Source organism: Panicum virgatum, chromosome 2K (genome assembly GCF_016808335.1).
Source record: "Panicum virgatum strain AP13 chromosome 2K, P.virgatum_v5, whole genome shotgun sequence".
Taxonomy (NCBI): Eukaryota; Viridiplantae; Streptophyta; class Magnoliopsida; order Poales; family Poaceae; genus Panicum; species Panicum virgatum.
In genome coordinates, this window is record NC_053137.1 from 8,308,010 (window position 1) to 8,379,384 (window position 71,375).

General features: G+C 47.5%; 4 protein-coding genes and 1 pseudogene across 5 annotated transcripts; 3 read left to right on the forward strand and 2 right to left on the reverse strand.

Annotated features, from left to right (window-relative positions):
- The first annotated feature begins 21,083 nt into the window (after positions 1–21,083).
- LOC120664857 (probable 1-deoxy-D-xylulose-5-phosphate synthase 2, chloroplastic) lies at positions 21,084–24,771 on the forward strand. Its single transcript, XM_039944212.1, has 2 exons — positions 21,084–23,311; positions 24,041–24,771. Exons 1-2 carry the CDS (start codon positions 21,293–21,295, stop codon positions 24,185–24,187), a joined length of 2,166 nt encoding a protein of 721 aa, XP_039800146.1. The 5' UTR covers positions 21,084–21,292; the 3' UTR covers positions 24,188–24,771.
- A 4,826-nt stretch (positions 24,772–29,597) lies between these two features.
- On the reverse strand, positions 29,598–31,895 carry LOC120695881 (annotated as a pseudogene).
- A 1,499-nt stretch (positions 31,896–33,394) lies between these two features.
- LOC120664862 lies at positions 33,395–40,143 on the reverse strand. 2 transcript variants are annotated; one of them, XM_039944227.1, is made up of 7 exons: positions 39,934–40,138; positions 35,886–37,712; positions 35,747–35,804; positions 35,462–35,610; positions 34,773–34,859; positions 34,450–34,578; positions 33,395–33,690 (listed from the first exon to the last, which is right to left on the reverse strand). In XM_039944227.1, exons 1-7 carry the CDS (start codon positions 40,000–40,002, stop codon positions 33,568–33,570), a joined length of 2,442 nt encoding a protein of 813 aa, XP_039800161.1. In that variant the 5' UTR covers positions 40,003–40,138; the 3' UTR covers positions 33,395–33,567. The 2 variants fall into 2 exon arrangements, 1 of the variants encoding a protein (XP_039800161.1); XR_005671042.1 differs by lacking the exon at positions 35,462–35,610 and having other exon boundaries at positions 39,934–40,143.
- Positions 40,144–52,738: 12,595 nt separating this feature from the next.
- Positions 52,739–53,296, forward strand: LOC120695026 (atherin-like). Its single transcript, XM_039978351.1, has one exon. The coding sequence runs from the start codon at positions 52,739–52,741 to the stop codon at positions 53,294–53,296; it is 558 nt and encodes a 185-aa protein (XP_039834285.1).
- A 6,528-nt stretch (positions 53,297–59,824) lies between these two features.
- On the forward strand, positions 59,825–66,021 carry LOC120664867 (plasma membrane ATPase 1-like). The gene is made up of 21 exons (XM_039944244.1): positions 59,825–60,395; positions 61,051–61,170; positions 61,290–61,388; positions 61,473–61,610; positions 61,701–61,835; positions 61,928–62,107; positions 62,198–62,404; positions 62,500–62,619; positions 62,708–62,827; positions 62,916–63,038; positions 63,105–63,209; positions 63,285–63,429; positions 63,597–63,761; positions 63,878–64,116; positions 64,200–64,232; positions 64,325–64,406; positions 64,548–64,708; positions 64,814–64,999; positions 65,098–65,280; positions 65,369–65,547; positions 65,647–66,021. Exons 1-21 carry the CDS (start codon positions 60,063–60,065, stop codon positions 65,741–65,743), a joined length of 3,150 nt encoding a protein of 1,049 aa, XP_039800178.1. The 5' UTR covers positions 59,825–60,062; the 3' UTR covers positions 65,744–66,021.
- The last annotated feature ends 5,354 nt before the right edge of the window (positions 66,022–71,375 follow it).

The following is a 71,375-nucleotide window of genomic DNA, read 5'->3' on the forward strand; positions in this document are numbered from 1 at the left end:
TGTTCAAGAAAAAACTTAGACCAGATGGTACTATTGAAATGTACAAGGCTAGGCTTGTGGCAAAGGGTTATACCCAAAAAGAAGGAGAAGATTTCTTTGACACTTATTCACCAGTTGCCCGATTGACCACAATTCGAGTGTTACTTTCCCTGGCAGCCTCTTATAGTCTTCTCGTTCATCAGATGGACGTTAAGACGGCCTTCCATAATGGAGAATTAGAAGAGGAGATCTATATGGATCAGTCAGATGGGTTTGTATCAAAGGGTCAAGAAGGAATGGTTTGTAAGTTGTTGAAATCTTTATATGGTCTCAAGCAAGCGTCTAAGCAGTGGCATGAAAAGTTCGACAGAACTTTGACGTCTGCTGGCTTTGTTGTGAACGAAGCTGACGAATGTGTGCACTATCACTATGGTGGGGCTGAAGGAGTGATTTTGTGCTTGTATGTGGATGACATACTGATCTTTGGCACTAGCCTTAATGTGATTAAGGAAGTCAAAGAGTTTTTATCTCAAAGTTTTGGGATGAAGGATCTGGGAGAAGCTGATGTTATCGTTAATATAAAGCTGGTAAAAGAGAGCAATGGTGGGGTGATTCTTACACAGTCTCACTATGTGGAGAAGGTGTTAACTCGCTTTGGTTACAGCAACTATAAACCTGTCTCAACACCATATGATGCCAGTTTAATTCTTAGGAAGAACAAAAGGATAATGCGAGATCAGCTGAGATATTCTCAGATCATTGGTTCATTGATGTATGTCGGTACCCCAGAACTAGGGTACCCCCTCTTGCGGTGTCTAGACAAGAGCCTTGTGGTTATCCTTAACTACAACCAAACAGCCGGACCCCTGCGATCCGGAGCCCTGTTCACCCGACAATGGTCCCGGACCCGTCTCCCGGCTGGGGAAGGTCCGGGAGCACCACGTATTCCGGAAGAAGCAGGCGCTCAGCCCGAACAACCGGAGGCTCCGGACCTCCCATGGAGGTCCGAGCCCCCGCAGAGTCCCGGACCCCCCATGGGGTCCCGGACCCCCTTATAGTAACCAGACCCCTCACCAAGGGAGGGAATCCACACTCCGCCTCGGGGTGGTCCGGAGCCGCCACGTATCTGCAAGCACAGACACGTATATAAGGCCGCTTGGTCTACAAGGGTTCACCTACCACTGCGTTCATTACGGTAGGTGGACGTCCGCATTAATATAGCAGAAGCCGAGGTGATTCTTTGACCAAGGGACACTACCGATCACGTATTACCAAGACGCGTAGTGGAGCCGATGACGCCGCCCACGCCGCGCCTGTCAGTCTGCCATGCCAGATGGACACGACGGCTCGGCTTCACCCATTATGGCGCCTACATAATAGCCTCAAGAGGTCACGCCGCAAGCTACGTTCCCCCAACGGGCACCTTGCTGACGGGACAAGAGAAGACCACCCTTCGTCAGAGGGCTAGCAGGGCATGGAAGCGTATCGGAAGAAAGATTCGTAACCACTATAGCCATTTGAATACTCTGCGCAGTATGCTGCGCAGTCACGTTGGGCCCACTTGTCGGGGCCCCAACATCCTATGTATCCGCACCCCTTGGTCTATAAAAGGGGGCGCCCGCTAGAAGAAAAACTCAGGCTGGGTGAGAGCCAAGGCCCGGTAGAGGATAGATTCATACACAACAGAGATCAAAACTTCTCCCGGTGGATGTAGGGTATTACGCTCCGGCGGCCCGAACCACTCTAAATCGTGTGTTCTTGTGTGCCTATCTCAGAGCTAGATTAGCCCAATCGCCTAGTACCTTCCCGAGCACTCCCTCTCTGGGAATAGGCGGGTGCATTCTGCCACCCGGCTGTGGGTACCCTAGAAATCCCACGACATTTGGCGCCGTCCGTGGGGAGGTCAGGCGCGGGCTGGATCTTCAGGCTTCTGGGGCTGTGTTCATCCTCTGCAACGGCAAACGAGAAGATAAAGGAAGGCAGGGCGTCACCCACGCCACATGCCGTGGCACTAGGGCGCCAACGCCCACGGTGCGGCGGCGCACGGCAGCGGCGTTTGTTGTGCGTCGCCACTGCGACACCTCAGAGCCGGCACGACAACGCACAGCGGAGGTACTACTGGGCGCTGCCGCCCTTACGTCGGCTCAAGGTTTTCTCTCAGGCAGCGGCCATGCTTCCTCTCCGGCGGCATGACGTCGACTCAAGGCTTCCTCTCAACATGGAGCCTGGAGCCGACGGCCATCCCGGAGGAAGTTGGCCGTGTCGTCCTGCCGCCGCCAGCGCCGCCCGAGGAGCTTGGTGCTGCTGCAGACAGGGCCTCGCCGCCAGGCGCGGGGGCCCCTGGCGCTAGCACCAAGGACAAGCCGGCGAACGACCGCACCTCTCCACGCTTCGCACCGGTCCTTCTGCTGCGCAAGGGCGTCTGGCTTCCATCGGCAGACGGCGACGGCAGGGGGGCCTCTCCCATTCAAAGCCAAAGAATTTGTCTCATGCTACCTAAGCATATGACAGCTCTTAGGCAAGGAGTAGCCCCCACGAGCTCCCGAGGTGATGCTGGATGATGCAGTTCAGGCACATCCAGGGCGCCTTCACCTCCGACGACCATGAAGAACCCAGGAGTAGTGGTACCACTTCCAATCAGAGAAGGACATGTTGTATAGAATGCAGCCGAAGGTTACTCCTAAAATAGGACTGAGAAAATTCCTCCTTTGTAAAAACGTGGCGCCTACGTGTGAGTCCAGAGCGGTCAAGGCCCGACCTTGTAAACCCGACCTCTGGCCCTATCGCACGAACAGGCAAGCTACGGTCCGGAGCGGTAGAGGTCCGACCTCGTAATCCCGACCTCTGATGTATACCGTGACAACCACAATAATAAAGGAGATTTTCTCTCAGTTTTATCTAGGCTCCACCTTGATTACATTTATTCGCCTTGGTTTAGCTTTTCTTTCCTCTGAAACGGATTCTTCCTGTTATTGCTAACAATCCAAGATAAGTTGCTGGCTTGTAGCCTGGTGGGGACACCCCTTCAAGCTAGAAGGCAGTTCGGACCCCTAAGGACCTGCTCCGGAGAAGTAGTACTCGTATCCTGGGATAGAGAAGCTCCGCGTAGCTTAGCCTGGTAATGTACCCTAAGTTTACGTACTTCACTACCCTGTTACAAGTACTCTAGTATCCGAGAACTGCTGTCCTTAGAGGTCCCGAGCTCCCTTCTAGTATAAGGCTTGGTTTCTCACACCTTACTCTCAGATCCGGTGATATATTGGATCATCAGCAACGACACAAGTCCACTCCGGTGGCCCGCTCTGGCGGAGACCGCTCGCCACGGTCGCTCCAAGTCCACTCCGGTGGCCCGCTCCGGCGGAGACCGCTCGCCATGGTCGCTCCAAGTCCACTCCGGTGGCCCGCTCCGGCGGAGACCGCTCGCCACGGTCGCTCCAAGTCCACTCCGGTGGCCCGCTCCGGCGGAGACCGCTTGCCACGGTCGACTCAAGTCCACTCCGGTGGCCCGCTCTGGCGGAGACCGCTCGCCACAGTCGACTCAAGTCCACTCCGGTGGCCCGCTCCGGCGGAGACCGCTCGCCACGGTCGCTCCAAGTCCACTACGGTGGCCCGCTCCGGCGGAGACCGCTCGCCACGGTCGCTCCAAGTCCACTCCGGTGGCCCACTCTGGCGGAGACCACTCGCCACGGTCGCTCCAAGTCCACTCCGGTGGCCCGCTCCGGCGGAGACCGCTCGCCACGGTCGCTCCAAGTCCACTCCGGTGGCCCGCTCCGGCGGAGACCGCTCGCCACGGTCGCTCCAAGTCCACTCCGGTGGCCCGCTCCGGCAGAGACCGCTCGCCACGGTCATCCCAAGTCCACTCCGGTGGCCCGCTCCGGCGGAGACCGCTTGCCACGGTCACCAAGAGTCGGGCCCGGGAAGTGGTACTTGCTCCCTGAGCGGTCCGAAGTCTGTGTAGTTGCTTAGCTTGGTTCCGCACCCTAAGCCTACACCTTCGTCGCCCTGTGGAGAGCACCCTAGTACCTGGACCTGGCAACCAGTGTACCGGCCTCAGGGGTCCAGGGCACCCGCTCTCTGCATGAGCTCACCGATGCAATCAAGTTGCGTAGGAACACATCATGATAGTAGGTCCCACCCGCGGGTTCGTACCTCACCCGAAGTGGGCCCGGGGGCCACTGTCGGTACCCCAGAACTAGGGTACCCCCTCTTGCGGTGTCTAGACAAGAGCCTTGTGGTTATCCTTAACTACAACCAAACAGCCGGACTCCTGCGATCCGGAGCCCTGTTCACCCGACAATGGTCCCGGACCCGTCTCCCGGCTGGGGAAGGTCCGGGAGCACCACGTATTCCGGAAGAAGCAGGCGCTCAGCCCGAACAGCCGGAGGCTCCGGACCTCCCATGGAGGTCCGAACCCCCGCATAGTCCCGGACCCCCCATGGGGTCCCGGACCCCCTTATAGTAACCGGACCCCTCACCAATGGAGGGAATCCACACTCCGCCTCGGGGTGGTCCGGAGCCGCCACGTATCTGCAAGCACAGACACGTATATAAGGCCGCTTGGTCTACAAGGGTTCACCTACCACTGCGTTCATTGCGGTAGGTGGACGTCCGCATTAATATAGCAGAAGCCGAGGCGATTCTTTGACCAGGGGACACTACCGATCGCGTATTACCAAGACGCGTAGTGGAGCCGATGACGCCGCCCACGCCGCGCCTGTCAGTCTGCCATGCCAGATGGACATGACGGCTCGGCTTCACCCATTATGGCGCCTACATAATAGCCTCAACAGGTCACGCCGCAAGCTACGTTCCCCCAACGGGCACCTTGCTGACGGGACAAGAGAAGACCACCCTTCGTCAGAGGGCTAGCAGGGCATGGAAGCGTATCGGAGGAAAGATTCGTAACCACTATAGCCATTTGAATACTCTGCGCAGTATGCTGCGCAGTCACGTTGGGCCCACTTGTCGGGGCCCCAACGTCCTATGTATCCGCACCCCTTGGTCTATAAAAGGGGGCGCCCGCTAGAAGAAAAACTCAGGCTGGGTGAGAGCCAAGGCCCAGTAGAGGATAGATTCATACACAACAGAGATCAAAACTTCTCCCAGTGGATGTAGGGTATTACGCTCCGGCGGCCGGAACCACTCTAAATCGTGTGTTCTTGTGTGCCTATCTCAGAGCTAGATTAGCCCAATCGCCTAGTACCTTCCCGAGCACTCCCTCTCTGGGAATAGGCGGGTGCATTCCGCCACCCGGCTGTGGGTACCCTAGAAATCCCGCGACAATGTATTTAGCTAGTGCTACAAGACCTGACATCTCGTTTGCTGTAAGCAAACTGAGCCGATTTGTTTCGAACCCGGGAGATGATCATTGGAAGGCTCTTGAAAGATTAATGCGCTATCTAAAGGGGACAATGAACTATGGAATTCACTACAGCGGGTACCCAAGGGTACTAGAAGGGTATAGCGATTCAAACTGGATTTCTGATGCTGATGAGATAAAGGCCACAAGTGGATATGTGTTTACACTTGGTGGTGGAGCTGTTTTCTGGAAGTCTTGCAAGCAGACCATCTTAACGAGGTCAACTATGGAAGCAAAACTCACAGCATTAGATACCGCCACTGTTGAGGCTGAGTGACTTTGTGAGCTCCTTATGGACTTGCCGATAGTTGAAAAACCGATACCGGCAATTCTAATGAACTGTGACAATCAAACGGTGATTGTCAAGGTGAACAGTTCAAAGGATAACATGAAGTCATCTAGACATGTGAAAAGGCAGTTGAAAATCTGTCAGAAAATTGAGAAACTCCTGAGTTATAGCCCTGGACTATGTTCAAACGGCTAAAAATCTGGCAGATCAGTTTACAAAGGATCTTTCACGAAATGTGATAGACAATGCATCTATGGAATTGGGCTTGAGACCCATGTGAGTCATTCTATAGTGGAAACATGTCTTATGTGATCGGAGATCCCGTGAATTAGGATGGTGAAACAAACTAAAGTCTGACTGAGAGAAGGGAACCTTTGTGAAAAGGGCTCATTCCGTGTATAAGGTGCATTTCTCTTCTAATCTGTATGGCAGGTTGGTCTATACCTTAATGTGTTCCAGGTGGTTTCTTTAAAATAAATGAGTTGTTTTCTTGAAACAAAGATGTTGTCCTACAGAACATCTGAAAGGAACACACCTATATGAGTCTGACTACTGGTCATGGTCTATGAGAACTGGGTATTCTCTACAAACTCATGAAGGGCCTGTAGTATGACTTATAAGCTCCAAACCGCGGGGATGCTTTTGCAGCCTAGTACCAGTGTAGGGTTCTGGTCAAACTTGTTTGCACAAGACTGGCAATTCAAGGCATGGTCCATTGTACAGTTGTGAATAAGTGTAGCTTTTGTCCTAGATGGAAGTTCAACTTAATAGTCTCTGTCAAATACTGGTATATCAATGAGGGAATGAGGGCATTTCTAGTGTGGCTTGAATTTCTTGGTGGGGATTGTTGGAATTATGGGCTTGGACCATTTATTCTAATCAATACAATAAAAGAATTTAAAGCCCACTATTAAATGCTAGGGAATCAATTGCTTAATTCCATACCGGGATTTGAGGATGATCTCAACCGACTTAAAGGGTGGACTTCATGTACACCACTTGTGAAGCCGGTAAGAGGAGGTCGGTGAACCACGCGCGCGCGCGCTCGCTCGCCTCGCCGAGCCGGGCCGAGGCCGTGGGCGTGAGCGCGGCCGGCCGGACGGGCGGTGCGGTGCGCGTGCGCGGACGGACGTGACGTGCAGGTGCGGTGCGGTGCGACGTGATGTGCTGAGATGAGAAGAACGTTTTGCTGTTAAGAGCATTAAAACAGAGAATAAACATTGACAGTAATGACTGGAGAATCACACCAGTAACTGCCGCTCATCAAAGCTCTTTACGACGTCCAGGTTCGTTGAACTTGAGGCACCTCCACGCCTATATAAACCACCCCTTCCTCCTCTCATCAACACACACTTCAGCACTTGATCTAGGTACTCTAGCGAGAGCAGGCCTCCGGAACCTCTGCTCGCTGAAGGTCGTGCACGGGACGCGGGCAATCAGGTTTTTGGGGAGCGTCTTGACGCGACTACTCGCTCCCTGATCGACTACATCGTCTACTTCCCGGCATGAACGAATGACTACTTCGTCTACTTCCCGGCGTGAATGAACGTCTACTTCGTCTGCTTCCTGGTGACCGTTCGTAGGACTGCACTGCGAACCTCTTCCTGCATCGACATCGTTCGGCTACTTCAGGCAAGGCCAGTCGAATAGCATGTCTATTCCAGCTGGTAACGGCCCAACCGGTGCCTCCGGCACTGGTCCCGCCTTGGGGTACACTCTAAACCTATTCTGGTTTAACTTTTTGTTCATGCTTATTAGTAAGAATAACATGAACACATGCACATATCTTATTCACACATTATCACTCATTTATGCCATGAAATTGTTAGTAATATTTGGAATTAAAATATACCGAAAATTGCCTAGTTATCTAACACAGTCTTGTCTTGTTTGATGCCCCTGGTATTAGCCTGCTCTAGTTTGATGATTTTCTGTCGTCGAACTCTTTTGACCTGTTTTGTACAACAAGGATAAATAATTTGTACTATGCGCTGAACTTGCAACTTCGAATGACCGAATATGACTGTAAAGTTGTAGTATGAATCAGTCGTGAGTTTAAATGTTATCAGATTCGTTCAAAACAATTTCTATTCCATTCGAAAATATGAATCAGTCGTGAGTTCATGACTGAAACGAGCTGCTTGCTTGCTTCTCTGTAGACAGGCTGGCAGCAGTCATGCCTGACACAATGCACAAAGGTAGAGCTAAACGCGGTAAATTACTACGTACTCAGCAAATCGATCTTGTATTTCTTTTCTTTTTCGGGTAATCGAACTTGCATTTCGCCTTTGGGCTACAGTACTTTAAATTACCAGATGTCCTTGTCTGGCTCCGACTGAGTGTGTGTCGTCACTTAGGAAAGTCAACATCTCGTTGCAGTGGACTGAAACGCACATTCAAAACACGTGATGCCAATCGAATTTGGAACCTGCTGAAATTCGCGCCACAGGACATCTCGGTCAATAAAAGTGAACAAATACTACTATTAATATTTTTTAAAAAAAAATGCTTGAATGCACGAACTATAATCAGACCTTTTTAAAAAAAACATTTGCTTTGTTTGCAATTAAAAATACAGGAAACGGAGGAGCGAATGTTTGTGCAAAAAAATTATATTAATTTTGGGCAGACCGCTGCATATGCTGCTCAATTGCTCATACTACTAACTGCATTAGCATTTCTATTTTCACTACTTCATTATTGAAGTATTCACCCAATATTGTCTATTTCTAGTTATATATGCAGAAAATTAGATATCAAGTCTACCATATGAGGCTGTACCAAGAGAGTGGGTTAGTCAAGAAAGAGAGCAGCAGGTAGCTATGCAAACAGGAGTACGGGATCCTTCAACTAAAAATCTGTGTGCCTACGGGATCCTTCAACTAAAAATCTGTGTACCTATTGTTATACATCCTAGATATTCAAGTTCAATTTCGTAGCCTTTCGTTTGGAGGCAAGATTTGGCGACCAAGGTCCCTCATACACTGCAAAAGTGAAGTCAATATTGAAGTATCATGGTTTGTCGAAAACATGATATCAGTGCCTAATGGAGCAGACCGTCTAGCTCTCTCTCCAACAAGTTAGGAAGAAGAAGAATAAACATATTCTTTGCTCTTGTTTGATGTCCCTCCTGGTATTAGTCTACTTTTGTTTGATGACATCGGTACCAGTCTGCTCTTGTTTGATGTATGTGCAGGGACCAGTCTTCTCTATGTTTGACCGGTACCAGACCTAGTATTAGCCTGCTCTGGTTTGATGATTTTCTTGTCGTCGAACTCTTTTGACCTGTTTTGTACAATAAGGATAAGATAAGAGCAAGTTTTATAAGAAACGCCCGCAGCGGGCTGGGAGAAGGCTCCATGGTGGCGGGCCCCATTGGAAATTAATGCGCAGCAGTAGTTTGCAGCCAATCGCAGCAGCAGTTTGGCCTCTCAGCCCGCCTGAGCCGGCGCTTCAGCAACCGACCACCACCTTCTCTCTCCTGTTTTATCTCTCATCCACGTAAGCTCTCAGCCTTCTATAATACCTGCTCTAACAGTTTCGTTCGTTCAGCACATGCTTATGATACGTGACAACTGATACTGGTATTATCTTGCTCTGATTAGATGATTTTTAAATATTTTTCATGATTTTCTGAAGCATCACGCAATGTTTTCCTATTGGGCATACGAGTGAAGCGTTGTGAGGGGAAAAAAGCAAACGGGTTATGTATATCTGCGCGACGTCCACGAGTTGTTAGCAACCTGCTTGATTAATTTGCAGGCGGTCACGAACCCACTTGATTAATTAGCGGCAAGCGTGGTGGTCATCAGCTGTCTGCAATCCGCCCCGCCTGCACTTTGAAATCCACGAGTTGCTAGCAACCCGCTTGATTAATTTGCAGGCGGTCACGAACCCACTTGATTAATTAGCGGCAAGCGTGGTGGTCATCAGCTGTCTGCAATCCGCCCCACCTGCACTTTGAAAATCCGAAATTAATTAATCAAGCAAGTCCTTTTTGAGCAGACCATGTCAAATTCAACATTGCATTCACTTGGATCGACATAATCGTTGGCGTCCATGGAATGACCGCCACATGCAAGCTTTGGCCTCGCCGGCGTTGATGGAGCTGTGTGGATGGAATCCTCGAGTATGAATATAATAACATGATATTAATTTCTGGTTTTACTGATGCTTGACTAATGACTTTTCAGTTAATTCGTCTATTATTACCGGGTTGCTTCATAGTTACTGCCGAGTTAAGAAAAAATTAAGAGGTAGAGTCCAACCACTGATGTGTCGAGGAGTCCAAAATGTCCATGTAGACTCCGTCTAGTCATGACTCGTAAATAAGGAACGTGTTCGGGTTGTCTAATAATGTCATCCACTCAAAATTTTGTTTACAAGTTAGGATTTATGTTGGACTTGGATATTTGAAAATGATATGAGTAAACTTGTATCGGAGAAAAAGTAATGGCCAAAGTTGTGGCTGTGGAGATCACGGCCAATCATTATAACTGTGTAAACCTGCATAAAAATCTATCTCACACACTAAAAAGGGGAATAATTTCGTTTTTAGATAAAGGATTAAATAGGCCTAATATATCCACATGGTGGATATATACATTCAAATATTACAAGTTTTTTTAGATTATTTATAAATCTCAAAATTGATAGCGAGGTTCAAAAACAAGAAAGAAAGCTCTAAAATGAAGAAAGAAAACTAGAAGACTAAAAGTTTCAATCTTCTTCTTCGTTCACATTCAACCCTGTATTGTCTTTACGCGGCACCAATTCATCACATTTCTTGTCTGCTTAGAAACTTGATTGCTTATAACTTCCATCTAGGCAACAAATGACGGTTATGAGAACCTCCAGGGCGACGCCTCCAAGAACGATACGACGTTCACGATGCCGTTGCCATTCATCCATCTAGCCACGATCCAGAGTTAGATTTTCACATGGAGGACTGCTGAAGTATGCAAAAGCACTATGACAACGCCTCAAGGGAGGGAAATCACACCCCAATAGCACTGTAATCTGATATAATAATAATAATAGCACTGTGAACCATGTGCAAGTGGAAAGAAGGAAGACGAGGGGTATGAAGCCGCGCCAGCATAGCCGCCGCCGCCCACAGCCATCGCTCCCCCTCATAGCACCACCATTGCAACAATACTCATCCGGATCATGGTCACCACGTGAGGTGGGCAATGCAAGGGAGGTGGCAGGGTTGGGGGAGTCGTCCTAGCTAGCCGGCTGAGTGGCCGCCCGCGCGCGGGGACGACGCGGTCATCATGGGGGAATAATTTCTACACGATTTAATTTGGTGGTGGTGGGCTTGATGCCATCAAACATGCATGTGACTATATATTATGAGCTCTCGGCGGCTATTATATGGCAGAATAATCAACTACCTGTATTCTCTGTATATGTAGTATTGACTTTGTACTAATGGCGGCGGCTTTCTCAGTGTGTGGGTTTGATTCAAAGCATGCACAAGAAAAACGTCGTATGGTGCCGTCAGTGTGCATGGTCAAGCGTCAAAATCTTGTGCATGGAAAATCAAGCACACGTGCATGAAACTAGTGATCTGTCCTTGAAGAGTAAGTGCGATGGATTAGCTAGGTCTAGCTATATATATCCATGAATACCAAACCCTAATTTTACATATGCACATAATTAAATTAATTAATTAATTAATTAAGTTTTCCCCTTTTTGAAACACATCAAATACTATTCTGGGAGAATATATAGTGTTTATCACACATATAGAGTTGTCTTTGTGTGACTGCTAGGAGCCAATGATAATAATAATATAAAAAACACAAACTTTTTTCTTACGTTTCGAAGCCAATATTATTCTCGTGTAGGGTAAATAACCCCTAGATTAAATCCTGCCAGATTTTCTGATCGATTCATATTCAACTCACATGTTGTTGACAAAATTGCCAAATCGGCTTTTGCAAGGAATACATGCATCGGAGTGCATGCATGTGTGGCACACTACTGCAGGAACGGCCACGACGCCTCTCATCAGCCGCGCCATGCCTTTGAAGAAGCTAGTGCAAGCTGCAGATTACTTGATCCATTAATTTGGAATAATTTACTAATTTTTAAGAGTATTGCTTGATTGAGCTATATAGCAGATTAATGATTGTTGGAAAACGATCGTATAATGAGCAAGTCAACTGTCAACAGCATGCATGCACGACTATCTACAATCCCACGGAACTTCTAATTTAGGTGTCCTTCCACTTCCAGCAGCCGAGAAGAATTCTCCAAGTCAAACCATGCGTTATCAGGATATCTCATCCCCTGGATAATTTTGGCTAATACTATACCTTACAAATACTACAATTATTGTAGCTGAAATGCAAAGGAGTTAGTAGGAACTATTGGATGTGATCATATTCACTATTACAGAATATTGCATCATCGTGCAACATGTGATTTTGATTGAAAGGGCCAGGGTAGGGATTGACACACACGTGATTAATAACTCTCATTATTATCTACACGTCAGTATCACCCAAATATTTGAAGATACTGATCTTTACCCAATTTTTTGCAGATAATGACTGAAAGGTTGCTATACAGTTAACAACACGACTTGTATTTTACCGGCGCATGGCGAGTCGCCCGCTTCCTTCTCTTTCCCATGCTTTCTCTCTCTCCCACATATATAGGATTACTTATATAGGCATTATAACCACACAATGTTGTTGTTTTTATTTTTTCGTTGATAAAAAGAATAATACAAACTCGTAGTTCGGAAGGGAAAATAGAAACAACAACTAAAATGAAGAAGACACTGGGTACGCCCTGACACAACTAAGAAGCAACAGAACACCTACATGCACGTCAAACCACACACAAGAGCTTGCATTCAACTGGATCGATGAACAAACATTTAAGGTGATGCTGAACACAAAAATCCAAGAACAAGTTCAAGTTGGCCCTACATATATACAAGCATTGCTTTCATTTTTTCCTAAATTTGTTTCTTTCACACACGTCCATTTCCTAGCATATGATTGTGTCACAACTGGTTCATATTTTTAAAGCTGAGTAGCTGTTGGAGTAAGTGACAAATGGGTTGCTCCAATGGAAGGCATCTGAACCTTCCTAGTCTTGCGGTCAAAAGGATCAGCTCATATGTATGAATGAACCCGGCTATGTACAGTATAGAAGTACGTAACAATCACACAAAAACAAAAACTAAAAACAAAACATTGTAGATTAGTTTATACTTTCTTTGCAATCGAGTTGCAGGATGACCAGGGCACACCTGTCACAGGGAAAGTTGAAAAATAGTTGCATGATCACAAACATGATTCTAGCAAGCTGATGATACAATCTGAAGATATATATGCTTGATTCTCGACATTAGTCCCATCTGAACAGCATAATAATTGGCGTTTATATTGAAACCATGTTGCTAGTTTACTTTTGAAAGTAAACCATGGATTCTTGCTATGACGCTCTAGAGATGTCATAGCAGCGCTCAGAACAAGAGATAGGAACATGAGTGTTGTTAAAATCTACGCTACACCTAACTTTTTTTTCTAACAGATCATGTCCAAAAGCTGGAATCTATGGGCAAAGTACAAACTTTCACCTCTTGATTCTCGTATGTCCTTATGCGCTCATGCATGCTGCATTCAAATTTCAAAAAGGTGATCAATTATTCTTAAGTAAAACCGTCAGTGATAAACTGCATGTTCTATACATGTGTCTAACAGATTCCCTTATTAAGAAAATTTTTGTCTAACAGATGGTTCATATATACTAATTATCTGTCATAATATCACCAAAAGTAACATTTAATTTCGTGTAATATCACAAAAAGTAACACTCATCACTCCTATAAATACATGCACGCAATCCTACACCTTTGAGCACTTCTGAGGCGGCAGATCATCGAGATTGAGGATTAAATTCTGAAATAAATCTAGAAAAATACGAGCACCTGTGCGAGTCTAGAACTTGAATTCGGATGGGCATGTTCCATCGCAAGGAACCTTACTAGATGAGCTATGCTCATTTGCAAAATTAACCTCATCATTAGTGGCCGTACATAAACATATGGGTATGGCCGTATAGGAGTAGCATGTTGAATCGTGAACCGATAGCAATACAGTACTGCAGCCGCACATGACAATCGTCATGGTACCTGTCATAAACTCATATTGTTGTCATGGTGCTTGTCATATAGTTTTCTTTCAGAACTGGCTACAAACACATATGCTCACATGCAAGCATACAATTAACTATTTAGGAGTTAATTAAGTGCTCATATACTACTCCCAACAACCAAAAATAAATTATAGTTTTGAACATCCACATGATATAAATAATATTATTCCTAACAAATTCTAGAAGCCACTACTACAGAAAATGTTTGTAGGGCGGGTGAAACAACATTTTTAGGGGTGGATGGCGCACCCGCTTCTACTTTCCGCATCTAAAAATAGTTGTTTGCAGATACGTGTCACCTCCTCACCTTCCTGTGGAAACCGATTTTCAGGGGCACAACCGATTTTTATAGATATTTTCAGGGATGGGGGGGTTGAGATGCCCCTACAAATGAACTTTGCAGGGCCGGTAGCCGCACCTGAAAGTGGGTGCCATTTTCAGGGATAGGTGGGGGATGAAATGCCCCTGCAAAGTTTATTTGTAGGAGCAGCTCAACCCCTCACCTGTCCTTGAAAATGGTGCCCATTTGTAGGAGCAGTTACATTACTATAGTCAATAATTGCGCCCCATTTGTAAGAACGGCTAACATTTTGGTCCGTCTCTAAAAAAAATTTGGGGCGTTGCTATAAATTATTTTTTAGTAAGCGTAGAAAAATTTTATTACTAGGAAACTACTATTTTAGATAAATATACTTATATATCACTTAAATATCCAATCGCAACTCATAAATATAGTTTCTAACTGAAATTCAAACTATATGTAGTTAACTCGTAGCTAATCTAATACTATACACAACTTATCTATGATTTGGGGTGTACTAGTACCCAATTATTTCAATGCTTTAACCAATCACCAACTCAAAAACAAATACTTTAACCTTAATCTATGTACCTCTGTATTTTGTAGTTTGTAGGTGGAAATATGCTATATCCGAATCGGATTCCATTCGAATTCTACCCGTTTTCATCTTGAGTATTTTGGCCGGTGCGAGAAAGTCACCTCGCGCTAGCCACACACTGTAGCAGATCCGCCTAAATTAAACCGGCTTAAGTGCGCTAACTATCATCTTAATAAATAATCAAGTTACCACGCACTTAAAACGGTGTAATCCGGCAGTCCGTCGGGTAATTCCCGATTAAAATACTGTACTCCATGATCACATTTGCACTAGAAGACTCGCACGAAGACGAGTACAGGTGATACAAGCACACAGAGATCCTCAAATTAATTTACAACACGGGTTTTACATAAAGGTTTTGAATACACACTACAGAGTTCAACACAGCGGAAGTTAAAACAGAGTTCAACATACAAAATGTAAACTACGAACGACGATACAGGGCGAGCTCCACATCCTGCCCACCGATGTGATGCCAACATGCCCGAACTTCACAGGGAAGATGGGGCCCACTCAATGGTCCAACCCAGAGAAAGCGGTTGTCCTAACCAGGACGCACAGACCTCCTCGAAATCAGCGGGGACACAACCTGCTCAGAAGGGTTACAACAACAACCCTGAGTATACTAATACTCAGCAAGGCTTACCCGACTCTGGGTATACTTAGCCCATTACCTAGACATGCAAAAATTTTTGGATCTGTAGTTCTTTTGCGGAAAAGCTGCTAGCGGTGAATCCTTTCTTTCAATATTTTAGCTTCATTTAATATATCGAGTATTAACCAAATTCACTTAAGTATCTAGAGCACACATGGTGGGTCAGATTACTGTTCAGTAACACACAAATCAAACATTTCCATTCCATTCTCATTCCCCTGTATTTTGTAGCGACACTGCTCATCACGGCCCATCTTCATCGAGCTGAGCGTCAAGTACACATACACAGTATTACAGTAAACTGTTGCAGTAAACAAAAAGTTGCAGCGACAGTACCAGAGACACTGCTCATCACTACCCCTACCAGTACCAGAGACACTGCTCATCACGGCCCATCTTCGTCGAGCTGAGCGTCAAGTACACATACACAGTATTACAGTAAACTGTTGCAGTAAACAAAAAAGTTGCAGCGACAGAGATGCTACCCTTCCTCCGACTGTACACCATCTGATGACGAGCTCAACGCAGATAAGGCGGTTGCAGCCGGCACTAGTGATTTCACGAGCCGGCACAGTAGCAGTAGTGTCTTGATGAAATGCGTGCGTGTGAGGGATAGTGCGCGTGCGTGTGAGGGATAGTGCGCTCTGGCCTTGTTTGGTTTCAAAGCGCTACCTAGTGCTACAAAAGAATCTCGCATGCATGGTGTGCTAAATGAAGTCTATTTACAAAACCTTTTCAGAGATGGATGTAACTTTTCGCGATGAATCTAATGATGGTAATTAATTGATGATTTGCTACAGTGATGCTACAGTAACCATCCTCTAATCGCGCGGTCAAAAGGCTCATTAGATTCTTTAGGGTCACTAGCGCGGGGTTCTGGAATTGGTTTTGTAAGCTGACTTTATTTGACACCGTAATTAATGGTCAAAGTGGCACTATTCACTAGGGCTAGAATCCTAGCGCGCATCCAAACTTATGATTTCTCTCTCCGCCACGTCAGTTAAAGCCGGCTTTAAACTAGCCCGTTGGAGGAGGCCTGAGCAAATTGTTCCGAGTATTTCAATAATGTCACACGTGATCCAGGTGGAACCAGTCGCTATTATGCACATGCAAAGTAAAATATCTAAATTATTGCAGACATGTGTGGCCCGCCATTTTGGTTTTATGTTGCGTAAAATTACGACTTTCTATCACTGGGACGCCACATGTTACTGACGTTGTGGACCCACCCATCAGCTGTAGTCTCATGTGAGCAGCACCTTCCCTTTTCCAAGCATATACATTCATGCCACTGGGACTGACATACAGGTTCAGTGAGAAAGTTGTAGTTAATTGCAATCTAGTATCAAAATAGACGAAATTTCGTAAAATAACACGCCCAAGAGTTGTAGTTACGCACATCTACAACATATAGAAAAAAATTTAGATATAAAAACGTACTCTTGTTTATATTATTTTTTTGCAAAACATAGTACAGTCATGGCCTCTAATATTTAACCACACACGCTTGCATAGACTACCTCTACAATTAGTAAGCACTTCCCACAAAACTAATAAGTGGACTAATTTTGAAATTGATGAAGTCGCCATAACTAACAATCCTTACATCAAGAGTTTCTAAGAAGTAAGAAGACAGTTGATGTGATATTCTAATTTCTATATGAGGACCCAAACAAGGTTGAAGGAAGAACTTATAGATGAAGTTCAAAGCTTAGTCTTTTTCTTTTCTTTCTTACTTCTTCATTTCTTGTCTTTTGTGTTCTTCGATTGGAGGTTTGGAGTCTAAGTACTCGTATAAGCTTCCGGCTTTATGGCCAGATGTATTTTTTTTATGGTCGGAGACATTCATTTATGAATGTTCTAGATCGGATTTTTCTCTTAGTCTAAAAAATTAATCAAGCTGCTCGTCGATTCGCTTCTCCAGCCATGTGAAGATGAGCCAAATTGACGGGTACGTATCTGGGTACACCGACATAAATTTAAATTATTTTTAGGGTATATATAAACTAATTATGCTAGAATCGTCGTCGTCTCGATCGGTGCATAAAAATGGATTCGGTCCACCAGAGCACAGCACAGCACGCTCCGACTTCCAAGCACATGTCCTGACTCGGCCTAGCACGTAGAGACAAGTTGTAGCCGGCACATAAAACTTGGGCCCGCCCTGCAGGGAAGAAGATGCTTTGGTCACAGGCGTGTGGTGCCTAGCAGGCGGTTCCAAGACCACGGGATCCGATTCGTTATACAATATTGCTGGTTAAGAGGTAAACGTATCGGATATGGATAGATATTACTGATATTAAATTTATTTTCACATTTTAAATTGATTCGAATTCGAATACAGATAGATTCAGATAAAAGTCCGAATATGGATCACTTTGGTTACGAACATGAATAGATATGTCATATACGGAGTGAGCCAGACGCAAATAATGTCGAACACGAATATTTTTCCGGATATTGAGTAAAGTCAATATTTACATATGCATATCAGGTGTGTTGTAACATTCGAACACCCTACGAGTTCAAATTTTAACTAGATTATGTTTAACGAAGCGAATTAACAAACAGTTATATGATATTTCTGACTTATCAATATGGTAAGAGAGATTCCATTACACGATATTCTAACTTGCTACATAGCTTAGATTAAAGACTCTTAATTAATGATATTATAACTTATTATACTAATGATACTACTTGACAAGCACTCGAATCAATTCGTGCTGGATGTAAACTAAGTCCTGCTTGATTAACAAAATTAAATACAGATGTCATACCATATTTGGCACTCAATTACACAATATTGATATTCTAAATATTACATGCATAAATATGTAGGAGCGATCAAATTATTGCTAGAGTTAGAATTGCTATACTATATTGAGTTTTTATTAAAATGGAATAAATCTATTTATTGTCAGAGTTCGAGTTTAGTTCTTGAACTTGAGGAATAAATAAGATCTAGCTTCAATAGAGTATGTGGATGTTTTTACCGCAAGCCTACCTAAGGATACCCTAAGGTAGGAGATTATTTGGTGAGGGGTCGTACCAGCCTACCTAGGGATACCCTAAGGTAGGAGATTATTTGGTGAGGGATCGTTGTATCTGGAACTTGACGATAAAAGCAAGAACACAAGACACGGATTTAGATAGATTTGGGCCGCATTATACGTAATACCCTACGGTTTGTGTGCTGGTTTGTATTGCCTTAGATATGGATTGGATTGGTTCTACCAATTTAGGTACCCCTACCCTCCTTTATATACTCCAGGGGATGAGAAACTAGCCGGTTACAAGGTAGAAGTTAGGATTACAGGGTAGAGTCCTATTAGTTACAGAGGAATGCTAGCAGGAGTCCGATTCGTCTTTCCTTGCCGGTAGCTTGTGGGTACTCGAGATCTATCTCTGAGAGAGTACGAATCTAGATAGATTGTATTTTTAGAGAAATTTTGCTAAAAAAATATATTATCTAATTTGATTGAATTAGTTATAAATTTAAGAGATTAAATAAGATTTTTTTATTAATCCAACTGAGTACCAATAGATATATTATGTTTCTAGAATCTTTTTGATAAATTTTATATTGTTATACTTTGAAAAGAATTAATTATAAATTTTTAAAAGTTAAATCAGAATTTCTATTAATATATATATTTAATATAGTACAACTATCCAAATTTAATATCCTACCCAACTGTCTGGATATCCGACCGATATTATCCTTTTCATATTTGAATCCGATATTTCGAACAAAGTATTGAATCCATATTTGATAAAAAAAAGTTCAGATATCCGAAAATAATATCCGACTCTTTTAGTGAGTCAGTTGGAAAATATTCATACCATTTTCATCCCTATTGCTGACCATCAAAAACCATGCGCTGGCAGAGGATTCTCTACACTGCTCTGCCACATGTGGAAAAAAAAATCAAAACTGGATTGTGAGCTTAACTTAATCATGGACATGGTAGGATGTGAATTACCTTGAACAATTATTAGAATTACTTTTGATCACAGGTCCGCCAACGTGGAACATTGTTCAACCTTATCCCGTGGACTTAGGATGAGCCGGTTACGGAGGAATCAGCAATCAGGCACTGCACGCCTATGACCAAGAGCGTCTTCTTCCCTGCAGAGCGGGCGCAAGTTTTATGTGTCGGCTACGACTTGTCTCTGCGTGCTGGACCGAGTCAGGACATGTGCTTGGAAGTCAAGAGTGTGCTCTGCTCCGGTGGACCGAACCCCAAGTGACCGAATGAGATTTTTCAAGACACGCCGGCCGTGTACTTGTTACCTCACTTGGGTTTGAAGACTATTAGTACATGCAGGTGTTTCAAGATTGCTCACTAATTAAGCTTGAATTATTGGATTGTACGTGCTAATAATAAACTGCTACACCATGTGTAACAACGAAGCCCATAGGGCGTAAAAGAATTATGAAATACGAATCTAATGCTTATACAGAGAATAAAAAATACTTGTGATTTCATAAACTGCTGGTCATCAAAATGTACACGGTTTGACTTTTTAAAAGCAAAATGAACTTAGTGTTTCTGAACAAAGGGAATAGTATAAAGTATTGCTCTTTGGGATCGAGGCCTGGAGTTTTCGTATTCCACGTTCCCTTCTAAAATTAGAGTTTACTTAGTTATTTCTCTTTATTTTTTTTAAATGCCGTATTAAGTTTGCCCTAAATTACATTTGTCCAACTTTGATTAAGTTTATTAAAAAAATAACAACATCTACACTACCGAATAATGTCCGCACTATCAAAATATATTCCATATCACTGTGATGTATGTATTTTACAATGAAATGAAGACAGTGAGGTCAAATACCGTATCACTGGGAAGCGACCTGCAATAATAGAGGAGTGGTTAAAGGATGGCCAGGCTAGCTGTTGATTTGTTTTAGCACAAATTTTGTAGGTAAAAGTTGATTGGTCAAAGAAGTATGTTACAATGTGCTATGGCATTTCTACTACGTAAGGATGTACTCTCTCCATTCCAAATTATAGGTTGTTTGACTTTTTGACCTCAATTTTGACCACTCGTCTCATTCAAAAATCTATGTAAAATATCACTTATTTTGTTGTGTCTTACTTTATCAATATAAGTTTTTCAAGAATAACTTAAATTTGACTATATTTTCATAATTTTTTAAATAAGACATGTGGTCAAACTTGGAGTTAAAAAGTCAAACGGCTTATAATTTGAACGTAGGGAATAAATAGGTATCCAATAGTGTTTTCTAATTCAGATGGTTAATTGCAATGGTACGCCATTGCAGTTTTTTTCTAAATTAATTATAGTTCATTTTATTAACTTAATGGATCGATCCAGTGACTTACAATAGTTATAACTTACATCCATTTCTAATCGTTGGGAAGGGCTTTTTTTTCCCCCAAAACGGCTTCATTGGTGAAGCTAAAAAATGAAGCTTCATCCAGCTTCTAGTTTATTTTTTTAACTCAACTTACAAAATGACTCCACTCTACATTTTCTCGATTTGCGTAAAATAGCTGAAGCCAGAAGCCGAAGCTTATCCTAGCACATAATCTCGCGAGATGCAGCTTCCCACGAACCATCCTGGTTTTCTTGCCTTCTCATCCCTGTCCTTCTCGTTCTCCCCTTCTACTACTATTCCCCCTTCCTTCGGTTAATCGCTCGCTGATGACGTCACTCGCCATCCGCGGGGCCTATATTAAGCGGCCTCTCCCTGCTTCCCCTCCACGCCTCCCTCCCTCTTCTTCTTCCTCCATCTCCCACCCCAGCGCGGCGTCCCCATCGAGAGCGAGCTACACGAGCTAGCAGCTAGCTTGCAACAACCGCAGCAGCTAGCTAATCAGAGCTGTAACCAAAGTGATCGTACACCGAGCTGCTGCATTCTTGCACGCTAGCTAGCTAGCTAGACCCGCCCGTCCTCCAACAATGGCGCTCCAGTCATCGACTCCCTCCGTGTTCCGCGCGGTCCCGGCCACCGCCCACGCCTCCTGCCGCCGGCAGTTCCAGGTGCGCGCGAGCGCGGCGGCCCAGAGCGCCGGCGGCAGCAGCAGCGTCGGCGCCGACGGGAAGATGGTGGTCCCCAAGGACAAGGAGCCGATCAAGCCGAGTTCGGCCCCGTGGAAGGTGGACTTCTCTGGCGAGAAGCCGGCGACGCCGCTGCTGGACAAGGTGAGCCACCCGGTGCACATGAAGAACCTCGCCACCCCGGAGCTGGAGCAGCTGGCGGCGGAGCTCCGCGCGGAGATCGTGCACACGGTGTCCCAGACCGGCGGCCACCTGAGCTCCAGCCTCGGCGTGGTGGAGCTCGCCGTGGCGCTCCACCACGTGTTCGACACCCCCGAGGACAAGATCATCTGGGACGTCGGCCACCAGGCGTACCCGCACAAGATCCTCACCGGGCGGCGCTCCCGGATGCACACCATCCGGCAGACCTCCGGGCTGGCGGGCTTCCCCAAGCGCGACGAGAGCGCGCACGACGCGTTCGGCGCCGGCCACAGCTCCACCAGCATCTCGGCGGGGCTGGGCATGGCGGTGGCGCGCGACCTCCTGGGGCGCAAGAACCACGTCATCTCCGTCATCGGCGACGGCGCCATGACCGCCGGGCAGGCCTACGAGGCCATGAACAACTCGGGCTACCTCGACACCAACATGATCGTCGTCCTCAACGACAACAAGCAGGTGTCCCTCCCCACCGCCACGCTCGACGGGCCGGCCACGCCCGTCGGCGCGCTCAGCCGCGCGCTCACCAAGATCCAGTCCAGCACCAAGTTCCGCCGCCTCCGCGAGGCCGCCAAGTCCGTCACCCGGCAGATCGGCGGGCCGGCGCACGAGGTCGCCGCCAAGGTCGACGAGTACGCGCGCGGCATGATCAGCGCCTCGGGCTCCTCCCTCTTCGAGGAGCTCGGCCTCTACTACATCGGCCCCGTCGACGGCCACAACGTCGAGGACCTCGTCGCCATCTTCGAGAAGGTCAAGTCGATGCCGGCGCCGGGACCCGTGCTCATCCACATCGTCACGGAGAAGGGCAAGGGGTACCCGCCGGCGGAGGCGGCGGCGGACCGGATGCACGGCGTCGTCCGCTTCGACCCTTCGACGGGGAAGCAGTTCAAGTCCAAGGCCCCGACGCTGTCCTACACGCAGTACTTCGCCGAGGCGCTGATCCGGGAGGCGGAGGCCGACGCCAAGGTGGTGGGCATCCACGCCGCCATGGGCGGCGGCACGGGGCTCAACTACTTCCAGAAGCGCTTCCCGGAGCGGTGCTTCGACGTGGGCATCGCGGAGCAGCACGCCGTGACGTTCGCGGCGGGGCTCGCCGCCGAGGGGCTCAAGCCCTTCTGCGCCATCTACTCCTCCTTCCTCCAGCGCGGCTACGACCAGGTGGTGCACGACGTCGACCTCCAGAAGCTCCCGGTGAGGTTCGCCATGGACAGGGCCGGGCTCGTCGGCGCCGACGGGCCCACGCACTGCGGCGCCTTCGACGTCGCCTACATGGCGTGCCTCCCCAACATGGTGGTCATGGCGCCCGCCGACGAGGCCGAGCTCATGCACATGGTCGCCACCGCCGCCGCCATCGACGACCGCCCCAGCTGCTTCCGCTTCCCGCGCGGCAACGGCATCGGCGCCGTGCTCCCGCCGGGGAACAAGGGAACGCAGCTCGAGGTCGGCAAGGGCCGGGTGCTCGTCGGCGGCACCCGGGTGGCGCTGCTCGGCTACGGCACCATGGTGCAGGCCTGCCTCAAGGCCGCCGAGGCGCTCAAGGAGCACGACGTGTACGTGACCGTGGCCGACGCCCGCTTCTGCAAGCCGCTCGACACGGAGCTCGTCAGGGACCTCGCCGCCGAGCACGAGGTGCTCATCACCGCCGAGGAGGGCTCCATCGGCGGCTTCGGCTCCCACGTCGCGCACTACCTCAGCCTCGCCGGCCTCCTCGACGGCAACCTCAAAGTAAGAAGCAGTCCACATCATTATTCGTCATTTTCAGTCGTTCAAATTCAGACGAAACTCAAAAATTCAATTTTATATATTCGATAGCTTATTAAGATTTCTCATCACGAAGAACTGGTTGGCGCATGAAACTCAATATTTATTTTTTTTATGCGATAGCCGCTTACTATTGATAAGGATATGTATTATTAGAGCATCTCCAGCAGTTTGGCAAATCGAGTTGTCATCTTTGATTTTTGGCAAAAACGTTAAAAATACTCCTCCAACAGTTTGGCAAAAGACTTGGCAATTTTTGGCAACTTGGGAAAAACCAGCCTCCAGCGCCTAAATATATGCGCGCGGCGCACGGTTGGCATCGTGGTTTCTAGTGAAGTGGGAGGGTGAAAAAAGAAATAAATAACAGAGAAGGGTTCCTGATTTAAGTTTTCAAGAGGTGGAAGGGCATAAATATAATTTTGTTTCTCTCTCATGGTTCCTGATGTAAGTTAGATCTAGATTTGGCAAGTGAATTATTTCAAACTGTTGGAGATAAGCTCTTTTTTATTTGACATATTTTTTTAGAAGTTGGCAAAACACAAGATATGCCAAGTAAAATATGGCAAACTCTTGGAGATGCTCTTATCGTGTCAACTGGCGCAACGCAAATCATTATAGTTAACAAGAGTATACATACATTATTGTGTATAGATTGCTATGTGCTAACCATTCATGTTCTTGTGTTGTCTGCAGCTGAGATCCATGTTCCTGCCGGACCGGTACATCGACCACGGCGCACCGCAGGACCAGATCGAAGAGGCGGGGCTGACGCCGCGGCACATCGCCGCCACCGTGCTGTCGCTGCTGGGGAGGCCATTGGAGGCAATGCAGCTCAAGTGAACGACGACGACCACCATTGTTCAGTTTCTTTCTTCATGACTTGGACACACACACACCATCACCAACAGTTAAATAAAATTAAAGCAAGTAGAAATGAGTTCAAATGTGGACGTCCTCATGCCGGTGGCTGCTACCTCCTCCATCTACCTGACCTACACACATCACATGGATCTGTCTCAAGGCTAGTAGTCCTAGATAGAAGATGCCATGGCAAGGCCATGCCCCATGTGTGTACGTGATCCTTGGCATGTTGCAATGCTTCGTTCCAAACGCAAGAGGATAAGGGGGTGGTGAAACCGTCAAACGAGGGCATCGCTATGCTTTGATTCCTGGAGCAGTGAGCTGGGTTGCCACCCTCGCTGCCAGCTGCTGATCTTTGTCAGTGACACAGGCATGCATGGCCCCACATGCCAGCTGATCTTGCTACTGTTGTTTTTTTCTTCTTCTTTTTGTATAGGATGCATGCATGAGATGACAAGCATATGTAAACAACTCAAAAACAATGTAATTGTTCGTGTTCAGCGCTCTACATGTACCTATACACTTATATGTAAACAAAGAAAAAAAATGTGTGAGTTGCTGTCTCTGCTGACAAAAACGGATGAGCACTCGCTTGTCTGGTGAGAAAGAGTCATTGCCATGTGAGTTGTGATCTCCTCCCGTTGGGTTTTGTCCTGGTGCTATCCTGGAGGCCATGGAATCATGCCAGTGGAGGGCGTAGCATCTGGGAGTGTGTCGTTGAGTGAAGTCTCAGCAGGATATTCCCAGGTGACTGGTTTTTCTATATGATCTTGTCTGGACTCTCCAGTAATTGCAAAGTAAGTCCCAGTAGTGAAGAGATTCTCTATCCTAATGAAGCCATGGTCACTGGTTTTTCTATATGATCTTGTCTGGAGACTCCAGTAATTGCAAAGTAAGTTCCAGTAGTGCAGAGATTCTCTATCCGATCCTAATGAAGCCATGGCCGCAATCTGCAGATAAAGTTTTCTGGACAGGTTTCTGATGTATTGGATGAGTGAGGATTTTGCTACAGTACTCCGAAGTAACCGTGCGCCATCCATTTAGTTCGATCTAGATAAATATTATCCAATATTACCTCACTACTCCAGTCTCCCCATCACCGCTGGTTTGAAATGGGTATCACCGCCGGTTTAGGGGGCGTTCGATTTAAATCGATGGTGATAGGGGGCAACCGTTGGTGATGAGTAGTCACCAATGCCAGTTTGTGGATGGATCCGTTGGTGATGGTGACATCAACACTGCCGGTTGAAGACACGAACCGGCGGTGATGAGCACTCATCACCAACCGTTTGATCGGCGGTGAAGACTTTTTTCTCATAAAAATATATTCCTATAATAATATTGCACCATTTATATATACAACATATACAAATATAATTGTAGCAACAAAATTCGACCATATGAGCTCATAAGTCGTGATTAAACAAAAGAGTCCATACATCAAGATTGAAACAAAGAGTCCATACATCGAGATTAAAACAAAGACTCCATACACCAAATATAATACAATGTTTGATAAAAAACGATATGATCTATGCACTACACCTAGATTATGCTGTACTCGACTCCTGGCTTCACAACGTAGTCCACAAGCCATCTAGCTAGTTGCTTTTGAAGTGCTACTAGCTCGGCTAAGAGCAATTCAGAAGTATTCAACTCAATGTTCTGTAAAATTACGAGACATAATAACATGATATTAGACAAGTTAGGTAATTCAAGACACAAGAACATACATATCTTAATATGAAACCATTTCATACGAACCAGTTCAGTGCGCGCCTTTATGATCACCGGTGTAGTGCATGTAGTGCATTACATAGAACCTGCAGTGATCGTTGCCCAAGGCTACTTGAGTATGTATTTAGCCTCACGTACAGTGAAGTCTTTCCAAAAGGGTCTATGGTTTTTAGCCTCATATATTAAGCCTCATTACACATCAAGAATGGCGAGGTTTCACGAGAATTTTGGCAAAATCTGGCCGCAACAATAGATAGAGAGGTGTGGCTGTCGGGTTGGAGAAGAAAGGTGATGGGAGAAGAAGGGGTTGTGGTTTTATACTGTATGGCCTCATCACCAACGGATCCAGCCAAAAGCCGGCGGTGATGAGCCACTACATCCAACAACTATGGAAATGGCGGTGATGAGGCATCGCCGCCAGTTCGTTTCGAACTGGTGATAGCCTGTTTGCAATAGCTGGTTCTCTAGTAGTGGGCCTCCTTTATAGGAGGTAATAGGAGGAGCATATATTTATATATTAATTTTGAGAAATAAAAAAATAAAATATCTTGAATTTAGATCTATTAGGAAAAATGGATTGGAATTAGCCTAACGTGTTAATGTGATGGTCTGTTGGACATTTAACGTGTTGGATCTGATAAACCAGAACGTGACGGCATCCACATGCATGCTTGTGTTATTTCTTTTAACGTGACATCTACTCTTTTACGTGATACATATCTTACATTTTTGTTGTAATATTTTTTAATTTTACATATATAGAGGTGTGCAATATGCATACATGATTACGATCATGTTTACTCCAACGTGACTTGTATGCAACGTTCTCATTCTGATCAAAGCGTAATGTTTTCAATTTTTATCTGCATAAACAATAGCGATCTGAAGGTGCGTGACAACCTTGGGAAAAACATGTGTGTACCATATCATTGTTACGTGACAATTGTTTTGGACGAAGACACACATGATTTATTTCTTTTTGAAACATTCGATAGAATCGATCTATCATATTATGTTTCAAGCCTACAGCAAGATTAGATAACTCGATCACGTGACATGTTTGGGAAACGGGAACAAAATGGGTTTCCCAACCAGGACAAATTAAGAGTTCTGTAGTAGTGAAATAACGAGATGACTCTTCTCAACTGGTTAGGTCCAGAGGTATACTAAATACATTTCCGTGCCCAATCCATGGAATGCATGGATTCATGGAAGTTCCATTTCTTCACATAATTAACAGTGTAGCGGTCACATGTAAGGATGTTCATGTCCCGCATATGCCTATTTTTGTCAAGTCCGCAAGCATGGCCGCAAGCAATGGTAGTACTCCCTCTGTCCCATAATATAAGCATTTTTTGATTTGGTCAAAGTCAAATTTATTCAACTTTGATCATCAATATTTTTATGAATGAATTATTTTAAATATAAATATTTATATATTATGATAATTGCTTTCCTAACAAATCTAGTAATATTATTTTATCTTATAAATCTTTATAAATTAATTATTATTTATAGTCAAAATTGAACAAGTTTGACTTTGACTGAACCTAGAAATGCTTATATTATGGAACAGAGGGAGGACATGTGTTCTGTCAGAAACGGTACTCTCAGCTCGTGAGATTTAGGCTCGACTGCTGAGCGGACAGTCAATCAAATGACAATAACGTTTCAGTAAACATTACAAGAGAAAAGGATCTACACATTTTAGCATACATGATGATTTAATGATGTTTTTTTTAATGGTGGGTTATAAATACCATGGACTTGAATGAAAATTGGAGGCCCATCCAGTGCTCCCTTTGCCTTTTGCATTAGTGAGTGTGAATCTGAAACGTCAGGCACAGGCGAGAAAATTCAAATGACAATGATAGCTATAGTAGTTCAGTAAACTACAGTATTCGAATTCATACATGAAGTACAAGAACAAAAGAATCACTTCACAAAAAAAAATATCCGGGTCATTGTTCCAGACTTCCAGTACACACCACGTGGAAGGAAATCTTCAGAAAGAAAGAAGCACGTGACATGGAAATGTTTGGTAAGAAGTTAAAAACAAATTCGCGCAAATATAGAGCCACCTTGGTCGGAAGCCAACACTGAAACATTTCTAAGGCGATCTAGGAAATATTACGCTTCGATTACGTCTGAACAGCCTGATTGTTTCATGTAAATTATACTAAAAACCACACGTTTAAGCGATTATTAGCGGCGTAAACTTTCTGAGGCTGTAGCTGCAGACTTTGACAATTCACGGGAAAGGGGACAAAAAGAAGGAACATGAAGTCACCATTCCATAGCATGAGTTCCTTAATGATCTGACTTTTGAATTAAGGCGCCTTCGTTCTTTGCATACATGGAGCTGTCATGGGGGGCCTGAGAGTTTGAAACGCACTGACCAGCAACCACTGGCCAGGACTACTTTTCAAGCACCGTGAGTGTAGAAAAAACTCACATGCTTTGAATTCATGTACACATTCTGAAAAACATGGGAGGAAATCCTGCCAGCCATATAGGTAGCATTCATCTGCATCTGCTTACTACTACTGTTAGCCGAATTCGCCATTCGTTGACGAAGGCGGCAAGGAAGATTCAGAAACATCTCAAGCTGCACGGCAGATGATCAGTACCATGAGGGGCACTTGGCGATTCCATGCAAAATTAAAGTTCTTTCTGACGTCATGGCTTGGAGTGAGAGAGATACAGAGTGCGCCCAGGCTAGCTCTGACGATTAAGTCATTCAGAACCATTCAGTTAAAATAACTGAATAGCTATATATATTAGAGATGAAGTGGTTTAGAGTTGAGACTATTGACTATTGACTTGAGCATTGGAGCATTCCTCAACACCACATGGGGACCGTCGTCAAAGCATTTCGATGAACAAGTTCCGGTGGCGACAAATCCGAGCTGGCAAACCGAAAGCGAAGTAGGAAGGTACTGATAGATAGCAGTAACTGGTCCTAGTACGCCACAGCATGACAGTAACGTCTACTGTACTGAATCGGTAGTGTTTCCATGCACATGTTGTAGAGAGCAAACTTTCAGAAGCAGAAGGAGCACGTGTTTTGAAAAAAAAACGGTGAAATGTTTGTGAGAAAACAGAGCAAAACTTGAATTGAATGAGGTTATTGCGGTATTTTAGGATAATCGGGTAGGAAATGTTTTTGAAAAAAATGATCCTTAGCCAATACCACGAAATACAGCCCTTTACGAACAGGAATTTTAGCCTGAAGATGGCATGTGTAAACCAGAAACAGTAGTCCTTCTTCATCATGATTAAAATGGAATGGGCCGTCTTAATCAACATGCGGTGGACGACACAAATCACCCCCGCTGTGGGCCGGACACATTAGGTCTGGGCCTTCAAGGATGGCCGAACAAAATGGGCTTATTTTTCTGTGGCCTCTGACTTTGAAATGGCTAGAGAAATGTGTCATGTTCCTTTATTTGTCCTGGCTCCGCAATTGAACAATGCCTATTTTTGTTTCTTTGATTTGATCCGGCATTGTTACCTCTTCAAAATGTGGTGTTGAGGATGGAATAGAAACTGCAAGAACAGTCTAAAATTCTAAACAAATTGTACAAGTTTATTGATCAGGTCACATCAGACCATTATCTATTTCTACTGTCTGTAGGAGTATGTGCCACTACTAGAGGGAGAAAGATAGCAGCAGGCTGATCTCCTAATTAGCAGGTTGATCTCCTACCACTGATCTTGGCTGCCATTGATCAAACCCATTCCCGTGTGCATCTTGTTCATCCTCCTCCTCCTCTTCCATGCCCTTGTACCTGTACCATTTCGCGCACGCGAGGAACACGAAGAAGTTGACGGCGCCGACGAAGCCAATGACAAAGTAGAAGTAATCGAGCTTCCCCCTGTTGAGGTCTTCGGCGAGCCACCCGTCGTCGCCGTCGCCGGAGCCGGCCGTCGCGCGGTGCACGACGCTGACGAGCAGCCCGCTGAGGTAGCTGGACAGCGCGAGGCCGCTGAAGAGGAGCGAGCCGGCGACGCTGCGCATGTTCTCCGGGAATTGCTTGTAGTAGAACTCCATCTGGCTCACCTGGTTGAACGCCTCCGACAGGCCCAGCGCCGCCAGCTGCGGCACCAGCCAGAACGCCGACATCGGGGACACGCGGCTCTCAGCCATGGACCCGCCGCTCGCGGCGGCGCGCAGCTCCGCGAGCTCGCGCCGGCGCTGCTCCGCCATGCCGGCGATGAGCATGGCCACGACGGAGAGCGCCATGCCCACGCCCATGCGCTGGAGCAGCGTGATGCCCTCCTCGCGGCCGGTGAGCCTGCGCAGCCACGGCAGCATGAGGCGGTCGTAGATGGGGATCCACACGGTGAGCGCCACCATGGGGAAGACGGTGAACGACGCCGGCGGCACCTCGACGCCGCCGACGCGCCGGTCCGACTGCGCCGCCTGCAGGATGACGTAGGTGTTGGTCTGCGCGAACGCGACGTAGTAGACGATGCAGGTGGCCCAGACGGGGAGGATGCGGAGGACGCACTTGGCCTCCTCCACCTGCTGCAGGCTGCACAGCCGCCATGGGTCCCTGCTGGCGGCGCCGCCGCTGCCGGAGCCCTCAACCTCGCCCTTGGACTCCACCACGGCGGCCTTGTCGAGGAACCGGAACTGGTCGGTGTAGGGGAGCCGCGCCACGAGCGCGCTCGCATGGCGCGTCCGGAAGAGCGACGCGGCGGGGTCCGCCGGCGCCGGGGCGCGCCGCTTGCGGAACGCGGCGACGGCGACGCGGAGGACGCCGGCCAGGGGCACCCCCTCGGGCCGGACGCGGACGTAAAGCCCCGCGCCGGCGAAGAAGAGCGTGCAGGAGGCGAGCATGAGCGCGGCGGGGATGGCGAAGCCGATCCACCAGCTCACGTTGCTCTGCACGTAGATGATCCCCGTCGACGAGCCGCAGACGGCGATGGTCAGGGTGAAGTAGTACCAGTTGAAGAAGCTGTTGATGCCGCGGCGGCCGGACTCGGTGTGCGGGTTGAACTGGTCGGCGCCGAACGGCAGGCGCTGCACGGCCGGATGCCGCCGGCGCCCACCACGATGAACAGGAACGACAGCGCCAGTACCGCCAACTGCCCCCTCGTCGCGCCCGCGCACCGCCCGGCCGCGCCGGCGCACGGCGGCGGGTGCAGCGCCGGCACGCCGGCCGTCAGCGTGAGGATGATCATGCCCTGTCGTCGTCATCGAGAGACAGATAAAGCGAGCTGTCAGCGAACTGCAAATCATGTTCGTCGGCAGGCAACGCCGATGGCAGCGGAGGGCGCGCGGCGGGTGGCTTAATTACGATGAGCGTGGCGACGCAGCCGATGCACACGGTGGCGAAGCGGCCGAGGTAGAGGTCGGAGGCGAAGGCGCCGAAGACGGTGGCGAGGTTGGTGGTGCCGGCGAAGGCGTTGAGCGCGACGGCGGCGCGGACGTTGGTCATGTGGAAGACGGAGGTGAGGTACACCATCAGGTTCGCCGCCGTGCCGATGCTTCCCAGCTTCTCGAACGTCTCGTTGCCGATCACGAACGACATCGTCTTCCACCCCCGGTACCGGACCTCCCTCCCGGCGGCGTCGACCCGCGGCGGCGCGGCCGAGTCCAGCGAGTCGTAGTGGCCCGCGCCGCCGTCATCGTGGACCGCGAGGACGGTGTCGCCGGCGGGCGCGTCGGGGTGAACTGCACCGTCGCCGGGGACGGAGGGGCGCGCCATCGCCGCGGCGGGACACGTGGCGGCTATTGGCGGTGCTCGAATTTGTTGACCGTCCGGGGAGAGTGCGTCAAGGAATCTCGAGTGGTTTTGGCGGTTACTACTTCTCAGCGGCGGTGGGGTCGTCTGTCGCTGCAGGTGGGACCCGGACTGGGCCTTTCTGCCGGGATAAGCCGGGTACTTAGAGACTGACAGACTGACAGGTGGGGCTAACAAAAATGGACAACCGTTTGGGCTGCACGAGGGTTGCTGCCAACTGATGCAAGAACAATTCTGTAATTCTGTTCGGAAATGTTTCTGTATCGAACAATTTTTAAAGATAAATGGTAGCTAATTATGACACTATATGACAACATGTTCTAATTATTTTATGTTAGATTTTGTTAACTTAAACATACATTAAACGTGCAATGTACAGGTTTAAAAAATTGACTATTCATGTTAAATTTATTCTTAACAGAAGTCATTGTTTTTAACTTCTAAGGATATCACACATATGGCATAGATGAGCTCACAGTGTTCATTGATCAAATTCTTGTTCTTTTTAACAAAATCCTTATTCCAAACAAAAAAATTTAGTTGCACTACACTTATGGGCATGAAGTGAGTACACATAGCGAAAGGGAAGAGTGAAAGCAAAAACGAAACAGAGAGAACAGAACATAGGAAAGGAGAATAGAAATATCTATGCCTTTTTAAGCAGAAAAGATGAGTTTGGTGATGCCATTTTTAGCTTTTTTTATCAATGATGAGGTACGACAAAATTAGAAACAACCAAATTCTAGTGACCAATATTCATTAAACAGGCTCACCTACTCTGGGGACCACCACAACAATAATGATGGTTTTGCCGCCGGTAGGTACTTGTATCGACCGAATATTCCTTCTTCATCCGATGGGCACCGATTCTCTTTCTTACATCTTCTCGTGCTACTAATGTCAAATACAACCAACAACGCATCTGGCATTGCTGCACATGAGGCCATGAGCCATTGCGTTTAGGTTTGTTGCTAGCGGCCCTTTCTATATGGTGTTGCCCTCATCCATATCTGACTATTGCAATATGATACCCTACCTTTTGCGACTCGTAGAGCTTAAGATGGATTACTGATGGAGACAATCACCAACATGTTTCTAGGCATTGCTGATTTTTTATGATCTGAACATTGCTGATTTGCCTAGAAACTTCGTTGCGCCATTTTTTTGGAATTCAACCAAACAAGTGTCAAAATATTTGTTCTTACCCTAGTTTTGGCTTGAAAAATTTGGATCCCAACCAAACAGGCTCAAATAAAGAACTAAATGGACATGACAATTTTGAAGGTAGAGTAAGTCGGTACCATGACTAGACCAGTACGGCTCCTTCTGAAGGTCTCGCTTTGATCTGAGTTCCTTCTTCCTTGTGTATGGAATGGCAAGCCATAACTCAAAACTCACTTTGTAACACTGGATTTATATGGGTGTTTGGTGGAATGAATTTACGGCAAAGTTATTGAGTTCACGTCCTATAATGATGTATCAGTAGCAAATAGCAATAAATGTTTTTCCGATATCAAAGATTTGACAATCTTGATGGTTTTTACATGAAACTACTTTCAATTAAGTAGTGACCCGACCCTTAGGATTAGTGAGTAGTAGGTTTGTCATCTTCGAGGATTCCAACTTCAATTAAGCTATATTTTGCTTTCCAACAACGAAGATTTTATGGGAAGAAATGAAGCCAAGTAGAAAGCTATGGCAGCCAACATCCAAAGAACATAGCTTGAGGTAATCATGATAGAAGAACCAAGTATATACATCGATTTACATAGAGCGGCTGGAGCTAAGTTAACTGGATGACAATATTCTATTTGGATAAATATATATTAGCTATCATAAAAAATAAATAAACTTTCTCATAACTTTAATTCACGGGTTCTGATCCCAAGCAAATGCTGTGATCTTGCCTTGGGAGCTTCCACTTCTAATGCGAGCTATGTATTGCTTCACAGCATCATGGTTCACGTGAAAAATGAATTTCATGTTGCTTATCTGTAGGGCAAATAAATAAATAAATAAACAGCTTGGTAAGAGTTCAAAATGCTACGCATGTAACTTGCCAGTGACATAAGCAGGGGACTGGAATTAGCTGGAAACAGAGTACTCTAACCTAGTCTACTTGTCATTGCATTATTTGTGAATCACACTTAAAAATCTTATCCCAGTTCCAATTACTTTCATGTTCACATGAGTCATGACTATGAGCAAAACAATAGAGGAATGAAGAAAAGGCATTATAAACAGCAAACTTTGACTAATTTTAGCAAGTCACTAATTTACTACAGTTGAATAGCATCAGCTATTCAATATACTGAAAAGGAAAGCATGAGGTCTCTTTCTGGCTTTGGCTCATTTCTCCACTATTAGCATGCTTCTTATTGCCATATGCAGTTACATAAATAGGTGTACAGCATATCGTGTGTGATATGAACTAATGAACCATAAATGAAGCAATAGCTAGTAAAGTAGTATATCATCTTTAGTCAGCTAATCCAAAATAACTAGAATGCTTGAGTGCTTCAATCTTATGGTACAACAAAGCCGCAAAGGTTGATACAAATATGCATAATTAATTGATTTACAACTTCAAAGTCTTGCAGCTATATAACAAAAAGGGAGCCAGTACCTATAGTACTAAACAGGGTATGGATCTTTAGTGCACCACTGACATTTATCACCAAATGATGAATTGGTATGAAGAGGAAATTCCGAGCATAACTGCATAAGAAAGAAAAGATTGAAAGACCATACCTCAAGTAAAGAGTCTGAAATTAAGCTGATACGTTCGTTACATGGTACTTCTTTGCTATTCACAAAAATTGAAGGCTTCCCGATATTTTTTATGTAGAAAGTTCCACCATCATCCATCTTGATAACTGCCTGTACATCAAAATACAGGATTACAAAGAGAGGTGAGCAATAAGGGCAAGATAATAAACACACAAAGGGTTTGCAGTTAGCCCGAGCCAACTTAAAAAAGAAGGGAAGAAATCCTGAAAACATAACTAGATACTCCTTACAGCATCAAAGCTTCAATCAACCCAATATTTTAACTTTACAAAAGGCCCAATTACCTGTCGACGAGATATTTTATTTGTCTTTCCTTCCTTTCCCAAATCGATATCAACATGTACCTCTCCTGTTTCTCTCCCAAGAGTTACCTGCATTAGAAGAAGATCAAGCATACTTTTAAAGATAGCATCAACATAATAAAGAAGCGCATTTCAAAACATACCAACTGAAAAAAAAACTGCAGGGCGATGTTTAATCTTGCTACTTAAAGACTATTGCAGAATTCAACAGGCAGAAAATAATAACAACTAGGTGTGTTTGACAACCAACAATTAAGTGATGTCTCTGGACACAAATAACATTTGGAAACAAATAGAGATGCCTAAACACTTCAAGTTCCACAACAGAGAATACATCCATGGATAATTTATATTAATTATTCCCTTTGTACAAGAGTATGTAGCTCTGCCTATTTGGACATTGGCACATCTGTAATATGAACAAACAAGCTTGACTATGAATTCTAACAGTAATATAATAGAAGTCATACTATTAAGGAAAGTCCTCATAATAATTCTAATGATACTTTTACCTTGTGGCCAATCGAAAGTCCTCATAATATAATATTTATCTATCTGCAAGTTAAAGCTAAGGAAGTTTGGACAATCAAGATCCAAAATGTCTTGCAGTTTTTTTTTAAAATTTTAGGAGTATCATATTTACTGCTAAGAAATATAATGCTTAATACTACCTCAGGATCCCTTATGTAGCATTTCAAACGTTGGCCATAAAGAACGGCGAAAGCACCCTTAGACATGATAGATCTGTTCATATAAGAGCAAGCCCATTTCTCTAATCTTATCAAATCCTTCCTGCTTTCAGGATACTGAAACCTTGAAACTGATGATACAAATAGCCCAAATAAAAAGAATTGGTTTTAGTGTCCGTAAGAACATAACAGTAACAACAGGTCAACAGGACACATTAACTTTCAACAAAAATAGACTTTAGAATATCAGTGTCCCTTTACATTTACCTTCTGGTTGGATGAAATCAGATTCTTGATCCCACGGAATCAGGTCCTGATCAAGTATCTACAGTAAAGTTTTGAGAAATCAGAAGCTCCAAGGTATGCAAAACCATGTAAATTCAACCAAGAAAAGAACTATATGTACCAATGCTTCTAGGTCAAAATAGTTTGGAACACTATTCTCACTGTCATATCCTTCTGCTTGGCTCAAAGTTGAAACAGTTCCAATGGGATTATGAAATTCTGTATCTGGCAATGCATCAGACGATTCACAGCTTTTGATAGCAGTTTCACTGCCTATTTTGGGCTTATCAGAAAGAAGTTTACCATTCATTTGATCGGGGCCTTGAATTGACTTGTTCAAAGTCAAATTATGCAAATTATCACAATACTCATGTTTAACAAAACCAGAAGTTGTTTCTTCACCTCCATCAACAGAACGCCGAGCTGAAATACACATGTTTGCATTTTTACCACCAAATTCATCATGCAGGCCAGGTGGCTCATTTCCTAAAATGCTACCTTCATTAAGAGACACCATTGTGTTTTGCTCCAGGATGGCTGATTCCAGATTTATTGGTGGTGATGGTGATGAAGGTTGGGCAAGAACCAAGCACGCATCATCCTGAGAATCCTGGTCCATGGTGGAGGTGGGTTCCAAAGAGGACTGACTAGGTATATGATCATTGAAAGGGATTTCAAAATCTTCTGTGTTCAACATACACTCAGCATTATGTTCAGGATAAAGCACCGCCGATGAAGCAGGTATAATGACCACTCCAGAAACATCTGCCACATTTTGTTTCCTTTGGATCGGATCTATGTGGTTACCACAGTTGGTTGTGTCGAAGGTATGGGACCCGAAATCTTTCTGATTTGTGTCCCGTGCAGAATCTGAAAAGAGTTCGCCGCTGAGGAGCTCAAGGTCTTCTTTCTGACTGAAACCCTTTAGATGGGAGTGCATGAATCCACCACCTGACTCCGCTGCACAGCCTAAACCAGAATTAGGTATTACACTATCTAAAGTTGCCTGAAATGCAAGTCCATCACTGATCTTTGTTTCCATTTTCTTATCATCAGAAAGTAGGAGAGTTTTTGGTTCGATTATACGCGTATCAGTCAGCATATCAGGTGAATTAACACCCAGAACCATACTCCAAGTAGGAATGCTGGGCTCCAGAGAACACCACTTTTGACCAATTGCTTTAACTGATCCTGGCTCACGTAATCCTCCTGTGCTGTTCCCAGAAAATTGGCCACGCTTTTCTCCATCTTGATCTTGATCAATGCCCAGTACAGCATTTAATCCTTTAGCTCTATGGTCAAACTGATCACTAAGATCTGACCTATTATCTGTAGAGATTATACTGCTTCCACTGGTCTGAGAATTCTTCATGTCATCATATCCATATAACTGGTTTGCATCTGCATAGCCATGCAGGCTTTCATCCATTACCATGCTGCCATCAGAATGCTCTGTATGGAATGAGTATTGTTCATTGCCATTGGAATGTACATCTTTTCTCACAGAATAGTGTCCACCCATAAACCCATAATCACTCACAGCAGTTACTGGTGGATCAACTTTGTGAACCAAATGATTGCCTCCACATACACAACCACCACCATCAGTAGAATTACATGAGCAGAGTGCAATAACATAACCAAAATCGGCAGACGAACATGGTTCATGGCAAACTCTCTTTCTTATTGCATAATACTGATTCTTTACACTATCCATTTTCCGCTTGCACAGGGAAAAGCATTTTTTCTTTGAATTGAAAAGCTTCACTGTTTTAGCAGGATCGGAGACTGAAAGCTCCATCTCATACTTGGCCATACGAGCAGATGCTTGTGCTGAGGTCTCTGAGTCATATAGCAATGAATACCAGCGATCCTGCAATTCTTGAAGGTTGAACTTATGAGAGAAGCATACAGCTCCTTTAGCCAATGATTCCAACGAGGCACCAGCCTACAAGAATAACACAGAAGCAGTTAACACTTAACAGTGTACAAAAAATGATAGACTCTTGTAAAGTAAAATAAACGTAACCCTCACAATAAAGAATTTTCAAAATATGGATAATTTAAATAATCAATTACTTCACCCAATATAGAATGACAACTGCAATATATCAGTACCACTGTTACTATTCTTGGCCCTAACATATCAAATGTACAAATCGGTCCACATGCAAAAATAAAGTATGATGTAGTGTATATCGAGTATGTCCTACATTTGAATTTGTAGTCCATGTTTAATTGTCCACAATAGAGGTGTGTTAATAGTAATTTGCTTTTGAAATTTGTTTACTTATTCATTTACCTAGGTCAACTTCTTATCCAAGCCAAGACCACAAAACCAACAACACAGAATGAAAAGTTGGAAACATAAAGGTAATCAAGGGATAGGAATGTTCAATCCTGGAACTCCAAATGACCAACAATGTCACCCTAAAATTAGTGCTCATTTGCTTTCACTCGTGCAATCCTAACACAGTGACACTGCTTTGTTGTACGCTTGTACTGGTTATGGCCATACATAAAAGCACAAGGTTTTAGAACTACTTTTGCTAGATATGGCAGCGAGTCTCCACAGTCCAAATGCAATGCATGTCAAGTCATCGAAATAATGAAATGAAACAAAATCGTTTTTCTTTACATGAGTTACCACTTATCACAGTGCCCACTCATGGCATGAGGAACAGCACCAATAATGACACAATGTGGTAACCATGATATTGGCAAGATTGCCCTGGAGGAAAAAAAAATATTGGCAAGATGGCTAATAGATTGCGCACTATTTTGTGCAAGCTTCCCGTGAGAGGAGCTTACTGCATAATAAATAGACAATGAAAATGAAAGCATTCAAACCATTGGTTCACATATGTTAACAGCAAGGAATTATGTAGAACTGCAATTCTTTACTTGTGTAATACATAAATGTAAAATCCAACACACAAAATATGGCTTTAATAGCACCAGTAGCAGTTGACTAGATGCTACAGAAATGGCTCGGCACAGATCACCAAAGGGTGAGACTGGACACGTGCTAATAACTAGAGATAAGAAGTGAAGTAGAAAAAAAATTAATGTAACAAGTTAAGTAACAGAACACTTCCTAAAAAACAGAATAGTAATAACTTCTCAAGCTTGTGGCATATCTAGGTAGTACGGTAGTTACTAAATGCAACTCGAACAGAATAGTTCTTTTACAAATAACCTTGGTACACTAAACAGATCCAGAAAATTGCAAGACAACAAAAAAGTGCCATCAAAAAGCAGTGGAACAAACACATGCTATCAGTACAAGTCAACTGTTGCATCAAACTGAGTCGAATCTTATTACCAAATTCTCCAATAGATCCTAAAATTTAAAGGCTGTGTGTATTGACTGCAATGTATTGTATCAAAATCCACACCCCTATATTGAAAGAGATCGAACCGTGACCGCACAACGAGTCCATACACTACACGAATGGAACTGTTCAGGAAGTGCCAATGGGCAGTGACAAATGACAGCAAAACATTGCAAGCAAAGCAACACCAACGTAGCAGAAGAAATAACAGACTAGCATTATACATGGTGCACTGTCACATTGCTTAACAAGGTCTCCTACCCTCTACAACGATGTCCATTGACGAGTCACTCGGCCCATTAACTATGCTGAGTAACAGGGATCAAACATTCAAACCTGACTTGAGCAAGCCAACCATGAGGAGAATTACTCAAATCACAAACAGCAAGTAAACTGAATCATCAAACTTAATCAGGTAAGGCAGCGAGTTTGAGCGTTCCAGGTCCTCAAGTCTAGCGTACTATAACAGTAGCTAAAACACTCTCCTCAATAGGCTACAGGTAGGGAGCACGATAGCATCCTCAATTCTATTTCCGCCGAGCGATTAGCTCCTCCAAAACCGCACGCACGACGGACCAGCACCGACCCCCACCAACCAACCGAACCCCAAAATTCACAGCAATTCCAACCGGGCCGAGCCGTGAATCGAACGCGACGGAGGCGACGAGCCAAGCCCAGCGCCATGCTGCGGCCGGCCCGGGAGGGAAGCGGGACGAAGAGCGACGGAATTCCGCGCCTGCGGCGCGAGGCGCGGCGGACGGAGCGTTCGGGGGGGAGTTGCTGGGGGTACGGGAGGGGAAGGCTCGGGTCGGGTCGAGCGGCGTGATGAATTACCTCGACGGCGTTCTTCAGGAGGACGTCGTCCTCGGCGGTCCACTCCGCCGCGGCCGAGACGGTCCCCATGGCGGCCCCCGCCCGCCGCCGGCCTTCAGGATTCCGGGAATGCGGCCGCAGCCGCGCGGCGTGGTGGTGGTTTCGTTGGGCTCTTCGGGGAGAGAGCGAGGAGGAAGAGAAGAGAGAGACGGCAGTGGCGGTGCGGAAGGGAAGCAGGTGCTGCTGCTGGCAGCTGGCCTGCTGGCTGCTGCCTATGGCGAATCGGGCGGTGCGGGGGCGACAGCTCATCAGCGCTTCCCACGCGCACCGCACGCCACTGGGGCCCACAGCTGCTGACAGCGCCGCACCCGCAGCAGAGCAGCTTCCTTTCCAAGAAAGAAGCCCGGAGCTCCCCTCTGCTCAAAGAGGAGAAGCCCACCTAAGAGCTAACCCAGATTGGGCCCAGATTTCCTAGAACCCCTCCGTCTCTTTTAGCCCACCTTTGGAAGAATGTTGCGGCCCGGCCTGACGCAGAGGTCTTCTCCTGTCCATTTTGTTGGCCAATGGACATCGGCCGTTCAGGTCCGCCTAGAGGCCGCCCTTTCTAGAGGCAAATGGACCAGCTAACCAATGCAACTCTTTTCGGCCCGCTTTTTTATGCAAGATTGTCCTTCTAAAGTACTTTTTATGTTCTAAATTGTAGTTCATTTGATTTTTTTTAACTGTTCATCTTATTCAAAAAAATTTGTACAAACATGATCAAATTTATGTCATTGTTTAAGAACTTGTATTAATAAAGCAAATCAAAACAGAAAAAGTGACGTGCCCAGGCACGGTCGCGAAAAAAAAACAGAAAAAATAATATTTTGTATAAATTTTTGAATAAGATGTGTGATCAAATTTGACGTAAAAAAGACAAACGACCTATAATTTAAAACGGAGGGAGCAGTGAACACAACAATCTCTGGTGACCGGACCGGCTAATATTTCCGTGGACAAAAAGAAAAGGAAAAGCCCAGTTAATCCGTTGTCGGCCCAGTTTCCATGAACATCCTCTTCGGCCCAGGCGGAATGTAGCCCGTTCACAGAGAAGCAGCAACAAAGTTTTTTTTTATGAGAAAGCAGCAACGAAGTCGTTCTCCGATGAAGTAACGACGGATGGCATCCATTCCAATTCCAAAGGTTTTGCCTAGCAGCTTTGCCTCCTCTGTCGCCGTTCGGACACGTCTGAACGTACACCCTATGTCCGTGCCGGCGGCGCCCGGCGAGGAAGCTGCGGTGGTACGGTACCGTACGCTCTCTGTACAGGGCCGTCGCCGCCACGGTGCCTTCCTGTCCGGGGTACTGTTCCCGTACGCGGCATTGCAGGTGGGCGTTGCAGTGAGCGGTCGGCAGAATTGTTGGATTGGTAGGACCGTAGGAGTAGTAGGTACGTGCCGACCGACCGTACTCACGGCTAGTCACTCCCACCGCCGGCCGGTCCCACTCCCACATCGTTCGTCGATGAAGGCGTATGGGTATGGGTAGGGTAGGTAAACAAGACAAACCAACGCCATCGTTCAGACTTCAGACTCCAGAGCAATCGTTCATGGTAATTCTGAGAGAAATAAACCTTTTTGTAGTAGCAGTTGCAGTAATGCTCCAGATACGATTTCTCTCCTTTTTTTTTCTTAAGAAATCCAGACAAGATTTCTGCCCGCCCAAACAGAAAGCAGTGCTGCCTCTGCTCGATCAGCTTGGTGCTTCACTGCTACTGCTGCCTCCTTTTTGTCTGAAACTTGCCATGCGACTGTGAGATCTGCTGATACTGCCGCCCAGCCGATGGCCTTTATCTGTCAGGCACTTGCACTTTACTAGTAGTATCTGAAGATCACGGGCAGCTTTATGTTGTTTCAGACAATTCAGAGGGCCGTCCAAAGTATTAAAGGCTGCTTATCTGCTTCGTAATCCGGGGCTCAGCTCCCTGCTTTGTCTTATCTTGGACCCAAAGGGGATCCGTCGTCCGTACGGCATGTAATTAATGGAATAACGAACGGCTTTGGATCCATCAGGCATCAGCTGCCTAATTAATACTTCTACTAGCTCTGCATTTCTGCAGTGGAAGTAGGCTCCTCTAGGAGCATGGCATGAGGCAAGGGGTGTGCTCCAAATGGAATCCAATGCGAGCTGCGGCGAGGGCACACTACTCACCACCTCTCTGATTTCTTTTAATCAGAGATACTACTGTTTGGATCCATCGGTGGCTACGAGAGCAGCTAACCTAGTAATGTCCTTAAACTAGCTGGATAGTAAGTACGGAGTATCCAATTAGCTGATTCCACTAATTAACCTACCAATAATGGATTAGTTGCGTGAATCCAAACTCGCTACAACCTCCCTTAAAAAAAACTCTCCACAACCTGTTTGCTCATGATAGCGGAGTTAGTCCGGAAATGTGACCAAAGTTTGCATGCATTTCGGAGTACTCCACTCTGCAGGGAGCTTATTTTCGCCCGCATTTATACCATACAAAAATACAAGCCCAAAGAGACGTCACCCAGCTTGGCTCAGGCGCCGTACGGATACGTACGGACCCAGCTCGCTCCTGTCGAAGACTGAAATCAAGCTGGGCAATTTCATACGCCAAGATCAACGGCGCACGAAAACAAAAAGGTGCACGGGGGCAGATAAGATTCTCCGTACCACCGCGACACGACGACGATGGCCGGCGCGCGCGAATTTCTTTCCCACCAAACTCTGCCGGCCCGACCGGCTGTGTGTCTGCCCATCTACCTTCTCCTCCTCTCTGTTTTTTTTAAGAAAAAAATAAACTCCCGTCGCCTTTGGGCACCGGCTTTCCAGGCGATCAAAAGGAAAGGGCGTCCACCATTTCATCGTTGATCGTTGCCCTTTGCCTGTTCGGCAGAATTTCAGTACATCCTGTCTTTTCCTCTGTTTTTCTGTTCAGTTTTCTTTTCTCAAGTGGAGTGATGACTGACGATCCACCTCGTTTTATTTTCAGTTTTCTTTCTTTTTTTTTGAAATAATTCAGCTCTCTTTCTCCAGTGGATTGATGATGCACATCCCACTACCTATCCATCCCAGCTTTTGTGCTGTCCGCCTCCACCATCATTTGCAAGGCAAGACACGCCATAGGCTCCTGGGCAGCTAGAGATCTGTGGACCATGCATCGGATCACCATCACCTCATGGGGGTGAGTGGTGACTGTGCTTGCTCTTTCTTTTTTCTTTTTTTTTGATAAAAACTGTGCTTGCTTTGGAGGCTGGGGCGAGTTGGCGGCCATGTGGTTTCGTTTTGGCGCGTGTTTGGTTCACATCAATCATGTTAGAAGATCAATTGGGTTTGGTTTGATACCTGGCTTTCCTGTGCCAGCGTGTGCCTCACTCTCTTTTCGGCATCCCTGCTTTTTTCTTGCTAAGTAACAACCTCCATCGCGTCATGTTTTAATTTGTGTGGTGGGCATTCCCGTCGTGGACGCACCTATCCGGGCTTGAACCCGGTGTGCCGCACAATAAAAATCCATCTAGCTAGTGCAGCCAGGGTTCGAGGGATTTTTCTGCTACCGGAAGCCGGTGTTGCTTCCTCTTAATGAAAAATAGTGGGATTGTTGTAACCCCACTTCTGTCGCGTTTGTCGCTTATCCTTTAATATTGACACTTTGCGTAGTCTACCGGCCGATTGCGAGGGATGTAAAATTGTGATTTTTGTTGTATTGTTTTAGTATGGTTTTCAAAGTGAAATTAGCTAGAAGAATTGAGCATGACGGGTCAACTTTAACGTACGCCCAAAATACCGGTTCAACTAAAGTGTGCATGCATGGGAATAGCTGAGCTCATATATAGGACAATATCCTTTTTTACTAGAATATTGTTCCTTTCTGTGGGAATAGCTTTGCTCGAGTATCCTTCTGAACCACGCTCCATAGTGGTTGCCTGAACACACACATACTTCCACTAGGATGGCACCAAAAGGAGCCCTCAAATTCCATGCCGTACACCTCATCTCTTCCGTGCAATTCCGTAGTCCCTTTGGTACGGAAAAGACCACAAGCTAAACTAGAAGATGTGGACTGTGGACCTGAAGCGTCCCCTCATAAGAGAGAACTTAAATGTGATACAAACATCAGTCCCAGGAGGCTGATGCCACATTTATTACATCAGATGGCTCATTACCGTACAAACCTCCGAGGAGGACACTCGATACAGATGATAATAACAAGTAACCAAGCTACGACATAACACCAGAGCGCAACCCACATGAGATCTAGCTCGAGCTCAGAGTACTGCGTCAGCGAAAACATCTCGAACAGGGATGGTTCCACAGGCAAGGTTGGGTGTAGAACGATAACCCTACTCGGCGTCGTCTGGTACGAAGTCTGGGTCTTCTTCTGTAAAAAGTAAGAATGGGGTGAGTACAACGTACTCAGCAAGTCCAACCACACCCACGGTGGGGGTTATATCAGAATAACATGCACGGGTAAAACAAGGATAAGGTTACGGTTTAATTTGCAGAAAGCTAAATTTTATGCAGGGGTTCATTTAGCAGAAAACATTTCAGAAACCAGTTTTTGTATTGAAAATCACGGAGTTTAGGTTTTAAACTGCTACCGGACTCCCCGTCCGTCGTAGCACACGGCACAACTGCCGGACACAAATCCAAAACAACTCACGCTAGCCAAACCCGAAGAAACACTAGTTATGTGACCACACCATAACTCGCCCAATACCGTGGGCACGACTATTTGAATAGCTTTAACTCTACAGAGGTGTGCAACTTTACCCACAAGCGGGTACTACATCACGAGCACCGTAGTGTCGGTGTAGATCCCGACATAACCATTACCCACCTTAGCTAGACCTGATTTGCCATCACGAGATTTACCAAGGGGTCATCGACCTAACTCTGAGGTATAACCGGGGTATAAGTCACACTGGGCCTATCCCTTTTCCTTAGGCACCCGTTGCTCTCAGCCCTCCTGATGGCTATCACATCAACTAGTGGGGTTTATGCTAAACCGTTGCCCATTCAATGGTCGAGTGGTTTGCACGATAGTGGAGTTAGGTGAGACACACCAACTCAGTCCTTAGTTGCGATAAGATGGATATCTCCCTTCTTTGCCCTGCCACACAGGCACGAGCACACCGAATGGCAAATTCCGCAGAATTACCATCCATCCCGTCTAAACTCACTTTTCAAAAACACCACTTTTATCTCTTCACGCATTTTCTTTTATAAAACAAATAGCATTATGTGTATAGTCCTAAGCGTTCTAATAGCGATTAACATCCAAACAAAATCAGACATTAATCTAGGTGGTCAAGGAATGGTTATAACAAATCAAGGGGTGGCTATCCAACCGTGTTTTCATGCAGGCAAAATATATGCAATTTTATAAAGCAGGCCAATAGGTTATGTTTATAAAAACTAGGACTGAAACATGCATCAAAGGGCGGGATTGAACTTACCGTCTTCGAAGCCTTCGAGGAGGTCCTGGTCGAAGCACTATCCTTCGGGCTTGGGGTCGTGGAACTGGTCCTCGTTCATGGGCTCACAGTACTGCTCGTTGGCGGGCTCTCCTTCGTTCACACCGTGGTCTATGATACGTACAAACAAACACACAATCAGGAAAAGAAATAAATGTTTTATCGTTGAGCTCGAATCGGAAGTAATTAAGATATGGAGTTCGGAGTAATATTTTTGGGTGGTTTCTTAATGGCATGGCCGAAACTAGGTTAAGAAAGGCGTGGTAGAGTTTCGGGCCGATCAGAGTTCGTTTGGTGCATGAAATGATAGGTTTTATAAAGGGTTAGGGGTTAAATCAGGGTCCAGGGGCCTATTTGTAATTAAATTTAAGAAGGCAGGGGCTTGGTTTGTATTTTAGAAATTATTTGGGTTACTCTAAAAAGGGTCAGGGGTTTATTTATAACCATGTTTATATGGGAGGAGGGTTTATTTTGAAATATATTAAGGGGAAGGGTTTTATTTGCAAAAATGTTAAAAGGTGGAGGGGTTCTTGAGTAATTAGAGGAAGGGCCAGGGGGTTATGGGGAAAATGCCCTGTCTTCTCCCTTCCCTCGCGCTGGGAAACAGGGGAGAGGGCGGCGTGTCGCCGGCGACGACCCTGGGCCGGCGGTCTGGCCCGGGAGCTGCTTTGGGTGAGGGAAAATGGGAGAGAGAGAGCCGAGGGACCTATTCCCCCCTTTGATTTGGGGACAGGGGACCCGCAGGGTGGGGATTCATGGCGGCGGCGGTTAGTAGACGGCGGCGGTCATGGTGGCGCCGTGGTGGGGGTTGACGGCGGCCGAGGATGGGGGCAAGAGGGAGAGGGGATCGTGGAGGTTCGTTTCCCCCCTTACCTCGGGCCGAGGTGGAGCAGGGAGGTCGGGACACGGAGGTGAGCGGTGGCCGGCGCTAGTGGCTATGGCGGCGGCGCTGCGGGACTGGAGAGGGGTTGGTGGGCGGCGGTGGAGCTTGTGGGGGTGGAGAGCTGCGCGGGGACCCCTTTTATAGAGCAAGCGAGGCGGTGGAGGGTGGGGTGCACCGGTGGCGGCCGGCGAACGGTGCGGAGCGCCTTAATGGCGTCACGACACGGCGGCACGGGGGGCGATGCGGCACAGCGGTGACGTGAACGCTCAGGCAGGCGGCGAGCGGGGCCGGTGGTGCTGTGCGGGCGTCAATGGCGACGGTGGTGCGGCAAGGCAGGATGGGACGCGTCGGCGCTGTGCGGGCGTCAACGGCGGTGGAGGTGGGAGCAGGGCGATGGCGCGTGTGCGCGGGCGGCCGGCGTCGCGGCTCGATGCTCCGCGGCGCGGCGGGCGCGTGCGTATGCGCACGTGTGCACGGCCCTGGTCAGCGCGGCGCGGCGCTCGGCCGGGGAAGGGGAGCCACGGCGGTGTGTGCGTGCACGGGCAGCAGCCGGGGGCGGGGCGCGCGCAGGAGCGGGGTCCAAGGGGCGCGCGTGCATACGGGCCGAGGGGGGAGGCGTGCTCGGGTGGGAAGCGTGGCCGGGTGGAGCAAGAGGAGGGGGTCGGACCAGGCGCACGCGGCAGAGGAGGGCAGGCCGAGCCGCGCGGCAGAGGAGGGAGAGAAAGGAGGAAGGAGAGAGGAAAAGAAAAAGAAAAGAAGAAAAGGAAAATGGGAGAAAGAAAAAGAAAAGGAGGGGGAGAGAGAGAAGGGAAAGAAGAGAGAGGGAGAGAGATTCGCGCCGGAATCGCGGCGCGCGGTCGGCCACGCACGGCGCCGGGCACGCAGGCGCGGTCGGGTGCGACGCGCGGGTCAAGGGTGAACAGGGGGGTTGGATACGGATGTCGGGGTCGGGTCATTCGAGGATCGGGAGATCGGGCGGAAAAGTCTGGAGTGAACCGAGCTCAACGATGAAAGATTTCGAAAATTATAATTTGCGCGTGTTTTATTTTGGTGCATTTTGGGATGTTACAGGACCATAACCCATGTGAGCTAGTGGGTTGGGTGCATCATGACTGTGCTTTGGGCCGTGTGGTTTAAATTATTTTTTATGTATCTTTTGCTACACCGAGAGGATTAAAGGCCTGGGTTTCAAAGTTGGCTTTCTCTTGCATTTGTAGGCCTCACCTCACTTTGGAAAATTAGGTTTTCGTGACAATGATGGTGCTACTTTTGTTGCAAATGGAAAGCTCGTTACCCCTTTCCCCTTTCCCTTTCCAAGAACCCAATGAGCATATATCACAAACAGTGCAGCAATTATTCTTCTGATTTGTTGTAGTTCTCCTTCCGATGAACGGACCGTTACACACACAAGCTCTTTGGTACACCTCGTTATCGTACGGTTTATGTACGGCCAAGTGGATCTCACCTCCGCTACTCCTGACATAAGTTTTCATGGCTAGCCATGTGCTGTCTCTAAAGAGTTAGTCGGAAGAGAACCAGACATACAACAGAGAAATGGCAATTAGACATGTATTGCTTCCGTCTATATTGTTCTTGCTTTTTGAGAGGCTAATTTTTAATCTTTGGGCTCAAGTTTAATCCAACGAACAAACATACAGTTAAATTAATACAGATTGTGTTTGGTATCCTGGTCAATTTGCTAACCACCTCAAGCACAATCGGAGTGTATTGCCGAGTAACTGGACTTTTGACCCTAATGGTCAGATCTCTCTGTTCAACGGCCGGTAATCTCATGTGTGCCTTTAGTCCACTCTCCACGCTGGTTGGCTGAGCACTCCTGTGTTTCCACCGGTAGGACAGCCACCCAACGGGAACTCCCCGGAGTCCACGGCCGTACAGCCTGTTCCCGTCCGTGCAGTTCCGTAGCGCCCCTGTACGGACCAGCCGGCATTGAGAAGCGGATCGATGCTGGCCAGTGGCCACCCACCCGGCTCCGTCCGCCGTACGCGCACCCGTGACCGCGGGGCCCGCCACGACGCCGCCCCTGCTCTTCTGATTGCGGCCGAGTGGACTCACTCCATTAGCAGGAGAAGCTTTGAACGGTGGCGAGACTGATTGGATTGAGTGACTAATTAACTGTCTGGTGATCGGTTAGTTTAATGCACGCGCTTAAGCGGCGTGTGAACGAGAGACCTGGTGGGCCGATCCCTTTTGTGAGGGCTCAGAACCTTTTATGGTTAAGTGAGGCCATGTTTAGTTTCAAAAAATGTCCTACATATCTGTCACATCTAGCCCCGAGCAAAAAAAAAGAACCAAAGATCGAACCGAAAAAACCAAGAATAGGAGCCGAACTAAACCGAAATCGAGAATTTCGGTTTCTGGTTCTCAGGAACCGAAATACTCAGTTCGATTTCGGGTTTTCTACTGGTTAACCGAAGAACCGAGCCCATTATACATTCAACCCATGAAGACCAACTTGGTCCAAGGCCCAACCAACCAAAACCCTAACACACCACCCATCCAGCCGTCCACCCCAGCTGGCGCCCCCAAACCCTAGTCACCACTCGACGCCCACCCACCCACTCCTGACACCCAGACTTGGTGACCCCCAAGGCGGCGAGGGAGCGAGGCCCTGACGCGGCGACCCCGGCACGGCGGTCGGCGGCACCGGCACCCCTCGCTAGCGGTCCCGGCCCCCGTCCCGGCCGTCCGCACCGACCACCCCTGCGGGCTGCACCCACCGCTGTCAGTTGCCCGCTGCCGCTGACTCCGCCCTGCGCCCGCCCGCCCGCCCGCCAGCGCCCCCCCACGGTCTTCGACGGCCACATCTCCATCTTGTCGTCGCGCCGCCCACTACTCCCGTTCGGTTCCATCGGTTATAACCGAAACCGAACCCGAAGTTCCTCGGTTCTTAGTCCTGAAAAGAACCGAACGGTTCCTAGTTTTTAGGAACCGAACTTTTCCAAAAATTGAAGAACTGAACCGATCAGTTCTAACCGAACGCCCAGAGCGAGTCACATCGAATCTTCGGACACATGCATGAAGAATTAATTGTAGTTAAAAAATAACTAATTATACAATATAACTATTTCATGCGAGCTAAATCTCTTAAGCCTAATTAGTCCATGATTGGATATTAATTAATTATCAAATTACAACAAAATGTGCTACAGTACCAAATCTTAAATTTTTTTGGCAAACTAAACACAACTTGAAACCTGAAGAGAACATAAAGAGACAAAAATATCCGGAAAGTGACCTGGGTTCCCGACTGTGAGTGGTGAGGTTGTGACAATGCAAGGTTTTGGAAGATTTTTATTTTCCGTTTCTTTGTCTCTCTCTCTCTAGAGAGGACAGTTGGAGGATGGAATTTAATGACCAAAGGTTTTGCAGTGACATGTTAGAATTCACTGGGCCTGAAATCTGACCTGTCAATCTCTTATGTTGCAATTTTCCGCCGGCTTCAAACTTTTGAGGAGACAAAAGCGTAGCTTCAAATAGTCCTCAGGACCAGAGTTTGGTGCTACTACTGTTTTCACTCGTCACTTGTACTTTTTTTTTTGACACAGCCCAAATGTACCTGTATTAAAGTGAGATGTACGGTACAAAGACCCAAACGCATACGCGTACAGGTACACAATGGCAGGATACAGAGTACACCTGCTCCACCATACGCTTTACACAAAGGCCCCTAGAAAACATGAAAATTACAACCGAACCCCTAGAACCTTCGTGAATCCGACTCCACCGCCGCCGAGCAACGCCAGCCACCGCCGGAATCGATCTCCGGGAATCCATGGCCCGCCGGAACCCGTCGCTGCGAAGCTTTGAAGAGAGCCGCAAGAAACACTCAGCGTGAACGGCGAGATGAAGCTACCGCGGGAAGTCCATCGGCCGGGGACGCACCCCGAGCCCCGGTGACCTTGGAGCCAGATCCGCCGGCGACGACCGGAACCGCCGCGAGAGTCACTTGTAGTACTTTTGTCATCTGGAAGAAGTTGAAATCAGTTCTGAAACAAAATCAGCCAAGGCATCTGTTGTGGCCACTCCTCACTAGTTAAAGGTTTTTTTTTTCCCTTGGACTTAATGTCGGTGAGCATGACAGGTTGTGACAAAAACTGTGGACTCGAGGGAAGAGAGGATCGGCTTTGCTTTCGATGTGGTCCACAATTGTGGAGAGAAGAAATGGCATGGACAATCTGGGGCCTTGACAACTGTGGACTTGATGTGTGCTGTCGGTAAAACAAGGGCAACGAGAGCCAGGGCTGCTCTACATCCACAAGCTCGCCAGCGTTTACCATGTGGTACTCCGTACTCCGGCGAATACAGACCATTACCCCCATGAGAGTATAGTTGACTTGGAAACTTAATTAGCTAGCTACTAGGAGATTCGGAATTATTTTCTAAAAAATGTACTCTCTCTTCAATTGCGGTCTCACGGCAAGCCACGTGTCTCGGCGTGTTGGTGGCAATCTCGGACCGTGAATTGGGAGACCATTCGCAACCACATAACCTATTGAAAATCAACCTGTACTAGACAAGAAACACTAAGAATAGTAGTACATGAAGACTTGTTAGTAAAGTAAGTCTTTACACCCTCTCTAGCTCACGCCGGCAGGCCCGGGTTCGATCTCTAGGACCGGCACCGTGAGGCTCCTCTGCAGCGTTCTCTATAGAAAAAAGAAAAAATATTAGTAAAATAAGTATATGCGAATCATGGATGTGCGTGTCTAAGTAGTGAACCATGTCTACTAGTCCACTACGGCACTACCCGCACGATTATCAAGACTGTGAACTAGATAACTGAACCGGAAGATGACATTTCTCTTACATCCCATAAAACTCTACCTCCTCTCTCTTCATAATGAGATTGACATGCAACAGATTTAATATCCATAACACTCATGTGACACTTTCATTAAGACTGGCCTAATTGCATTTTCCCATTATTATAGTACTATCTCAAAGATCCAAAACCTGCATCTGGAGTTGCAATCTTCCTTAGATCCTGGATCATTGCTCATTAGGTCAAGTCTTGGGAAAATCAACCTTACGCCAGAAAGGAAGTAGGGAAGGCAGAGGCGCCCACCACCCCCAATCAACTCATGGATGATGGCTCCAATACCCAACCCTGCCAAGAATATTTAAGCCTGCCATGTGATGGGTACATGGGTACATGGGATGGGAGCCCTGCACTGCACTGTAGTTTCCTTCTCACTGCATATTCGAGTCCGGCATAGCCAGTACGTGCAAGAACAAATGCCCCCACCTTTTGTGCTCATATGATGCGGACTTGTGCTGCTGGTGTTCGGTACCTAGCTGGCTAGCTGCTGTGATGCTGCTGCATGTGTTCTATCTGAGCCTTGGAATGTGCGCCGGCCGGCAGCTCTACTTATTTTTTTTGAAATTAAAGACAGGAGACTACGCATCATATAAGAAGAAGAAACATTCGTACATAACGCGCCGAAGCGGACACCCGCACAGAAACAAACGCACACAACACAACGCTACACCACCACCACCTGGGAGAGGAGCCGAAGGTAAGCCGTCGAAACCTGCGCCGCCGTCACCAACGCTGTGCCGCGCCAAAGACGCAGCCCGCTGCTAGCCCGAGCAGCTACCGGAACTCCTCCACCAAGGGACTATCACTCTCAAGCCGAACACACACAACACGTCGAGCCCTCTGCTCCAGCGTAGCCTCAGTAGAGCACTCCCGTCGCAGCACCATTGGAAACCACTGATCCATGACCACTCTGCGTGGGGGCCTCGCCTCACCCACCACCTCAACCTCCTCTGCCAAGGACTCAGATATCTGAAACTGCTAAGAAAGCATCACCTCCGCCCAGCCGTCATCGAGAAACACCGCAGCACCATGCACGCCAGCTCAAGCTCTCCAGCACCCATGGCCCCTCTGCACCTTGCCGCAAACACATTGACCTTGCGCACCTCATCTTCCACTGCGTACGGGCCATCCAGACCACCTCCAACACTGCCACTAGCCGAGATGAGTCTCCGTAAGCGACGCCCCCAAGGAGGATGCGACGCCGATGGCGCCGCCGTCGCTGTCCAGTAAACTGGACCGAGTTTTCACCCCGAGACTCCAAGCTTCAGGACGTGGCGCCCTATAGTGTTGTCCCCAACGAGAAGAATGACGCCCCAGTGGCGCAGCCACCACTACCACCTGACACGAGTGCCGGTGAAGACTTTCGCCCGGCTCAACACCACGCCTTTCGCACAATCTTAGACAAGCAGCAACAAACATGCACCCACCACCTCCATGCCTCCACTGTCGGAGAGATGACTCAGTACACTCCAGCAATGCCGCCACGGCACCGCGAGAACATACAGCGCAAGCCACCCAGCCCCGCCACCGCAGCGGCGCCGAATCCGCACAGCCCTGCCGAGGAAAAGAAGAGGGGAGCACCACCATCTCACCTCCATCCCCACCGCCCGCACGCAGATGTCCGCCGAGCCCATCTCCAGACCACCATGGCCAGGATCGGCCATCCACATTGACGCCCCCAAGCAGAGCCTCCCGCAGCACCGAGACGCCTCCCCCTGCACCATGCAGGCCACCACCCCGGCCACCACCACCATCTCTGCACAGGGGACACCCGCGCGCCACAGGTCCCTGCGCCGGCCGCCTCCAACCCGCAGCAGCTACAGGAGCCGGCGAAAGCAACCCAGAGCGGCTGCAGCCACCAGCACCGCCACGCCGGCCACCGTCACCGCCGCCGCCCTCAACCAGCTCCCTCGGCCGCCGCTGGCGCACCGAACAGCCCTTCCACGAAGTAGCCGCCCGATCCAGCCAGGGCGGCGCCGGATCTGCGCCCCCCAACCTCCGCCGCCGCAGAGGCCCGCCACCGGCGGCACCTACAGAGGTCGGGCGGCCGCGCCCGCCCCGACACCCACGAGGCAGGGGAAGAGAGGCCGCACCGCCGCCGTCCCCGGCGTCGCCCGGGCTTCCAGGGTCGCCTCGGGTAGCGGCGCGACGGGAGGGACGGAGGGCGGCGGCTAGGGTTAGGGTTTCGCCCCCCCCCCCCCCCCGGTTGCCCTCGCGGAGACGACGGGAGGGGTACCCGCACCGCAGCTCTACCTATAATGCAGTTCAAGTGAATCATGGAGTTTTGGGCTAGCATGATCTGAAGTGAACCAATCCTGACCGATCTGCTTACTCTGTCTGGCCTAGGAGTACTTCATTAATTAGCTTTACTAGTTGAGCTTAGGGGGTTTGATTACTGTTTAAGTAGGTACGTATCCTTGTAGTTTTTTTTTCAATTGAGATAAGGACATGCACAGCCTATGGAGTAAGGGTATGATCTTGTACTTGTTGTAGTACCTGTGTGGAAAGATCGAGCTGAGCTGAGGGTACGTTTTTCTAACCTGACCCCTTCCTTAGTTTTCTAACCTGAGTACTTTGTAGCATTGTGATCGACCTACTAGCATAATGACCCAATAAGCAAAGTGTTACTGACTTCGAAGATGGAAGAAAAGTGCATCACAAGCTAGCGACCATGAGGTCTAAACCCAACCAATTGGAAGGGAAAGTGTTTACTGACTTCGAAGATGGAAGAAAAGTGCATCACAAGCTAGCGACCATGAGGTCTAAACCCAACCAATTGGAAGGCAAGGATAACTTGTGAATTTTGACGCGCGCGTGTGCAAGCGAGCTTTGTCGACCTCCCTCTGTGGAACCCTTTTGAAATTTCACCAAAACCAGGTAGCCACTCCAAGCTAGGAGACCCTTTCCACGTAGACATCTCAATCACACACTAGCCGGTGCGCGCGGCTCCGAATATTTTGGGGCGAAAACTTGCGCATTTTTTGCCCCTTTTTTGCGGGAGGAGGACTGGCTCACCACCACTCGCCAATACCTGCGCATTTAATATTTAACAAAGATGTATCTAGGTTTGGAAACTTGCGTGAACCGTTCAACGAAAACCAAGAACCAGAGGCTGCTCCAAGGTGACGGGGATTAGCTTAGCTCTTCTCCCGTGATGTAACGACACCGCCCCGCCTTGATTTCTTCGGAAAGGATGTGGGCACTCTTGGCGCTAGCAGCAGCAGCTTGACCGAGTCGTCGTTTAGGGCGTTTGCAATGGTCAGCTATTTAGCCAGCTAGATTTGATATGGCAATAAAAAAGTAGGAGAGAAAATAGTCACTAGCGACGAGCAAATAGCTAATCTATTTCACGTAGTCCAAAAACACGTAAGAGGAATGTGTGAGTCCAATAGTATAAAATAGTATTTTCTTTTATCTCTCACCTCCACATTAGCAGACTACATAGCTAGTACTAGCTATTACCATTGCGGACGCCCTTAGGCCAGTCTTAGTGGAGTGTCATCGACACAGTTATCTAGATTGAAATCTTAAGAACTGTGCCAGTGAAGTGTCATGGTGATGACACTCCTATCACATTTTATGAAACTCATCTCTTCTCTCTCCTCATATTATTGATATATGCCAGCATATTTAATGTCCACGACATGGCACTCTCACTGAGATTGGCCATATGTCGTACGCGATCCAATTTGGTGCCGCTAGCTCCGGGTCCAACCAAATTTAAACACCTCGCTCAGTTTTTGAATATTTTTTCGGAAATAAAAGTCTCGCCGAAGTTATGAACGCATCCCATCAAGAAGTGTGGCGGAGGAGGCTGGAGTGGTGGCCGGCGAAGCAACGTGGTTCGGTAGCAGGCGCAGGAGTCCTGGTCGGCCGGATCGGGGCCCCTGGGCCACACGGCGTATCCGGCGCAGAGGATCTCTGGTGGGGAGCACCGCCGCGTGGGCGGTGGGAACGCGGCGCCGGACGCGGACGCGCGCGGCGTGGCCGTAGCTACGGAACCGTACAGCCGCTTGTACCCGCCTCACCGTCCCCCCCACGCCGCGCTCGCGGGGATCCTCTGCGCCGGGTAGTAGAGGGTACAGTACAGCCGGTGCGCTGGCGTTCAGTGGACGCTGCCTGCCTCCGGTCCGATCTGCCAGTCCGTGTCTCTCTTCCAGCTCAGCCTCCAGCTTCAGTTTGCTTTCTCTTTTTCTCAGAATTTGATTATTGACCGAAATGTATAATCCACGGATTTTTCATCATATTTTGTGGTTTTCACGTAGTTAGCTCTCTTGGATTTGTTTACTAAAGCATTTGAGGGAAGATAGTGTACTACTTGCCCACAGACGTGCGACGCTCGCAGACGTGCAGGTCTGGTGCTTAATCACTTGCCCAATCACGCAGCTTAATCAACCAACAACAGTCTGAACTCTGAACCACCACCAGCAGCGAGCAAAGTCACCGGCCCCAAACAACAGGCCGGCCGTATATCACGGACCCGTACGCCCGCGTCCGTACGACAAAAAACTTTAACCCACCTCTGCCAGTCGCGGGGCTCCTATATGCCTCCTATATAGCTTTTGGAAGATACATAAGCTATACATCTGTAAAGTCCATTAGACTCAAATTAGCTTCAACATTTTAAAAAACTAGTTCAACATTTAAAAATAGTAGATTCAATATTTTTTACATACTTTTTCAACATCTCAAAAACATAGATTCAACAAATCAAAATCTAGATTAATATTTTTCTCAATCCATCTTCTCCGGCTCCGGCGGAGAGCGGCGGCGTGCGGCGCAGCAGCATGCGCAGTAGCAGCGCGGCAGCAGCAGCGCGGCAGCAGCAGCGCGGCAGCAGCAGCACGGCAACGCGCAGCGGCAGCGCGGCAGAGCGCAGAAGCAGCAAAGCGCAACAGCGGCGGCGCGCGGCCCGCAGGCAGGCCCAACGCTCGCGTAAGCTCAGAGGGCGGCGGCGGCGCGTGATGAGAAAGGAGGCAGGAGGAGGAAGAAGATAGAGTTGAAAAGATCCAACAGATAAGATGATTTGTACGAATCTTAAACACTAGAAGGTGGAGAAGAATTTTTTTCCGAAAGATATATAGAATTTCCGGCCAGCCGCTCATGCGTGACAGCGCATCGATAAGCCGGCCCGTCGGGCCCACCTCGCCATGTTTAGGCGAATTCGCTCTGTCTCGCATGCACGCTAAATAAAAATTTTGTTAATTAACCCCCCGCCCTCCTGCTGGTCCGTACTCCACTTGTCCCCCCGCGGTCCGTACAAGCGGCGTGGAACCCAGCGCGCGCGTACGTGCCGTGCCGGCGGCGGTGGCGGGGTCCTGCCGCCGGCGGCTGGCGAGGCACGATGGAGATCGGACGGGTGGTCGCCTACTAGCTTTCGCACTCAGCGAGATTTTGACACCTGGTTTGTACACCGTTCAAAATTCAAATGCGTCACTTGTTTCCAATTGGTTCAAATCGGTGCCGAAGATCGTCGTACTAGTTCGTAAATGCAGCTTGCTGTTCAACTCTTCTTTTCTTTTAAAAAAACAGAAAACGAATTGCTGTTCAACACTGGCACTGGCCCAACTTGTAGCTACTAAAATATTCGGGAAATTCCATCCCGTCTTTGGATGCTACGAGCAGGATCCGGGGGATGCTCGTGTGCCGTATTCTGCTCGGGAATGCGTGGCCTGCAGCAGCAGCAGCAGCATGATGGATTATTAGTTTTGTTACGCTAGAGTCTAGAGATCATCGTGTAATGCCATGGGGCATCTCCTCCCTACGACGCGTTGTTTGGCAGTTTGGCGAAGTGTAAATTCTGGCAAAAAGAAAAACATGGCTACAGATCATCGAAAATGCTCTATCCTGTTTTATTTTTTTCCCAAAGAAAAAGCCGTATAATATACTTTGACAGCTTTTGGATGACAGTGTCCAATACCAGAAAATAGCTCATTCATCCCCGGCCGTTAGTACAGGTCATGCTTTGGTCCGGTACTAAAGTTGCCTCGACGCCACTTTAGTACCGGGTCCAAATTTGGAAACTCCCAGAACCATTTTAGTACCGGGCCAAGCCACCGGCCGGTACTAAATGTCGCATTTTAGTACCGATCAGTGTTACCGGCCGGTACTAAAATGGCGCACATTTTAGTACCGGCCGGTAACACTGACCGGTACTAAAATGCGACATTTAGTACCGGCCGGTGGTTTGGCCCGGTACTAAATGGTCCTCTAGGGGTTACTTTAAAAGGAATGCATCTCCCATCCAATCACAAGTGATGCATAGGTGGGATGGTAAGGAAGGCTCGCGCCAGGTCGGAGGTCGTGAGTTCGATTTCCACGGACCGCGCACGCGCATATTACGCGCGAAATTCACGTGACTTGTGACACCAACATATTACGATGCGTGGCTGCTCCACATTTTTTTTCTTTAATTTTTTAGTGCAAAACCATTTAGTACCGGTCGGTGTTACCGACCGGTACTAAATGGTCCTTTTAGTACCGGACGTTGCGACCGGTACTAAATAGACGTCCATTTAGTTCCGGCCAGCTGGTACCGGCTGCTGCAGCCGGTACTAAGGGCGCCTGCCGCCCGGTACTAATAGCTCTTTTTCTGGCAGTGGTCCATGGCGAGCTGGCGAGTTGACAAATGGAGAGGTTAACTCGGGTGTATACTGAGCGCATCAGCCAACGAGACGAGATTGATCTTCTGATGCTATTGTTGGGGGGGGGGGGGGGGGGGGGGTGGGGGGGGGGATCAAAATCGGGGTGTGTGTCTTGTTTCTTAGCCGGAGTAGTGTGTCCCCGGATGGGCCATGGGGATGCCATCACGAACAGGGGATGGGATGTACGTGCTGCTTAAGAACATTAGCGTACGTATTTTGGCGCCTGTGAAGGACATTCCTGGGACGTAGAATCCCCACAACAAAAATGCTGGAGTTTTTTTTCATGGAAACGGGTGTACTTTTGGAAAAGGGCTTGCTTCTTGATTTGTAAAAATCTATAAATATGTTTTGTATTTAGTTTGGAGTTAGTATTTATTTGCATAGACTTGAGCAAGTGCGTATGCCTCTCATGTCTCGTTATCCATATTCGTGTGCTACGATTTCCATTGAAAAAAAAAATGTGTAGCAGGGCGTAAGATTTGTGGGAAACATACATAATACTGATTTATTCAACCTAAACTCGATGCTTCAATTTTTTTACTGATTTATTCAACCTAAACTCGATGCTTCAATTTTTTTTTATCTCTGCTCAGAAAGACTCATTGCTACAATGCTACAGCCATTGTGTATTACGCGCGCCCTCTTCGTGATGCACAACTTGATCAATCCTCAACGTTCGACATGCCCCGTTCCTCAACTCCGAGTTCAACGGAGGCCTTAGGGGATCCGGCCTCGTACCGAGAAGTTACCATTAGTGCAAGGTTTTAAATCGCCGGCTAAGACGTTTAGCGATAGAGCTGTCGTTACGACATTTAGCGGGCTATAGCCGGCTTTTAGCGGGCTATAGCCGGCTTTAGCAGGCTAAATGTCATAGCGTCTGGCCTTTCTAAAAATTATAGCCGTCTATAGTGTAAGCTATTGCCGGCTATTTAAAACTTTGCATTAGTGTAAGTGCATCCATGTTCGACCCCACAACGTAAGATCATTACACGAACGTCGTCGCATCCTTCATCCACGCCGTGTTTGACTCACCCAAACGGCTCTAGCATTTGACATGCCCCCGGGGCCCTCTGTCACACTGGTTTGGGGTGGGCGTTTAGTTCCCAAACAAAATTTTTTTTATGTTTGACCAAATGTTAGGAGGTCTTTTCGAACACTAATTAAAAAACTAATTTCAAAACTCCATTGGAAACCGCGAGACGAATCTTTTGAGGCCTTTGATCGCATCATTATCACATGTGGGTTACTGTAGCACCTATGGCTAATCATGCACTAATTAGGCTAAAAAAATTCGTCTCGTCGTGTACATCTAAACTGTATAATTAGTTTTGTTATTTAATTACATTTAGTGCTTCATACATGTGTTCAAAGAGGAGGTGAAAATTTTTGGTAAGTAAACGGCCTCTTGGTTTCGTCACACAACACAACTCACCATTTCCCGATACGTAGACCTCCACTGCCTAAGAAACACGACAAGCACGCACGCGCTAGCCGCACCCCGCACCACGCCAGCGTGCCATATCTCCAGCAATAAAAGGGCCGAGTCAAAAGAAAAAACCAAAAACCCCTCTCGAACCACGCAATACGCCGCTAGTCTACCCCTTGCACCGATCACTCGATGACGTATTCGTCGCACATTCACGCATGTCCGCGCACGGAACCGTGGCGTAGAAGCCTACAAGGTAGAGCACTAGAGCCAAAGCCACAGGGGGGGACTGGCGCACGAAACGCCACACAGGCAGTGACCGCAGAAAATCCCGCACCCGCCCCACGCCTGTCCAGTCCCAGTCTCCGCTGCAGTCCCCCACGCCTGAAGATCCCACACTGGTTTCGACTGTGTTTACTTCGTGAAAAAATTTAAGCTGTACTACATTTCATTATTAAGTACTTGACAAATAATATTTAATTATAGACTAATTAAGTTTAAAGAATTCATCTCGTACTAATCAGTTAGATTGTGTAATTAGTTATTTTCTTAAGTATATTTAATGCTCTAAGTATGTAATCAAAAATTTGATATGATGAATATTGTAGAATTTTTTTTGAAACTAAACAGGGCGCACCCCGCGGCTAAAAATCCGCCATCCCTCGCCTCCCTTGCTGCTATGGCTGTATTTAGTTCCAAAATTTCTCTCTCCAAATTTCACTATTTACCTATCATATCAAATTTTTTGTCTCATGCATGGAGCATTAAATGTAAGTAAATAAAAAACTAATTGCATAGTTTTGATGTACACGACGAGACGAATCTTTTGAGTCTAGTTAGATCATGATAAGACAATAATTATCACAAATAAATGAAAAATGCTATAGCGTACTATAGTATACGACGTGACTCTTTTTACCACCATTTTACGAATCTAAACACAACCTCTGTGTATATATATATATATATATATAGGCGTGTGCCGCCGCGCCAGACTGCGCCGTGCTTTTGGGGGCGGGCGTCCTGCGGTAGCCAGCCAGCCAGCCAGACCGCCGCCGCGCTCGGCAGAGGAGAGGAGCCGAGCCGCGGCCGCGCTCTGCTGCTGCCTGGGAGCAGGAGGAGGGGAGAGGCGGCCGGCCGGGGAGCCAGGATGGAGGACAAGGCGTCCAATCTGGACGCCGTGCTCAAGGAGGCCGTCGATCTCGTACGCTCCTCCCCCCACCCCAGAACTCGCTCACCAACCTCTCTCTTCGATTTCTCGCCTGCGTTTCCTCTCTCGCGGTTACCTTCCGGGGGGTGGATTCGGACCGTCTGGTGGCGCGCTCCGTTGGGTTCATCCCTGCTGCGTTGCGTTGCGTTGCGTATTGTATTTTTTTTTGGAGAGCGTTTTCGTTTGGGGGGAGGGGGGGTTTGCTTGTTGCGGCTTGGTGCGATGGACTCGTAGTACTCCCTCCTCGCTCGATCTCGGCGGGATTCCTCGCTCTCCGCCCCGAGGCGGCCGCGATTCGCTCCCGGTTGCCCCCGCCGCCGATCCGGCCCGCCGCGGGCTCGATTTGCGTCGGCGTCGGCCTCGTGTGCTGCATCTCGCTGCTGTTACGCTCCAGTTCTTCTCCATTTTTTCCCTTTTTATTTGTGTTCCACCTTTTTTTTTGGGTACTAGTACTAGCTTTTCAATCCGCACGTTCGCCCTCCTTTTGTCCGCCCAATCCGCGCCGTTCCCCCCGTCGCTTCCGAGCATAGATTGCTTTTTTTTCCCCCAACGCGTGCGTTCGCCCCAAAAGCTGGACGATTTTGTTCTTGTGACCGCGCCGATCTTCGCGCCGTGGTTTTGATGCGCCGGTGTTCCTGTGACCGCGCAGGAGAACATACCGATCGATGAGGTGTTCGAAAACCTCCGATGCAGCCCGCAGGGCCTCACCACCGCGCAGGCGGAGCAGCGCCTCACCATCTTCGGGCCCAACAAGCTGGAGGAGAAGCAGGTGAGGGAATCCGCGGCCTTTGGCTCATGCCTTTCCTGCTCCTGTTGCTTGGTTGGCAGATAGCGTGATGTGAAGTTCCCATGATGGATTTGTGTGCGTGCGTGCGTGCGTGTTTGCAGGAGAGCAAGGTGCTCAAGTTCCTGGGCTTCATGTGGAACCCGCTGTCCTGGGTCATGGAGGCAGCCGCCATCATGGCCATCGCGCTCGCCAATGGAGGAGTAAGTGCTGATTCTCACAGCTCGTGTCTTGTTGGGACTTGCAGGTTCGGAGGATTTGATGTGTCTTTTTCATCATGTTTGCAGGGGAAGCCGCCGGACTGGCAGGACTTTGTGGGGATCATCACTCTGCTCATCATCAACTCCACAATCAGTTTCATTGAGGAGAACAATGCCGGCAATGCCGCCGCCGCTCTCATGGCCCGCCTCGCCCCCAAGGCCAAGGTACAGAACTGAGAGGATCTTTGCTGTTTGGTCACAAGCTGTTGTTACCTGGAGGTCGAGAGTACTGACTTTTGTTTTGTTGTGATAAAGGTTCTCAGAAATGGCCGGTGGAGTGAGGAGGAATCGGCTATCCTTGTGCCAGGAGACATCATCAGTGTGAAGCTTGGAGATATCATTCCAGCTGATGCTCGTCTGCTTGAGGGTGATCCGCTGAAGATCGACCAGGTCATTGCAAACTGCAGTTGCTCTGCTCTTATGTGTTTTGGTTGATCCTAAAGTTCGTGCTTGTTCTGACTTTCTGAGTTGCTCTTATGCAGTCTGCACTCACCGGTGAGTCCCTTCCAGTGACCAAAGGCCCTGGTGATGGAGTGTACTCTGGCTCCACTTGTAAACAGGGTGAACTTGAGGCTGTTGTTATTGCCACTGGTGTGCACACATTCTTTGGCAAGGCAGCACATCTTGTTGATTCAACGAACCAAGTTGGTCATTTCCAGAAGGCAAGTCTCTAATCCTGTTCTCAGCACTTCATTACTTTATTCATTGCAGAATTTTTGATCTGATGGGAATCTATTTGCTTCACTATCCAGGTTCTGACTGCCATCGGGAACTTCTGCATCTGTTCAATTGCTGTGGGAATGCTAGTAGAGATTGTCGTTATGTACCCTATCCAACACAGGGCTTACCGACCAGGAATTGACAATCTGTTGGTGCTTCTGATTGGAGGAATTCCAATTGCCATGCCCACTGTCCTTTCTGTTACTATGGCAATTGGGGCACATCGCTTGGCTCAACAGGTATGGACTTGTACAACAAGAAAACATTTGGTGTCTTCTTCTCATGCGATCTAATATGAGAATTGAATATACTAAAAGTTTGCATACTGGTTTAGGGAGCAATTACTAAGAGAATGACAGCAATTGAGGAAATGGCTGGCATGGATGTTCTATGCAGCGACAAGACTGGGACATTAACCTTAAACAAATTGACTGTCGACAAAAGTCTCATTGAGGTAGGCTGTTGTTACTAGAAGTTCAATAGTCTTTCTGTCTATGGATCGTTGCAGCAATTACAACATGATTGCAAATTAACTGAATCAGGTATTCCAAAGAGGTGTTGACCAGGATACAGTAATTCTGATGGCTGCCAGAGCTTCTCGTACAGAAAATCAGGATGCCATAGATGCCACAATAGTTGGTATGCTGGCTGATCCAAAGGAGGTAATCAGGTTTCTTTTGAGTTTGTGATCTGCAGCTTATTTACTTTTCTTCTAATGATTTATTTTTGCTTCTGCCTGTTTGACAAAAGGCTCGTGCTGGTGTTCAAGAGATTCACTTTCTGCCATTTAATCCAACTGACAAAAGAACTGCTTTAACCTACCTTGATAGAGAGGGAAGAATGCATCGTGTTAGCAAGGGAGCACCAGAGCAGGTACTGTTTTCTTGCACATGCTAGGAACTCACATGATTTCACTTACTAACAGTGGAAGTTAAACAGATCCTGCATCTTGCGCACAACAAGTCGGATATTGAAAGAAGGGTCAGAGCTGTGATTGACAAATTTGCTGAGCGTGGTCTGCGAGCCCTTGGTGTGGCTTACCAGGTTTGTGCTCCCTTGACATATTGCTACACTCTTTAGTTGTTTCTATTGTACTTGACCGACAATATTCATGTACAGGAAGTGCCAGATGGTAGGAAAGAGAGTCCTGGAGGACCATGGCAGTTCATCGGGCTCTTGCCACTTTTTGACCCCCCTCGTCATGATAGTGCAGAAACGATCAGAAGGGCACTCGATCTTGGTGTCAATGTAAAGATGATTACAGGTTTGTCATATTTATTGCTGTCCACCCTTTGTTGGGTTGATTGTTCTAAATCTGGAATTCTCCTCTGGTTCCTTGGAAACCTGTAGCTAATAATTTGTGTTTGGACATTGGGCGTGCTAACAGATTGCTGCGCTGTAATATTGATTCAATCTATGTTTTCATTTCAGGTGATCAGCTTGCTATTGGGAAGGAGACAGCACGTCGGTTGGGAATGGGTACCAATATGTACCCTTCATCTGCTTTACTCGGACAGGATAAGGATGAGTCAATTGCTACTTTGCCAGTTGATGAGTTGATCGAGAAGGCTGATGGCTTTGCTGGAGTCTTTCCAGGTACAATTTTGGAGATTATCTGTTTGAGTACTCTTGTTTCATGTGGTCAATGGTTCTGCACCATCTGGTCGAAGTACTAATATCTAGTTCATCTTTTTTTCCCTATTGCTTAATAGAGCACAAGTATGAGATCGTGAAACGCTTGCAAGCAAGAAAACACATTTGTGGTATGACTGGGGATGGTGTAAATGATGCCCCAGCTTTGAAGAAGGCTGATATTGGTATTGCAGTAGCAGACTCCACCGACGCAGCACGAAGTGCTTCGGACATCGTCCTCACTGAACCAGGCCTTAGCGTGATTATTAGTGCTGTGCTTACGAGTCGGGCAATTTTCCAAAGAATGAAGAATTATACGGTATGCCAATTCTGTAGTGTCTTTTCAGTTTCTTAATGCTCCATTCTTTGATCAGTATATTCATAGTGCATTTGTGCTTCCAGATATATGCTGTGTCAATTACCATCCGTATTGTGGTATGTACTTGTACTTTGTATTTAGAAAATATTGCTCTGTTGGCTGATTGGACAAATAATTTATCTGACCTCTAGATACTTTGTTGTCGCAGCTTGGTTTTATGCTTCTTGCGCTGATATGGAAGTTTGACTTCCCACCATTTATGGTCCTGATCATTGCCATCCTCAATGATGGTAAGCCTGCTTTTTAGTTAATTCATGAGGAGAGTAAATCCTATAGTTGATCAATTATTGTTTCTCTTCAAATCTACACACATTTCAAGTTTAAGTAGCAGATTAGGATACCTAACAGCCTCAACCTTTTGACATGAATAGGTACCATTATGACTATCTCGAAGGACAGAGTGAAACCATCTCCACAGCCTGATAGTTGGAAGTTAGCTGAGATCTTTGCAACTGGAGTAGTTCTTGGCGGATATTTGGCCATGATGACAGTTATTTTCTTCTGGGCTGCATACAAGACTAACTTCTTCCCGGTATGGAGCAATAGTTTCTGAAGCATTCTTTAATTTTTGAGCAATTTAGAGTATGGGTCAATCAGTGTACAGATGAACACCATTGTCATGGTTCCTAATCTGCAGCGAGTGTTTGGTGTCGAAAGCCTTGAAAAAACTGCACAGGATGATTTTCAGAAGCTTGCCTCTGCTGTGTACCTTCAAGTTAGCACAATCAGCCAAGCTCTCATCTTTGTGACAAGGTCTCGCAGCTGGTCATTTGTGGAGCGTCCTGGGTTCTTGCTAGTTTTTGCTTTCTTGGTGGCACAGCTGGTTAGTGATTCGAATCCAGTTTCAATGTTTCATGCTGTACTGCCGTACTGTCTTTTTGGCTTTTGCGGTTAGCCTTGCTCACATTGTCTTGTTTGCAGATCGCTACTCTGATTGCTGTATATGCCAACTGGGCGTTCGCTGCGATCAAGGGCATTGGATGGGGCTGGGCCGGTGTCATCTGGCTTTACAACATCGTCTTTTACTTTCCGCTGGATATCATCAAGTTCCTCATCCGTTACGCTCTGAGCGGGAGAGCATGGGACCTTGTCCTTGAGCAGAGGGTAGGGCAGAGAATGCTTGTTGATATTCAACGTTCAGTTTGCTGATTGCTACGTGTACTGATCTTCGTTTGCTGATGTACCCATTCAGATCGCGTTCACGAGGAAGAAGGATTTCGGGAGGGCAGATAGGGAGCTCAGGTGGGCGCACGCTCAGAGGACGCTCCACGGGCTCCAGGCACCGGAGGCAACCATCTTCGAGAACAAGACGACCTTCAATGAACTCAACCAGCTCGCGGAAGAGGCACGCAGGAGAGCCGAGATGGCGAGGTATATGCTATTCCAGAGCTTCTTGATAAGACCTCTCGCCCTCCTTGAGCATCTCCACTGAATGCGACCCCTGAATCGCCCCGTATTTGCTGCACGCAGGTTGCGAGAAGTGAACACCCTGAAGGGGAGGATGGAGTCGGTGGTGAAGCAGAAGGGCTTGGACATCGAGACGATCCAGCAGTCCTACACCGTGTGATGGATCGATTAATTATTTACAGGCTTCTTCTTCTTACTATATGTACTAGGCAGCAATAAGGAAAACCCATGGTTGGGCCTCGAGGATGATGACGATTACATGTTTCTGACGTCGGTGCGGTGCATTATCGCCATAGTCTCACCTCACCCCCTACATGCTGCTGTCCATTAACCACCCCGGCAGACCATTTACCGGCATTGAGATGACGAGATATATATACTCTGTAGTCCCTAGATGATGATGATGATGATATAATACATCTTTTTTGCTTGTTATTATCCTGTGCTATCTCTGGTCCTGGTTGCCTGCTGCCAGGATTCCTGAGTCTGAAGTTGAGTGTAGGCACGAGCATGTGCCGTGCTACCGTTGCGGCATGGACAGCATCAAATGGCCTCACATGGCTGGGGAACGCTGTCTGTCCTGGGCTCTCGCCTGAAATCGTGGTGTGAGGCTGCCTGGCATTCATTGGTTCCAGGGATTGCAGAATCTGGGTGGGATGAACTGGGAATTCTTGGCATGTGGGAACACAGCTGGTTGTTCTCAGGATCCTGATGGTATCTGGTGATCCACATGGGCATGGTGCCGGGGTGTGGCTCCACATGGGTAGTCCCCCGCCCCAGCATCACGCCATGTTGGAGGACGGCAGGACGGTGCCTGCCTGCCGGAGCCCTGCGGCGGGGATCTTACTATGGTCGGGTGTGCGGTGTGCCACAACTACCGCTGCGGCGGTGCCGGGCTGGAGACGGAAAGAAGTCGCACAAGCCAGCCGGGCCTGGGCCGTAGCTCATGGAGCTATTGCCGCGTCAGGCCCGAGGAAGCCCTTAAAATCTCTCGCTCTCCGGCCCATCGTCTCAAAGTCCTGGGCCGCAAGCCCATACTTGACTGGTTGACCAGGGCGCCCCATCTGCGGATGTGCCGCCGCGGCGGTTTTTTCTTTTTTATATTTTTTAAAAATTAAAATTTCAAAAATATATGTCCGTTTTGAAATATTTCAAAAATATACCCCGGTCGTCCTCCCATAGGGCGACATGCCCAAAGTGTAATTTTTTTCTTCAAATTCGTAACGAAGTCCCTGGAGAAAAAAAGGGGGGCCTGTCGCCCCCCCAACGGGCGACAGTGGCCTGTCGCCCACCCCTCGGGCGACAGGGGCCTGTCGCCCGTGGGGGGGGGCGACAGCCCCCCTTTTTTTTCAGGGACCTATTTTGAGTTATTCGAGCGTGTATTCGTCATCATCGTCGGCAAGATCTCGGCCGCTAACTCCTACCGCACGTAACTTGTCCTTCATTAAATCACGAGAAAAAATCGCATGAACTTTCCTTATTTCACGAGCATTATGGAACCCACAAACATAATAAGTTCACATCAATAATATCTATAGAAACAAATGACAATTAACCTAACACAATCATAAACATCGGATACAAATAAGAGGTCCACAGCTATCTCATTACAAATAAACATCAGATACATCTAACCACCCCTAGGGCGTCGGACCCTCTTAGCCCTCTGCTGGGCACGGACATGGCCCTCGGAGTAGGTGAAAACATCCGGAGACCTCACCTGTCGCTCAAGACGCGCAAGGGGCTGCGGTGTCTGCTGCTGAGAGATCCCAAGTGGTGCTCCTCCTAGCTGTGAATACCCCAAGACATCGGGGTCACCTTGCGCGGCAGGCTCTTCTGGACTCAAGCTGTCGAAGTCGTCTAAGGTGAAGGTCTCGTTATCTGGTTGAAAGGAGGAAGAAGAAGGTCCGGCGCCCGCATCGGGGTAGAATCCTACGCAAAAAATGTGGATGTTAGCGTCCGCTCGTATATTTTGTCATGCCATGTAGAAACCGAAATACGAAACATAAACTAACCAGTGTAGGCCGGCATCTGTGGCCCCGGTACCATCCCTGGATACGGTCCGCCAACTGGTGCTGTCCCTCTAAACATTCCAGTATGGCCGAACGCAGTAGCTGGATCGTATCCTGTATGTGATATTAGTAAATATGTAGGAACACTTGATGTAATTTTAAAGAGATATGTACATTACCTGCACTTGGGAAGAACTGCGACGTCGGCCCGTGCATGTTCGACGGACACGGGAACGACGACGAGGCCTGAGACGACCCGTGGCTGTCTTCGTACTGCACACGGCTTCCGAAGTTGTGCGCTACCTAACGCAACTGATCACGCTGCCTCGACCATGCCTCTGTCTGCTCAAACTGGGTCATTGGGGATCCGGCACGTACCCTCGTCAAGTAAGTCGAGCAGTCCGTCTCCATTATGTTGCAAAGACGAAGCTGCATCAATTCAGTAAAGTTACAGTTACAAACACATGAATTATCTTATATATGCAAATATGATTAAGAGATTCACCGCGCCAGCTAGTGCCTCCACGTGGTGCCGGCCATATCCATCCTGAGGCCTCGCCTGGTGTGGCTGCGGGTGAGTGTCAACAAAAACCAGACGAGCCCGAGTCCGGGGTAAGTACCAGGTGAGGTAAGCCCTAAAGGAGCTGTCTGTGTGTGGTCCTGTTGGATGGACCAAGAGCTCGTCTGCCTGTTCCCATTGGTCCATCCACGGCTGGATCTTGGTGAGCCAATCATCAGAGCACGGCAAGCCACTCCTTGACAACTTACAAAGTGGACCACGAAGAATCGTTAGATTCGACACGAATGTATGAGCCAAGTTCATTCATAATTACCTGTGGTCTTGGCGACTGACACGCTCCAACGCGGTGGGCACCGGAAACTCCTGGCGCTGTCCAAACTGTCTCCTGACTCTCCAGGGGCAATATGCCTCAACCGCGATGTCATAAACCAGGACAGCGGAAGTAAACCACAGGCTCGCATTCGCGGAGCAGTGCGAAGACAGTCCTGCTGGTGCACGGGTAGCGACAGCCTCTAGGCTGTAAGGCTCCCAGACAACGTCCTCGGGCGTCAGCATGTCGAGCTCCGAAACAAACTCAGAATATGCGCGTCTAACCCGCGCATGTGCCCAGGACCTCTGCATTCCGAATAAGTAAAATTAAAAGTGCGCTAATACATCATGTAACAATGAATAACAAAATTAGATTTGTTGCGAACGTACCTGACGCCAGATCCAGATAGTGCCCATAGTGGGCCTCTCATCCTCCTCGTCGCCGTACATGCCCCCTGGGTAAGGCTCGTGGCTGACAAAGGGGCGACCAACGGCTAGCCTCTCGTACGACCAAAACTGTAGCAGTAGTGGGCACCCTGACAGGATAGCATTCCCATGTGTCTTCATGCAGCCGTCACAGAGTCCACGGTAAGTGGCTGCAAGTACCGCCTCACCCCAGCTGTAGGGCGGTACGTCCTCGTCCCCATCCGCAATCTCCTGTGCATACGGAAGGAGAATCCTATCGACCGAGTTGCCATGAGTGTTGTTGAACATGATGTAACCAAACAACCAAAGTAGGTACGCCTCCAGCGATCTGGTCACACTGTACTCGTCGGCATCCGCAGCCAACAGGGCAGGCTGCATAAACAATTAAGATTAATGGTTTCAACTATCAATGGAACATGTGAATTGTAACAATTAAATTTATATATGGAATGAATACGTACTATAAACTGTAGGAACCAGGTCTTCGAAGGACCTGCTGCTCGCGGGTGCGGGTTGATCGGACCTGCTTCTTCCACGCGGTCAACCAGGGCAAAACGGGCCTCCAGCTCATCCTTCCATGAGGGCGCCACCACACGCGGACCTACAGCCTCCCCGACGATAGGGAGGCCGAGGAGGTAGGCCACGTCCTGCAGCGTAGGAGTCATCTCCCCACACGGGAGGTGGAACGTGTGTGTCTCCGGCCTCCATCTGTCAACGAGCGCCGTCTGGAGGGATCGGTCAAGCTGAATAGGCCCAACCTCGACAAGACGGCACATGCCGCAATGAGATGGGAGCATGGCAAATGCAATAACTTAGGCTTCATGCAGGAGCAGAAGGCTTTGCCATCAACTGTAATCAAACTCTCCTGTACCACCCTATCTCTACGGATACCACGACCAGTTCTATCCTTGCATAGAACCTCGAATCTATGCTCCATTGTACCTGTCGATATGACGCGGTGTAGTTTGGCCTTTTCAATCTTCTCTTGCATATATTATGTCACTCTTTTGCAAAACTGAATTTGGGGGTTGCTGATGTTTATGCTTGCAGCCGTGTAACGCTCTCTGAAATACTTCATGCACCCATACATGATGAACTCAACAATTCCCACAAGAGGAAAGGCACGACAAGAACGCATAACCATATTGAAACACTCTGCATGGTTCGTTGTCTGAATACCATACCGTATTCCGTTGGTATCATAAAGGAATGACCATTTCTCCTTAGGTGCACCTCGAATCCAGTGTGAAAATGACTTCTCAATTGAATCCCTAGCCTCTGCAGCCTGACTCGTGCCTACTCCTGATGCCCTTACCTTCACTAGCTCTGCAGTCAACTGATCAAGCATCTGCTATAATGCATTGAATTTTCTCTGTTGATTTTGGGTGCACAACCTCTTAAACAGGTTCTTAAGATCCTTGTTCTTGAAGTGCTCATAGAAGTTTGCACCCATATGCCTAATGCACCACCACGTTGCAATTTCAGTATTGATTGCAGGATACCTGCATGCCTATCACTAATAAGGCACACATCTGGGCGTGCAGCAACAACATGAATCTTCACTCGTTCAAGGAACCAATACCAACTGTCTATATTCTCATTCTCAACAAATGCAAATGCGAGCGGAACTATTTGGTTGTTGGAATCTACACCGATTGCGGTGAGTATCTGACCTTTATACCTTACAGTCAAAAATGTGCCATCAATGCAGATCACCGGAAGAGAAAACTGAAATGCTCTAACACAAGCACCTATGCAAAAGAATGCTCGTTGCATAATTCTTTGTCCCCTAGTCACGGCTGGTACGAGGTATGTGTCATAAATGCTTCCAGGATTTCTAGCAGCAACCTAGGATAACATACGAGGTAGGTTATCATATGATGCCTCCTATGTGCCGAACCGCATCTCGAACACCCTTTGTTTAGCCCTCCATGCCTTCAAATAACTGATGGTGTACTGGTAAGTCTGCTCAATGTGTCGAACAATCATTTTTGGCTCATAATTTATGTTGTCCATAATAAACCCATACATTTGCTTTGCAACAAAGTCGCATGATATATTGCGATGCGAGGGAAGAACTTCTGACAGCAAACAAGCGTGCTCTGTCACAATGGAACATTTCCAATTTGACTTCCATTTTCCCTTGAATGCATGTACTCGCCATGGACATCCAGCATTCACACACTTCACCTCATATTCTTTACTGCCAGACTTTACGACTCTAAATTCTCGTTTCAATGAGATTGCCCATAGTCTCACAGCATCTTTTACGGCTTCAATGTTTGGATATGTTGCACCTTGCACTACCTCATTCCCTCTGTACTCCCACTCCTGATTTCGTACATCTTCTGCGACATGACTGCCAAAACCATGCTCTTTCCACTCTTTTGGCAATGAGTACTGCTCGTCATCAGATGAGTCCTCATATTCTTCCATCTCTATTGCAGTTTGATCTTCTGCCTCCATCTCGTCCACAATGCTATGTATCCTCTCTCCCTCATCAGCAAGGCCCTGTGGTCCCATGT

Bases quoted from the DNA above. Each gene is read 5' to 3' on its own strand.
- LOC120664857 (XM_039944212.1), top strand. From the start codon at position 21,293: ATGGCGCTCCAGTCATCGACTCCCTCCGTGTTCCGCGCGGTCCCGGCC. The intron at 23,312-24,040 runs GTAAGAAGCAGT...TGTTGTCTGCAG, and splicing joins TCCTCGACGGCAACCTCAAA to CTGAGATCCATGTTCCTGCC.
- LOC120664862 (XM_039944227.1), bottom strand. From the start codon at position 40,002: ATGGGGACCGTCTCGGCCGCGGCGGAGTGGACCGCCGAGGACGACGTC. The intron at 34,860-35,461 runs GTAGTATTAAGC...CTTCTAATGCAG, and splicing joins GCTACATAAGGGATCCTGAG to GTAACTCTTGGGAGAGAAAC. The intron at 33,691-34,449 runs GTATGGTCTTTC...TTTGCCCTACAG, and splicing joins TTTCAGACTCTTTACTTGAG to ATAAGCAACATGAAATTCAT.
- LOC120695026 (XM_039978351.1), top strand. From the start codon at position 52,739: ATGTCCGCCGAGCCCATCTCCAGACCACCATGGCCAGGATCGGCCATC.
- LOC120664867 (XM_039944244.1), top strand. From the start codon at position 60,063: ATGAAAAATGCTATAGCGTACTATAGTATACGACGTGACTCTTTTTAC. The intron at 62,620-62,707 runs GTAGGCTGTTGT...TAACTGAATCAG, and splicing joins TCGACAAAAGTCTCATTGAG to GTATTCCAAAGAGGTGTTGA. The intron at 65,281-65,368 runs GTAGGGCAGAGA...GTACCCATTCAG, and splicing joins ACCTTGTCCTTGAGCAGAGG to ATCGCGTTCACGAGGAAGAA.